Here is a 72089-nt window from a genome sequence, read left to right on the forward strand (position 1 = left end):
TGGTAAATCAGAACCATCATTTGAATAAATGATTAGCTTTTGACCTGTAAAAAATTTTGCAGCAATGTATGAAATTGTTTTAAATCATTATAGTACAGAGATATATTTAATACCAAAAAGAAATTAAATCCCAGAATCCCTGAGGTGAAGATGCTAACATAGTACACCATTTCTCATCTCGGACACACACAAAAAAAGAGTCCATTCATTAGCTATAACAATTTCTTACTCATAATTTTACAAAAACTTCAATATGCAATAGAGGCTTCTTTATATTTGGAACCCCTCTAATGCAAAGAAATCTTCCAATTTCCATTGTAATGCTTCAAATGTTGGTCTTTTCATTATATCTTTATGCCAGCATTCCAACATAATATCATAAAGAGCTGTAGGACACCCTGCTGGACAAGCCATACGGTACCCATGCTCCACTTGATGTAGAACCTCAGCCTTAGTCATGCCTGGATAAGGAATCCTGCCATATGTAACAAGTTCTGTAAGTAAGATACCAAAAGACCACACATCTGACTTAATGGAAAATTTACCATAGTAAGCAGCCTCAGGAGCTGTCCACTTAATAGGAAATCTAGCACCTACTTTTGCCTCATATTCATCCTCCTTAATTAACCTGGCTAAACCAAAGTCAGCAATTTTAACAATATTATTCTCTCCAACTAAAATATTTCGGGCAGCAAGATCTCTGTGGATGTAATTTTGTGACTCAAGGTATGCCATTCCTGCTGCAATTTGCGCAGCCATGTCTATAAGTTGTGGCAACTTCAGAGAACGTCCTCTACCCTGCAAGTATTCCAACAAACTTCTATTTTTCATAAGTTCTGTAATAATATATATAGGTTCTTCTAAGGTACACACAGCATATAACTGGACTAGCTTTGGGTGTCTGAGTTTCTTCATTATTTGTGCCTCTGCCAAGAAATCTTTTCGATCCATGGTTCCTGTTTTCAATGTCTTTATGGCAACAGGAGTAGTATTGTTCCATAAACCTTCACACACTTCACCAAATTGTCCTTGGCCTAATTTACGTACAAATTTCAGAGAGTTGCGATTAATTTCCCATTGGTCCACTGTGTTATGAGAAAGGTCACTTGTGGTTGGCTTTTCAATCTGTATGCAAGGTTTTCGAAGGTTAACACACAGCCCATTAGCATCTTTACTGTAATACTCAACCAATTCCTGTAATGTGCGAAACGTTTTTCTTCTAGCAATGAAGAAGCCACCTTCATCAAGCTGCCTGATACGGTAATGCTTAACTTTATCACCATCTCTCACTGAAAGGGAGAAATCATTTCTTCCACTTTCACTCACTCTTATTAAAAAGGCGCCATGTTCATTTTCAGACAACAGTAATTTTTTTTCTGCTTCTATCCTCTTTATCTTGCCAAAATACCATGGTTCAGCTTCAATGGACTTTAACTTGGCAACATAATTTGAAGGAATATAGCCTTCCTGTTTTGTAGCCTTGGATCTGGCATGCCACCAGGCTCCTTGGGTATCATTTAATATTTCTAAATGTTCACCTCTTTTGAAACTTAAATCTTCACCCGTCCTAGCATCATAATCATAAAGCGCAATGAAAACTTTAGCACTTGAGTCAGAACTACTTTCGGTGTCGTATGGACAACGAGGAGGTCCATTTTCTATGCTTCTTTCTAAAGGCGGCTGAGCCCTGGTCTCTGGTTTGGTGATTTTATTACTTGAGCGGCTGAAGCAATTACCCATGGTTCAAGCTGTACCATTCAAAAAAGCACACTAAAAAGCTAGCCTATTAAACTGACTCTATTAGTCCATAGACTACTAAACTGATTTTGCTGTACCACATATATTATTAAACAACAACTTACGTTCCATTTTCATCACCTTTTTACTTTCCACAATGCTTTACCACGATAACAATCCATAGCGTTACCAATAACACTTCCCCAGGATCACCAGCCCAAACCAAGCAAGCAAGACACGACACCGCACGTATATTCAACGCAATCTGGCCGCTGGCTGATTTTTTAACGGATGTAAAATCCGTATATTATCTATTAATTCAGTTTCATTATTCTTATGTTTTCATTGTTAAATACTTAAATATAAATCCAATTAACCAAATCTAAACATTGTTTTAAAATACGTTATGTTTGTTCTGCCATTTATTTGTACGCGCATATTTGTTTGCTTCAAACACGGACGTAAACATGATGCGCAGAAACAAATGCTCAGTAACTACCAATGGACGTATTTTGCCATGAAGGTAACTCAACGTCGGAGATAGTGAAAAGACGAAAGACTTACAACGTTATTTAAACTAGTAATCAATACATTATTATATTTAATTTTTTCTTTTATAGCCCATAGATTCTACGAAGGACAGATATAACTATACGATTGCGTTTAAGTTATGCCACAATCGTATACGCAAATTTTTTTTTTTTTTTTGCGTATACGATTGTGGCAATAGGTCAGCAGAGCAGCACTTTGGGCCTCCACCTACAGAAAAATTGATAAGAATTTGAAGGAAACAAGAGCAGCAATTAATAGAAGTAAATGCTGAAAAACACAATTGTTGAGTTTCACAGATTCATCATAAATGCTAGAAAACAAGACAATTTTGAACTTTCACAGATAGCCAATTATATGGATGACGTGCTCTGACTTTTGACGTATTCTCGAACAAGACTGTTGACTCCAAATATATATTATTATTATTATTATTAGACACCTCCAGGGAGTCCAAAGACTCATCGAGGGAGAGTGTGCCAACAGCATCGAACGATTGGATCCCTTCTAACTACTAACCGCGCTCAAACTTACTTAACTGAGCCATTAGTAGCAGAGGCTCTACCAATCGACCAACCTTTGATTAAAACATATTAATGCTAAAAGTTTGCGCGTCATATACTGCAAAGAATTTTTTTCCCAAAAATTCGTCATGAAAAATGGGATGCATTTTGATCTAAATTATACTTAACTCCTTCCAGAATACAGGACTAGAGGGACTGCAAAACCTGCAAAGTGTGTGGTTAAACCTAGTCGGCAATGAAAGAACTAGACGAAACGTTTCAAAAGAAACCTATAGATGGCAGCACATGCACAGGCTGAATTGCATTGTCTTGACGGATTTGCTGGAAATTTTTATTCTGTTATTAAAATAAATAAATAAATAAACGTTAGTTTTTATAATAAAACATTTGTTCAATACAGCATGATTCCTAGCCTTTTTTTCTTCTATGTTGTTATTCCAAGCACATCGATAATAAAAAAAAACAGCAACAAAAAAAAATGTATGTGTTTATTTTTCCCTAACAGTCCGACAGATGGCAGTACCTATCTAAAGAAAAAGTTCCTTCGAGGCTAGCAATTCTTATGAAAGTTCTCATTTTGAAAAAAATAAAAGAAATAAAAAAAGAAAAAAAGTCTTCTTTGTACAGAAAGAGAAAAATGGCATTGCTCTTGAGGAGTTGGTGTAAGCTCACACTCACAAATGTCATCATAATATAAATGGGAAAAAGACGCAATCTGTTGGTGAAGAATCACATGCATGCGAAGTCATGGTAGATTTATTCTGGTAATACAAGACATGAATTCTAGTAAGCAATAGGAATTTGCTTTAAGAAATATCCACTGCTTGGAAAGAAGTCCAAGGGTACCCTCATCGGAAAGGTGAATCGTGCCATGTAACGAGGCCCCGGTTTGTAGCCAGTATAAATTGAAGGAATGTCATGTTCCCAAATCAGTACAATTGGGTGAAATGGCTACGAAAAAGAAACTGATGGAGTTTGAAAGAGGCAGTGTGAATAGGATGCATGCTGTAGGCCTATCGGTTCGGCAAATTTTTGACATAATTGGGCCATCCCAGGTCAACAGTTAATGATACCATGCGCAGGGAGTCAACTGCAAGTGTTATTCGCAGTGGGCGACTCACCACACTCACCAAGAGTGACCGTTGAATGCTACGAAGGATAATATGTAAAAACCGTCATTTATCGTCTGACACGTTGAATACTGGCCATCGACTGGAATACGAATCTGCAGAAAAACATTCAGAACCAAGGCTTCCAAGATAGGACTACGATAGTGATGTAAAGAGCGTGTGCGGTGGAGCGCTGAAGCCTGGAAAGGTGTGTTATAGTCACGCATCATCGTACACCCTTTAGCGAGCAGATGGACGGTGTGACTAATGCTCAGCGAACGACTGCGTAACCCACACTATGAAATTCAGAGGTGGCGGTATGATAGTACAGTCTCGTTTATCCTACACCCTCTGTCCAAAATGAAACCGAACTTTTTGAAAATAGAAGAAACTATGGCGCCACCTGTTGTATCTTTTTTGTTGTCGAAAGCGGCCACCTTCATCAGTGTTGTGTCAACTGTTTATGACATTTGTTTCATAAGAAGCAGAGTTATAGTGCCAAGAGTGACAGCGTGTTTTAACAAACAGTCGGATGATGAGTTTCAAACAGAGAGCTGCGATTGACTTTTGTATTAAACTTCGTAAATGTTTTACCGAAACATATCAAATGCTTCAAAAAGCCTACGGTGATGAATGCTTTTTCAGTACTCAAGTTTAGGAGTGGTTTAAACGATTTCTAAGTGATCGTGAGACGCTTGAGGATGACGAAAAGCCGGACCGTCCAAAAACTGGACTGAGCGAAGTTAAAATCCAAAAAGTGCGTTTCATCAAAGAAGACCCAAAATCGTCTGCGAGATTGATTGAAGATGAATTGAGGATTCCAAAATCAATTGTGCACAACATTTTGACCGAGAATTTGGGTCTTCGTAAATTGAATTCTCGATTTGTTCCCCACAAGTTGACTGACGACCAAAAATGTATCGAATTGAACACTGAAAGGACCTCATTAAAACAGCTAGTAAGGACATGATGTTTTGAAATGAGCCCGAAACTAAGCTCCAGAGTGTTGAGTGAAGATCACCAGAAGAGGGGCATTCGAAAAAAGTCCTTTCGAGAAGTCAAAAGTAAAGACAATGCTGATTTGTTTTTACGTTTCCAAGGGCATTATCCACAAAAAACTCACCATTGACCTAGCCAAACGGTCAATGTTGAGTTTTATGTCGAAATTGATTGATAGCCAGAATTCGTCGCTTACGGCTTGAATATCGTGACGATCGACCGTTCGTCAAAACACACTGTCACTCTTGGCACTATAACTCGGCTTCTAATGAAACAAATCTCATAAACAGTTGACACAACACTAATGAAGGTTGCTGCTTCGACAACAAAAAGATACAACAGGGGGCACCACTAGTTTATTCTATTTTCGAAAAGTTCGGTTTCTTTTTGGACAGAGGGTGTAGTTTGGCCTCGGACCTCTGTATGTGATGCTACAAACATTGAACTCCGAGAGGATGCTTCCTACTTTGTGGCGTTTCTACGGAACAGACCATTGACACGAACGTCACCACCCTTGATTGGCCTCTACCAGCCCTGATCTCATTCCTACTGAATATCTGTGGGATGAAATGCGGAGTCCGGTGAGGTCAAGCGATGTCCGTCCTTATTAGTTTCATTTCTGCGAAACTCTAGAATCACTGACTGTTACGACAAGCATATGCGTTTTTTTTTGTTTTTTTTTTGAAAACTAAGATGAGTCATTGACCCCATTTTTTGTGAATGATGGAACAGTTTTTGGTTTAATTAGCATTATGATGATAAGTTTATTACACAATTGAAACACAGCCAAAACAAGATAGCATTCAAACAATAATTCCAATAAAAAATGAACGGTAGATGGCGCTGGTTGTAGTTATGTGTGTAGTGTTAGAAATAATTACTAGGGAAAGACGGTGTGATGTTTGTAGCCGAGTTTTGTAGATACCCTCCCGCGGTGAGTCATTGAACTCCTAGTAGGTGTTAGTAGGTGTCATGTAATAATAATAATTATTATTATTATTATTACGTATGGACCCCTCCATAGAGTCTGTAGACTCATCGCGGGAGGTCCATTTCAAAAACATTAATTATCAATTATCAATACCTGTTATTTTTTGCTTTAAAATCATTCACCGAGAAAGCACACCCAACCGACTGGCAATCTATTCCACTCATTCACCACTCTCCATGCAAAAAATCTAGGTTCCTTACTCCACTGCTAACCATACTCAATTTCAATAGAGTCTCCAGTTTTCCCTCACATTGATGTTGTACTGAAGTATTTCATTCACATCAATCCGATAAAGTCCCTAACTAATTTATATGTCTCTATCATATTTCCCCTTACCTGCCGATCAACAAGCTTTTGTAAGTGACAAATCTTCAATCTCTCCACTTATGGAACACACAGACCTATCTCCATCTTGGTCACTCGCGTCTGAATTTGCTCCATCTCATCCACTCCAAGAAATCCAGGCGACAGATCTGAGCTGTAGTCCATATGAGGCCTTATCAAAGCTTTATAAAGAGGAATAATAACCTTCTTATCTCCGCATGTCAGGGTGTTCTTCAGTAACCAAGTAATTTCTGCTTTAGGCACTTTTGCAATATGCCCTCTGAATTTCAACTCTCTATCCACCAAGGTCCCACAAATCCCTGACTTTATCAGATTCTTGGAGCATAGTTCTATCAATATGGTACTCAACTTGTAATCTTTTTACTCCAAAATACATAACTTAACAGTTTTCTACATTAACCCCTTAACATACCAATTAAAAATCAGAAAGCGGTCGTTTTTCTGCGAAATTTTGGGCGACTTTTGGGCTTGGGTGATTTGCTGGATCAAATTCATCATTGTTTGAAAAATAATGATGAATTGGTGCAAACGCAAACGAAATAGCCGATACACGCCGTTGGCAACCTTTCTTGGCTGAAAGGAAATAGGTTCGAGATTGTCTAGCGTCCATATTCGGTTGTATTTATATGTGAAACCAAAATTCAAAATCAATTTTGGTGCAATAAACAAAAGACGTGTCACAGACGTCTTTGTATGTTAAGGGATTAAACTGGCTTCCATTCTCCTTTGTGGAATTAAGACCAATTTTTAAGGGTAGGGAAATCCTGATACTTCCCTATGGAAATAACTAACTCACCATCAGGGGTAAAACCCTAATGAGAGTTCTTCGCATCCTATACAGGATTAGAACAGCTTTTCGATAGCTGAATACACACCTACACGAGTTTTCGAATACACAAAGCCTCAAGGAGTTCAACGAAATTATGGAAACAACTAGAAATAGTCACCATCATCATCACCACTTGACTCTCCACTTATTTTTTTCAAAAATACATCATTATTTTTCACACAAAGAATAGATTTGTTTTCTTTCATTTCTTCAGTACAATCTGCGTCAGATCAAAGAGTGCAAAGCCAATATCTAAATGAAATCCTACAGTCAATGCGCTACTTATGATACTGAAACTTTTGATAGCAAATCTGGCGAATACTTATAGTGTCAGGCTCTACAATTTTCTTTAGCGTTTCTGCTAACTATTACCACGGAAATTTAAAAAGGAAAAATGAAATAAAAACAAATCCACTAACCTGTTACTCCGTAGAAGAGGCCGTTAATCCTGTATAACTTTTGGAGAATGCTGGACAGTCAATCTCCATGAATAGTTAGCCCAAAACTATGGCTAATTATAAACGGTATCCGATGAAGAGAGGTAGACAAGTGCCACCATCTTGTGGTACCTAACCCTAACACAGAATATTATTTGTCTGAAATATTGTGGCTTCTACGGTCAATTTTCTTCATTTTGCAAAAATAATTTACAAAAAAAAAAAACTACTTTCCGAGTTAATCACCCGCTTCCTCGTGACTGCTTTAAAAGCTAATTTATGATTGCATCCAACACAAATGATCAACCATAACATCCTGTTCGATCAAAAATTTTAAAGATGTTAGAACTGAATATCAACTTCTAGTCTCCAAACAAAAATGAGAAACATTCTGAATCTCTGTATTTTTTTTTTCAGAGCTGAATATTATGAGTCATTCATTAAGATCCCATCTTGATTCTCTATTTCTTTCTATATTGTGTATCTCTGCATTTAAGGCGCTACCTTTAGCCTGATCAGTGTTTATTTTGTTTCATGTCGTCGGCGCATACGATATAAATCTATTTCTTAGTCTGGTTATTTATTTGCGTAGTTCTAATATTTTTTAAAAAATTTAATTAATCTTTAACGTCTTTTATTTGTTAAAGTGAAGCCTTTTTAGCACCTTTTGGACAGATCTCCATTCTTAACCATCACTGATAGCTGAGCCCAAAGTCATCAATGATTTCATAGGTATTAGGGAGGGAAATATGGGAGACAACTTTTTCCATTTCATAACTATATAACAGACAAACATAATTATTTGAAATAGTTAAAATCTGCTATCCAGCTATCTCAGAGGAGGAAAAAAGCTGTGTTTTCCTGTTCCAAATATCAATTAACTTGAGCTGGACTAACCAGCTGAAGAAAGGCTAAAATGTCATCATTTTATGAAAATGATGAAACATTTAGAATTTCAAGCGTTGTGGAACTTTTTTCGAGTTCCACTAGGAATTTCTAATTTCAATATAGTTTTATTCACTTCAAACGGACACATTAAAATTCGCCTTGGAAAAGCAACGCAACGCAACATGTTCTAGCATAATTATTTGGGGAAGGGGAGTTCTATAGAAATCTGGTTAGGAAAAGTTAGTTTTACTTCCAAAAACAAAACAAGTTACCTATTTTCAATTGTAAACCAGAAATTTCAATTACGTTACATAAATAAAAAAAAAAGAATAAATGAATAAAAAATCAGCTAACACCTTTTTATTCTGTATATAGGGGGTAGGCGAGGCAGTTTCAGCCCTATCTAACTTTTAGAGATTGAGTGAGCAGTTCAATCTCCACTGGTATCCAATCAGAGATAGCTGGCCCAAGGCTGTTACTAATTAAGCGGCAAGCAGTGAAGAGAGACGGCTTAACAAGTGTCGCCATCTCTTGGTCCCTAACCCTAACACAATATATTTAATGTCTGAAATAATGTTGGGTCTACAGTCGAATTTCTTGAGTTTACGGGACGAAAACCCGAGTTTGAGGGAAAAAAAAACCGCTTTCCCGTGCCAGAGATCGATTAACTCGGGAACCGGTCGAAAAAAAAGGCTTTAAAAAATTTATTCTAGTCGCCGATTAGATTCGAAACAGTCTTCTTTCGTGCGGTCAAGCGCTATGGCGTTCAAACGCCACATCCACTGAGTAAACAGAAAATATATTTTAAGAAATTGCGTGTATTTATCGTTTCCAATATCCCAATTATTTTAATCTTGATCCTCCACTGTTTCAGCTTCACCATTCACTACAGAACATAGTTCATATATTATTATTATTATTATGCGGGCATCTCCATGGAGCGGTAGACTCATCGCAGGAGACCCAAACTATCTGCACAATATCTACCCTACCACTTCTTGAACTTATTGACAGACGAAGACTCCACAACTAGCAACGCATTCCATTCATTGAACACTCACTACGCGAAACTTCGAGTACTGTTGTACTTCCACCACTGTAACACTGCTGAAATACGAGTATTTCCCCTGCATCATTCTTATAAAAACCTTTTTGTATCTTAAATGTTTCTATCATATTCCCTCTTCTTCTTCGCCTATCAATTAACCTCCGCAATACGAAAACTCGGAATCTCTCCATGTAGGGAACATTCCTCCCACCATTCACCAACTTGGTCGCTCTCCTCTGAATATTTTCTATCACTTCCTCATCTCCAAGGAATCCAGGCGACCAGAATTGAGCACAGAAATCTACATGTGGACATATCAACGCTTTATTAAGAGGAATAATAACCTCTTTATCTCTGGATATTAGTGTGTTCTTCAATAACCAATTAGTCCTATGAGCTATCTTGGACATCTTAGCAATATGCCCTCTGAACTTCAACTGTCTGTCCACTAACACCCCCAATTCTTAGCCTTTATCAATCTCCTGGAGTACAGTTCCATCAATATAGTACTCAGCTTGTAATATTTTAATCCCAAAATGCATAACTTTACACTTTTCCACATTCAACTGACATCTGTTATCTTGTTGCAAAAAAAAAAAAAAAAAAAAAACTCTTGCCCTTCCTGTCGTATATTTAGTTGAATGTGGCTTTAGTGCTGTAAATCGCTTGCTACTGAAAAAAAAGAAATCATCTGGATATCACAAACCATGGGGATTTGAAATTGAAAATGACTGAATTAGGACCTCAAATAAAAACTCTTTGCAGCAGACATCAAGCTCAAGGATCGCATTAACTTGGATTTTATTTTCCCGAGTTCAGTTCAATTTGTTTTGTAATATACAAAGTGTAATACAAAATTTATATTCATTGAAGAAAGTGAAATTAAAAAAAGTTTTACCTTTTTTATTTAAAGTACATATTTATATTATACTTTTTTAGAACTTGGCTGTCTGTTATGCTAGAGGGGGATCATGCCCCACCTCAACGCATCAAAATCTTTGGGGCGTTGAGGTGGGGCATGATCCAAAAAACGTTGGGAAACTGATGTAAGCTTTCCACGTCAGCTTGGTTAATTATTGCACTACCCAAATTTGCATGATGATCAACAAACTGAATATCTCAAATCAAGTAATTTCCTTGACTTGATTTGTGCATATATCATTTATGCACAAATTAAACAATAATGGTCCAAGTACAGAGCCTGGAGTCACACCACTGGTCACCTGCTTCATCCTTGAATCTGCTCCTCCACATACTACTTTTTTGGTATCTTTCGATGAGTAATTCTCTTCCACATCACCAATTTAATATCCATCCCCATTTGTTCTAATTTGCATAATAATATTCCATGGGGGTATCCTGTGAAAAACCTTAGCAAAATCCAGCAGTATCACTGTGTCGCTCTATAATAAAAAGTTAATGAATTACTAAGGCAAGACCGACCTTTAACAAAACCATGCTGGCCCCATAGAGTATCATATTCTTATCCACTCATTTCTGAATTCTGTCCTTAACCAAATTTTCCAGTACTTTGGCGACCACTCCTGAGATGGGGATTGGTCTATAATTTGCTAGCGCAGTCTTAGAGCCTCATTTATTCAAAGGAACAATTTTACCTTCCATCCACTCCCTAGGGGCCTTACAAAAGCTCAAACATAAGTTTGAGCTTTTGTAAGGTCCCTAGGGAAGAGGCTTTGATAATTCCTTTGCACATGCACGTAATGCTCGAGTTGATATTCCATCCACACCTACAGCAGCGTTTGCATTTAAATTCTGCAATATCCTCAGTATCTCTGATTCATCAATTTCAATCTAATATCAGTTATTGCTTCATAAGACACAGAAGTATCCTCACTCGGGTGACAGACTTTTGAAAAGTGGTCACACAGTAACTACCATTACATCTGACTTAGTCGCCTTGATACTATCAGCGTCCACTAAAGTGGACGCTTTTGTATTCTTAGTATTTGGTATACTTCGAAAGTCATTCTTCCTTTCACTTGCCACTTAACAAAAGAATTCTTTGGAATTTCCTTTGACCTGCTTGGCTGAGGACTTCCCATAATCTGATTTGGCCTTCCTTACTATGCTGGTAACCTTTCTAGCCTGAGCTCTGTACTGCCCATGAGTGTACTGATCACATTTCTCCTCGTAAATCCTCCATAGCATTTTCTTTTTTTCTTTTTTTTGCAGATAACGCTTAATACTATTACTCATCCATCTAACGCGTACCTTATTTATCTTCCTGACCATGCGAATACATTTCGATATTGCTTTCCTCAGATACCCGCTGTTTATATCCCACGCACTGCTAACATTTTCCCCAGCAATTTTTTACGCCATGGGACGACTGTAAGCTGCCTCCGAAGCTGGTTATAATCACATAACCTGTAGTTCGGCATATATCCCTTCTTAAGGAAGAAATCCACAAGCTCACGAATTGGAGATACTGTGGACACCTTACTTATGCACACGTCTTCTGAACCTATGACCAGATCCAACACTCTCACACCACGAGTCCCTTCACTTATATACTGTTTCAAGTAATTATCTCTTAGAAGGTGAATGAATTCCATTTCTTTTTTGTCACGTGATCTTTCCTCTTTCCAATCGATATCAGCATAGTTAAAATCGACTTACACTCATTGCGCCAATTTGCTGATGCATGCTTTCTTCATCACCCATTGAACCCTCCTGGCCTATAGCCGCAACCAACTGTATATTTGGTACCGTTGGCCACTACTTCACAGCCGATCGCTTCGAATGTATCATCCACACATCTATTTACTTGATATACTACTTTTTTGACTGTAGCTCTTCAGCTATCATCATCGGCACTGCTTCCCCGTTCTTTCTTCTCTGTCCTCCCTGAAAATACTGTACCCATCACATTCAATTCCAATAACCACATCTTCTGCTGACAGTGTTTGCATTTAAATTTCACTAATGCCCATAACTTTTGGCGAGATTGCATTGACTTAATGCCAAAAACGTTTCCTTCTTATTTTGAATGCTTCTTGCATTAGTATGCAAAAATTATAGGTTTTCTTTAGATCGTATGCTATATTTACAACTGATATAGATTCTACAATTTCAGTATTCACAATATTCCCATACTAATTTTTATCCGCTCTATTCACCAAATTATTTCGCGATAGAGGATCACCAAACACATTCTGTACATAAGCTTCTCTCTCTCTCTCTCTCTCTCTCTCTCTCTCTCTCTCTCTCTCTCTCTCTCTCTCTCCTACTCTCAACCTTTGCAATTTTAGTTTCCCTGCCCAAATTCTTCAACTTACTCAGAAACCAGCAACCTTTTCAAACGCTTCTGGCTTTCCATGTTCAGATGCAATCCATCTCCCACATACATCTCTATTTTCCCTTCAAATTCGTTCCAGACATCAACAAATTCCAGACCTCTTTTTCTGCACATTCTTGCAATCACATCATTCATTATTATCACTGTTCTACTTAATTCATAATTATCAAAACGAGGCAGCACACACACACACACACACACAATCATCCGTTTGACACTTGACTTCTTCACGATATCTAACAATGTTCTTAAATCCTGTGCCACCTGATTAATACTACCGCTCAGGTCATTTGTGCCCATCATCATCATAAACTCTTATACATCTTGCACTCTCTTTATTACTAAAGTTGTCTCTATTGCTCCACCAGACAAGTCCTTCCCCTAGGCATTCTACTCTCCATACCCTTAATCATTGAATCACCATATATTATATCACTCATAACTTCATTCACACCCAAACTAGTGTCTCTCACACCCTCCTTTTCTCCACTCGTCTGTGTCACTCTCCCAGTTTCATGACTTTCCCTCATCACTCTTTTTCTTACTCCCACACTCTCACAACATCGCATTTCCTTTCGAGATCTTGTACGTTCATTCTCTTGACCTCTTATCGCTTCCATTCTCTTCATTACTCCCTCATTCATCAAATTCTCTCCTTTACCTAATCATGTTCTAGTTACATCAGCTAAAGTAATCTCAATGGTCCTAATTTCTCTATTCATTCTCTAAATTTAATCTTCATATCCTGCACCTCGAGAACTGATTTGCAATCAAGTGTCAATGATTCCTCCTGCTCTGTGCCAACATCGAACTCGTTCCAGATGCCTTTTAGTGGTACATGTGACTGAGGTTGCTGCTTATTGAATTGACGTTCACCAGAACGAAGTACAGCAGGTAATCCATATGTATTATCCTTTATCTTAGAAGGAGCACCCTTGAAGAACTAGCAACAGGTGATGCAGGAGAATCTCCACCAAATGACAAGCCACCAAGCTTGATGTCCGTTACATCCTGTTTAATATTACATAATGCAGATGCCCTGCATGGCATAGAACAAGGGAGTAAAGATTATGCATCAGCACTAGAACCTGGTACTTAAAGAAAACCCTGAGTGTTGTATAATCCAACTTTGGTAGGAAAGGATAAGCGACTGGCAACTGGAGCTAACATCAGACAACAACATTACAAATATAGAAATAGCTTCGAGTTTCTGTTAATTATTACTGGCATTTACTCAATATCAAAATCAATCTAGAATATTTATCGTTGAATTTTGTACAGGTATCGAATAAGTTGTTTTTCACCTCTATTGAGTGAGCGAAACCCACAGATCTACTTCCTGTATCTTAGCATGCGCACAACACAGTGTGTTTAGTCTACTAGCTATTATGAACTGTGTTTATTTGCTGGTGTGTTGCTAAGCGACCCACGCAAGTCGCCATTGATCTTTGTTGTGAACAGAAATCGCAAACCTGTTGAAATACAGTAAATGCTTTAGATTATCAACGTTCAATGCGAAAAAAATCCGTCGATTGTCATGGCATGATTGGGATACTATATGAATTTATTCAGTTAACAACAAAGCATTGAAATTTTCGTACGTATTCGTGGGAAAGTTTTTAACACTCTTTGCTACCAGGTGGTTTAACACCACGTGGTCAAACACGTACATTCCTTTGTGCGAAAGGAAGCGATCTTGCATGAGAAAGAAGTATAGCAACCGATTTGCTGACACGTTGAAAGATTTACAGGAGACTCTCCCCTGTAAATAGCACGAAATTTTGTCCATAAGGTCTGAGGAATTCAAAGATTAGCAGCTGAAGCCTTTACGAAAGGTAAAAACTAAAAATTATATAATTTGTTTCTCGATTAGTATTGGCATTAAGATTGAAATGTTTTTAACTGAAATATGTATCAATGTACGGTAATACAAGTATACAACCCATACGCATAATATTGCATACAACTGTTTTAGACTTAAACGTAAATTCATACCGTACTATGCAAGGACACCTCCCTACGAGACTGGTTCACTCACCTTCACATGAACGAGCCCTGATAAAGGTTATTTCCGTCGTAGAAAGGAATCGAACCCAGATTTCTCCATCGAAACCATCCTCGAAGCTACGGCGACTCAATATTACATAATAATTATTATTGTGTGGTATATATTAAGTCATGATGCATGTGATTTTTTTTTACACATCTAGTTTAATAATATGAGACTAACGACCCCAGTAATAACGATTTATTGTCACCTGTTGAGTACAACCAGTGGTGTAGCTAGAGCTTTTGCCACCTGGGACGGTCGCTGAGTTTTCCGCCCCTCTCAACACACACCAAAAATACTACAAAAAGTCAAAACGATGTGTAGGGAAATAAATTAAAACACTATGTTTATTTTTGAAGTAAAATTTTAATTTCAACATTCTAAAATGTTATTTTTCTTGCCTTTCTGTTAGCAAAATCGTCGATAACATTGGCGAAGTCTACTTTATAGTAATATAGATCATTCTTAATCAAATTTTATTTATAAAACTCCTCTCCCAACTAGCAACACTTACAGCAATTGTGAGGAAAATTCGCAGTACTATTACAATATTTGGAAATGAGTTCTCGAGACTGTATTTTAGAATTAACTATAAAAGTTCAAAAAGGTTCAAAGTTCCGCCTGGGGCGGACCTCCCCCTCCGCTCCCCTCTAGCTACGCCTCTGGGTACAAGGATCGCAAAACTCTCTATAGGACTGCATACGAAGTTTGGTTCTTTATATCAGGGGTGTTCAACCCGTCGATCGCGGAGCGATTTTTGGTCGATCTCTTGTATATTCCTCCTTACTTACAAATTTAATTAAAACTGAAAACATAATATTTTATTTATGTTTTCAGTTTTAAAGAAACTGAAATTTTTGAAGAAACTGAAAATAATACAAAATACATTATTTTGTATTATTTTTAATTCGCTTTAAGTGTATTGCTATTGTTTATTTATTTTTCTTAAAAATAGTCAAATCAGTCATTTTCTTATAAGTCCGGGTAAATGAATTAATTTGGATCAGTGGAAGTCAAACAGCGAGCCGAATGAATACGATTATAAGCAAATGAATACGATTATAAGCAAAGTGTAAAAATTCGATTGTAGCTTAAATATTAAATATGCCAAAGCACATTACATCCATTTTTTACTTAGGTTAAGTCCCATGTGAATATTGTAAAAAAATAAACTTTGTTTGTTTCGGTATAGTTTGTATTAGATGTTTTTGTAAATAACTCTTTTGAAGCTAACTCTATATACTGCTTTAATAAGAATATGGTAGAGTGCTAAAAACAAAGGCAATGTTTTTGTTGACGAAGCTGTACACGGTGGCATTAGAAAGATTGTTATTGAAACTTGTATGGCTTGCAGGCTCTAAGTGTAAACATCTCCGAAGTCAGTCAGAAAGAGTTCAAACACCTTTCCGATGGCCGGCAACTTACAATCAAAAGAAAGCAGAGGAGAACAAAAGGTGTGCCGAACTTGAAACTTAAGATGAAAGACTCATACCGATTCTTTGGGGGTTGCCAAACTTCATGCGAGGTCTCAGAGGAAACCTAATAAATAGGGTCTGAAGCAATCAGAAGGGATCCCGGTTCCAGAATTGCTGTCAGAGAGGAGGTCGCCTGGTCCGGAGTCGCCGTCAGAGAGACTGCCCGTATCCACGTTGCTGGAGAGAGGAGTTTCCCGCTTCCAGAAAGGAGCTTTTCGGTTCGAGACGTCGCTAGAGAGAGACTACTTCTAAGCCGCAGACAAGGTTTCAATTGCCGAAAGGAAGAGTTCCAATCGCCGGAGAAAAGTTTGCAGGCCAGGTTAATGTCAGACATTCACCAGTGTGTTGCGTTTTCATTACAATTTGATGAATCAAACTACTTCACTGATATTGCTCATTTAATGGTATTTATTCGCATGGTATTTGAAGATTATTCAAGTAAAGAAGAACTTTTGAAAATTATACCATTATTGGGAAGAACTAGGGGAGAAGACATTTTATCGGTATTTGATGAATTTGTGAAACCACACAAACTTCCGCATTTTAAACTTGTGTCTATTACTACTGATGGTGCTCCTGTAATGATAGGTAATAAATCAGGCTTCATTTCATTATGTAAAAACGATGACAAATATCCAGATTTTTTTAACATGTTATTCACCAACAAGTACTGTATAGTAAAAGATTAAACACAAAAGATGTTTTGGATATTACATTGAAAATTGTAAATTCTGTTCGAGGAAAAGCCCTGCAACGGCGGTTATTTAAATTACAGGCACTTGATGATAGGATAAGGAACTTCTGTTGTACAATAATGTTCGCTGGCTCAGCAGAAGTCAATTTTTAGAGTATTTCTTGTATTAATTAACGATATAAAAATTTTCTCGATGAAAAAGGAGATATTTATCCACAATTGAGTGATAAAAGATGGTTGTTACACTCATCATTTTTAGTAGATTTCTGTACGAAATTAAGCAATTTAAATTTAGAGTTACAAAGTAGAGATAAAAATTTAATTGACATGTTAAGTTCAATAAAAACTTTCCAACAATACTTACTTTTATTAAAGAAAAAGATAAATGATCGCATATTTAGACATCTCCCATATTTATTAATTTTTTTGAACAAAATCAAGAAATGCTTTGTTATAATTTAAAAGAATTTATTCGTGAAATAGAATTAGTTGAGGAAGAAATAAATTCACGATTTAAAGATTTTAATAAAACTGAAATGATTGTATCTTTTATCAATAATCCATTTCAAGAAAACTTGAACATCACAGAAATTTCAAATAAAATTAGGGGGCTGTTTGAAATAAACCAAGCTGAAGTAGAACTTAAGATAATAAACATTCAGAATAGTTTACATTTAAAATCAATAAACAATGCCGTCATTTGGAAGTCTGCACATGAAAAATTCCCAATATTAACTGATATTGCGCGAAAATTTCTGTCGTATTTCGGATCGACATACTTGTCGGAATCCGCTTTTTCAAATATGAACGTCATAAAAAAAATCAATTAAGAAACCCAATTACAAATGATCATTTGGATGATTGTTTGCGATTGGGCACTTCTTCATATCAACTTCACTATGAAAATATTGCGAGTCCCAAACAATGCCAAATTTCACATTAACTTTTTTTTTTTTAATCAACCAACATTTCCTGTAACTTGTGAGTTGTAATCAATCTGTTGTTTTTTCTAACTTTGGTTTTCCAAAATAGAAAAATAAATATTTTATTCCAATATTTTTTTTTTTTTTGTTGTATTAAAATAATTAAAAGTGATAAATAAATTTTTAAATACACAAATAAAGCTTTTAGTTGTGTATTTTTTTTTTTTTTTTAGTTGTTTATTTCTGCGTAATCAGATATCAGGTTGGGGGAACGTGATCTATATAAGAGAGCAGATCGCGAATAACTTTTTATAGAAAAGTAGCTCGCGTCGTAAAAAAGGTTGAACACCACTGCTTTGTATTGTATGGAAGTTTATTTAATAGGCCTGCTACATGGGATTGTCAGATTGCTTAGCATATGCATACCTAATAAGTATGCTTGTTGGACAAGGGCATTTTTTTGTTTGCATATGAATTATGGTATTTTCATGATATGTGTGAGAGATATGTGGTCATCTGGGGATTTCTAAACATATGCAGTTAAAATTTATTATTGCTTAATATAATACGATTACTGATAAGGTTATAATGCTGTTGATGGACTCTGTATATGGATATGAGTAGTGGATCATCTGCTTAGTAGTGACAGACGGGGATGTGTGTGTGTGTGTGTGTGTGTGTGTGTGTGTGTGTGTGTGTGTGTGTGTGTGTGTGTGTGTGTGTGTGTGTGTGTGTGTGTGTGTGTGTGTGTGGATGGGTGGGTGGGCGGGTGGGTGGGTGGGTGGGTGGTGAATCAAAGAGTATTGTTTCATATCTAAATTGGTGTTTGGCTTTCCTAGATTGGTACTATTTGCCATATAATAATAAAATAAAATACAGACAAAGCCGCTTCAGAACACGCAATTTATAGACAAAAAAATACTGTTGTTTGTGATGATGACCGGTAGATGGCGCTTTGAAGGGAGCGAAGCAGAGTAGAGTGCCCTCCCGCGATGAATCTTTGGACTCCTTGGAGGTGTCACGTAATAATAATAATAATAATAACTATTTAGGGACCAAAAAGTATTGCCTTGATGTTTGAATAGATGAAATAAGGGTAAGTGGTCCAGAAAAGGTCTAACCAAGTGGAAGAGATTAGATTTAAATGAAACCATCGAAGGTGGATGTTGTGTGAGTTTTTTGCAGGCTTGGCTTAGGGAATGGATCTCATTTATTGAAAAAAGAAAATCACGTAATAAACAAAACAGTAACAAAATACATTTCTTTTCAGTTTGGCTGAGGAAAGAGATGGCTCATTCCTTTGAAAAGGTATTTCTTAGTGTGTTTTGCACCTTCTTAAGTGCCAAAGCTTCTGGTAAGTATAACTTATTAAATATTAGTATATACTGAATACAAGTGAGATTTGAAAATATAGACAGTTTATATCATGATTGGGATAATTTTTTTTTATTGTTCTTTCAAATATTTACATATGTACAATGATCATCTATTCAGTATATTATTTTACAAGATTCAGCACGTTGTGCTACATATAATGAGATTTAAATAGTAATGATGAGAACAGTTTTTTTTTAAATAACAATCATAATAATAATTTACAATTATATTGTTCAGAGTTACATCAGTTGTATAATATTACATGTTGTGGTTTACTATTTTTTTTTCAAGTTTGAAAAGGTGTGATTATACAACAGTATTTACACATATGCAATCTAAATTTTATATTTCCTTATTCTCACAAACATACAATGTAAACTCATGATTTACATTTAAAAGATTTTTTTTTTACATTGCATACATTTGTTACAGTTATTATATACATTAGCTACATTTGTTTACATATGATACATTACTTACTTTTGTTTACATGTGATATTTACATTACGTACATTGGTTTACATATAATACATACATTGCATACATTGGTTTTCATGTGATACGTATATTACATGCATTTGGTTACATATGATATATCTTGGATGAGAACTAATTTCTTTGCTTTCATCCTCGAAGCTTATATGTAAGCTTATCTGAGGATGACACCAGTTGGTTATTATGAATTAGTTTTTTTTTTTTTTTTTTTGCTGTGTTGGGAAGCTGCGAAATCTGTGATTGAGAAATTCGCGCGCGCGCGCGCATTCACACATACACACACGCACGCACGCACAATAACTTGGAATGCATTGATGTATCGCTGAACTGGAAGCCTGAACGAATATATTGTGTTTCATTAAGTTTGTATGGTATTTTGGGTGCGTGTTTCTTATTCATAGTATGTCCTTAGAGCTGTTTCAGGCTATTGTAGTTTGTAAGGTTTCTGTATTCAAAAGGTAATTTGTTTATCATGTCTGGGATGTAGAAGTTTCGCATGGCCTTTCCGTAGTGATTATTGTATTTATATGTGATATAATTAGTAGTCTGAGGTCTTTTTATACGGTATGTATTTCTTACTGTCCTGTAGTTAGCATCGAAATAATGTTTTAGCAAGGCTGCATAGTGACATAAATGTTTTGCTGTCAGTATTTTGTGTTCTGACATTGCAATGTTTATAAGGTCGTGATTTTCTCTTTGTTCCCAAAAGATTAGTTTTGTCATTTTGTATTGTAGCGACATTAATCTATTTAATTTGTAGGGTTCGCAGAAAGCATACGTTGTTATAGCGTATCTTAGTATATTTTGGCATAGTGCTTTGTATATTAGTGTTTTTAGGCGTATGGGAACTATGACTTTTAACCTGTAGAGTTTGCCACTTATTGTTCGGAGTTTGTTGTGTAGATGGTTTATGTGGCTATTCCAGTTCATATCTGCATCGAAGTAAACTCCAAGGTATCGTATTGTTTCAACCTGAGTGATTGTAGTGGTTTTGCTGTTCTGTGTGTTTTTTATGTTGGAAAGTGGATGTCGGATGGTTATATATTTGTTATCAACTGGTCGAGTCAGTGGATTGGATTTCTGAATATCATTAATTTTGTCTTTTCTGAGTTTAGGTGTATGGAGTTTTTCGTGAGCCAGTCTATGATCAGATTTATATCATGTTGCATATTTGTTTGGGCTATGCTTGCGTTATTATGGATGGATATTATTGCTGTATCGTCTGCGTACTGAAATATCTTACCTTTGAGTGGTAGCTGATTTGTATCGTGCGTGTAAATGTTGAATAGAGTTGGGGAGAGTACAGCTCCCTGTGGTACTCCACAGGTTACTGGTAGCTGTCTGCTTCGGTTTGACCCGATACGTGTGATATGCTTTCTATTTTGAAGGTAGTTTGTAAACCACCTGTGAAGAGGCCCGTCTATTCCAACATGCCTCAGCTTTTCTAACAAGGTTTGATGTGTAAGTGTATCGAATGCTTTAGTTAGATCAATAAAGACTACCATGGCAATTTTGATTTTGTCTAAGGCGGTATTAATTACGTCTGTAAAGTCTTCCAAGAGATATGTTGTTCCCTTATTTTTCTTAAAACCATATTGTGTTTTGGGGATAATATGAAAGATCTCAGTGTATGCTGTGAGTTTCTTCAGTATGATCCGCTCCATAATTTGATTGATAATCGGTAATGTTGCTATGGGTCTGTAATTGCTGATTAAATTTCTTTTTCCATGTTTCTATATGGGTGTGATTATGGCTGTCTTTAGCATACTTGGTATCTGTCCTGTTTTAAATATTTTATTTATTAGTTTTAGTTGGATAGGACTTAAACTAGTTGCATGTTGCTTTATATCTTTAGGTCTGATACCATCTATTCCTGGGCCTTTGTTTGGTTTGATTTGATTTATTGCAGAGAGAAGTTCTGCTTCTTTTATGGTTGGGAACCATAATGCCTGTTTTGATTGTGGTCCAAGTGGAGGGCCTCGTTTTGTGATTGGGGGAATATTTCTGTGTAGTTCTTGGATGGAGTCTGCAAAGTATTGGTTAAAGTCATTTGCAAGTTGTTGGATAGGTTTTGCGTCTTTTATGGAGCTGTGTTTTATGGTTTCGGAGGCGGTGGTGTTGGGAACAAAATCTAGCATCTCATTGATCAGATGCCAGGTTCGTTTCACGTTGTTTTGTGCAGAGGTTAGTTTGTCTCTGTAGTAGCTTCTTTTCGCATTTCTGATTTGTGTTGTAAGGCGATTCCTTATTATCTTATATTCAGTATTTAAAGCTGTGTTATTTGGATATCGCTTTAATTCTTTCCATAAAGTGTCCTTTCTGTGTATTTCTAGGATTAAGTTTTGTGTTATCCAAGGATTTCGTGTTGTTTTTGAACAAATTCGGATTTTCTTTGTAGCTTTCTTATATATTTCCTCCAGTGTGAGTTTAATGTTGTTGTATAAGATATCTGGTGTCAGGTGTTCCCAGTTTGTTTTTCTTATTTCGTGGTTGACTATTTCTTCGTTTATTATTGTTTTCTGTCGCTTTTCTTCTGTGAGACATTGCATGGATATTGTCTTTGTGTGCAGGTTTAGAGCGGTGAAGTAATGGTCTGCTACTTTGCACTTTATGACTGATGCAGTGTAACTATTTCGTGGTGCCCGGACGTTTATATGATCCAGACAAGAGGCAGTGATAGTATTTCCGAATATTTCTTCTCTAGTACATGATGTTATTGTTGGTATTAGATTATACATTGATAGTGTGTCTAGGTATTGTACAGTGTTGTTTTGGTTTTCGTTTGCAATATTTATGTTTATGTCGCCAATTATCATTAGGTGTTCGGTTGAGCATATTTCTTGACTTGAAAGCCAGCAATTGAATTCGTTCAAGAATTTTATCATGTTTTGGTTTGGTGGCCTGTAAATAGCATTTAGTATTATGGGATGCTGACTTTCTTTGTCTATTGGTGGTATTAGTGATTTCGAGGCAAAGGGTTTCAGCATGCTCAAACTGATAGGCCGTTTCTTTTGCTATTAATTTTTGTTTGATAAATATTAATATTCCACAACCTCTTTTTGTTTGGCGGCATAATCTATGTTATTGGAAGCCTGGAATTTGGAAAGCAGTCGCTTCGTCATTAGTTATGGATACTTCTGTAAGAATCAATATATCAATAATATCAGTGTAATTCCTCAAATAAGCCTGGAATAATAACCAATGTTTTCGGATGCTTCTGATGTTAATATGCAAGATAGAGACCTCTCGCTTGTACTGTGTGTTGTTTCCATGAATCAAGCGATTCGAAAGTGCAATTACTGATGCATTCTGGTGTAATTACATCTATCTGATGGTTCACATTCATTTTTGTTGTGTTGAGATCTTCTTATTGGACTAAGTTGGAGTCTTTTGTTTCACTCTGACAACGTGTCTATATCTTCCGAGATTTTTATTTGTATAGACTTTGAAGTCTGTGACTTTCTCAAGAATATTTTGCCGTCTTTGATCCATAAAAATTGATACTTTTTTTCTGTTTTTTCCTTTCTTGCTTGGTACAAAAGATTCTGATTGAAAGGTGTTAAATATTCAGATAGAAAGATTGGCGTATTGTCTTGCGATGCATTTAAATCCTTGACTACTGGTTTTTTTAGTCTGCTGGCTTTTATGAGATTGTCTCTTGTAGCCTTGCTTGTCAGACGAACTATGACTGGTGCGGGTTGTGGTGAGCCTTGTTTTCTGTTCTTCCTGGGAAACCGATTTACGGTTTGAATATCATTATGCTGTAGGGGGATGTCAATTGCATGTCCTAACTTTAAAACTACGTCTCTGATATTTTCTGTGGATTCGGTTTATGGAAGAGCATTTAATATAATAATAATAATAATAATAATAATAATAATAATAATAATAATAATAATAATAATAATAATAATAATAATAATAATATTTTTTGTTTATTGTTCTTTCAAATATTTACATATGTATAATGATCATCTATTCAGTATATTATTTTACAAAGTTCAGCACTTTGTGCTACATATAATGAGATTTAAATAGTAATGCTGATAACAGTTTTTCTTTTTTAAATAACAATCATAATAATAATTTACAATTATATTGTTCAGAGTTACATAAGTTGTATAATATTACATGTTGTAGTTTACTATTTTTTTCAAGTTCGAAAAGGTGTGATTATACAACAGTATTTACACATATGCAATCTGAATATTATATGTCCTTATTTTCACAAACATACGGTGTAAACTCATGATTTACTTTAATTTTTTTTTTTTTACATTGCATACATTTGTTACAGTTATTATATACATTACATTCATTTGTTTTACGTATGATACATTACTTACATTTGTTTACATGTGATATTTACATTACGTACATTGGTTTACATATAATACATACATTACATACATTGGTTTTCATGTGATACGTACATTACATGCATTTGTTACATATGATACATCTTGGATGAGAACTAATTTCTTTGCTTTCATCCTCGAAGCTTATATGTATGCTGATCTGAGGATGACACCAGTTGGTTATTATGTATTGTTTTTTTTTGTGTGTGTGTGTTGGGAAGCTACGAAATCTATGATTGAGAAATTCGCGCGCCCACACACACACACACACACGAATGTCTGAGCTATTCAATTGTTCGCAATATCACGATTTGTTTAGTTGTATCAACACTACTTTCCTAGAATAAATTCACAAAAACAGAGCGCCATGCATGGCCTTCGTTTCTTAATCCAATTAGCTTTTATTATTCAAAAATAAACCGCGTTGAAATTTGACCATTCTTGGGGAAATTGTCGTTTTTCTAACTTCACTTTCCGAACTGTGGGACAACGTATCTAAACCAAACGCCAACTCGATTTACTCGGTTAGACAACCTTCGATGCCAAGTAAAACGACTTGAGGGGCTTGGTGAGCTGATGTTGTTTGGTTCCAGAGGAAAGTTCCGGTTTATGTCGCCCCACATTCTTAAAACATGTAATGTGAGGATACCTTTCAACAGCATACCAAAAATACTGAAGATCCAGAGCCTTGTTCTTTTTTTTTTCTCTTCTCCTATTAACACCATCATAACAATAAACCCAAATAGATACAGTCATTACAGTTAAAAATTGAAATAATCTCCATCAAAGAATCCACCAAAAAACATACAAAGTTCTCCTTCACTAACATAACTGTGTACCACCAACAGACATCCAAATCTGATATTCTGTTTTTGACCGAACCTCAAATTATTATCATAGCCACAGCCCATGTTAACTGTTCAAACTATACTATCTTTGTTTCCTTGTCACCAGGGTGGCATTTATGAAATCCGGTATTCCTTACCAGAGTCTAATCTTGATCATCTTCGTTTTTTCGCTTATGATTTTCATTCCCTATTATATATTCACATGTTGTCTCTATGCTTCCCGAAATCAGAATATCCTCTGACCTCTTCGAACTTATCCTTCAAAAGTTATTTTCTGCGATCCAAATATCTACCAATCAAGTCATCCTCCTTGGTGACTTTAATGTCCATTACTCCAACTAGTCCCCTTTTTTCTAACTCCAGTGACCAAAGAGTAGGCTGAAGTATTTGCTGGAAGGGAAAAAAAACCTTCGTCTACCAACCATAATACCCAATCCTCTAGATCTTCAAAACCAGTTTTCTTCCGGATACACTGTACAAATGATTGGTCTTTGTAATCCATTAAGTTGTCACATCTAGTCGCTGACTAGGGGAACTATTTCTAAGCATTTCTTCAATCCGTTCCCGAGTCCATCTCTGGCATGGGCAGGAGGATTTTTCCTCATGGAAACTCAGGTTTTTCGCTCCATAAACTCAAGAAAATCGACCATAGACCAACGCTATTACAGACAATAACATGTTGTATTAGGTTAGGGACCACGAGATGGAAACACTTATCAGTCGTCTCTTCATCGGATGCCGATTTAAATTACTGCTGGGCCAGCTATCACTAGTGGAGATTGAATTGCCCACTCAATCCCGAGTTGCTAGATAGGGCTAAAATGAGCTCGCCTACTTTTTATAAGGGAAAAAAGAGTTAGCTGATTTTCCCCCTTTCATATTAGATTGAGAGTCGGGATATGAGATATTTCTGATCAGCCAGTACAGCTCAGTAGTTTTCTCTTAGATCGTTTCTTTCAAGTTATGTAATAAGTGTTTTTTCTCTCTCTCTCACTCATTTGACATATTAAAAGTAAGACATTTATTTTGTTCAAGATTCACCACGTGGGCATAATGGAAGGCTACACATTATACGAACGAAAGACTTCCATAAAGGAAATATTTTGCTTCCATACTTGTTTAAAAAGGGAGTGTCTTCCATATACGGCAGTGAGGCATGAACAGTTCATTTCATGATGTAACAAGAAAGTGTGTGCAGTTAGACCTCTTTTATTTTCTTTTTTCTTTTTTACGGATTTCAAATTTCCTTCTAGTCTGTCCGATGTATGCTTTGATGCTTTGCCATAGTTGCATAAAATTTTATTCCCCAGGTTGTTTTTCAAAAGGAATTCTGCGTTTTGGAAAATAGAAATTTCAGTAGGTCATAAAAGAGTTTATAAGGAGGACAACATGTCTAAAACAAGTCAACATTATGTTGACGTGGTTTAGAAATTGACATATGATTTGAAACTCTGCTCATGCAGAGATAAGGAAATGGCCTCTTTTGTTACGATTTCTAAAGAAAACACTTCTGTTCAGAGAAAAGTAATGTTGGTAACATTTTTCGAGTAGCCATTTTTTATGCAATGCATGCTGTTTTCTATAAGAATTCTCTTTAAAATTTATATTTGGATTTAGTTTCAATAAACTGCCTATTTTAATTATACAAGTGAGTATGATAAAATTCTCGCGGAATCTTCGTAATTTGTACTGTAAATACAAATTAATAATTGTGTATATTTTATGCAGGTGTGTGTGTATGTACAATCTTCAGTATGTTCAATGATGAAAATTCATAAATGCATGCATGGAGACATGCTTTGACAATTACTAGCTTACTAGCTTTTTCTTTGCAGATATCGATGATGAGGTCGCTGTTGCGGATGCTGCAGACGATGACCTGAAGAAAATACTGGGAAGTGGCCTTGCATCATTTATATTATTGGTTATCATTATTGTGCTCATATGCCGTTGCTGCAGATGTTGTTGTTTTCAACAACCTTATTTAGTTTTGGAGACCACACAATCACCCGCGACGGTCAGTACAACTAACATCAATCTAATGCAAAATGTCCCTGCTCCTCCTCCTCCTCCTCAGCCAGTTCAACTTCCTCCTGCTGTGTATTATCCTGCTTCAACTCCACATCCTGTTGGGGGTTGTCCTTCTACTGCTCCATATTATGCACCTGCTCCTTATCCAGTGACAAATGAAAAAGGCCATGAAGTCATCAATCCTCAGTATTTTGGCGGTCAGCAAATGGCTCCTCCACCTTACAGCAGTGCACCCATAGCTCCTTCTTCCAAAGGAAGCTACTGAAAACAGTTAACAATCAAATTTTGAAAATATACTGATAATTTTCTTTATTGTCTTAGTCTCACCTAGAGGAACCTGATTGTAGTTCAAATAAATCTGATTCCAAATCATGTCTATTATAACTCGTTTAGCTGTACTAAAAAGGAGACCAACAAGTGATACACATTTTCGTCCTTTGTCATAAAAAGGTGTATTTTGATGTCATAATCTGGTTGATTGATTTGTAGTTGTATGGCACAACGATAACAAACGTCATACTGCGCTAGGACACAGGTTACATCAGTACACAGGGTGTTGATAGATAAATAAATGGAGATAAATTAATGAATAATGTAAAAAAAAAAAAAATCAGCTAACGCCTTGCCAACCAGAGAATAGCAAACAGCTATTCTCTGGTTGGCTTTCGGTTTAGATTGAACTGTCCACTCAGTCTTCGAAAGCTAGATACAGTTAAAAGGACTTGCCTACTCTCTATAAGGGAAAAAAGGCAGTTGATTTATTGTTTTATTTATTGGTGTGGGTAATGTTGTCAACACTCATGCCAATAGCTTCCATGACCTCTCTAACGCGCATGTCAACGTAGAAAAAAGAGATTAGTCTATGTAGGATGATCTACTAGGGACTTTATATTTGGGGTAAAATTTAGAGGCAAATATTTTTATGTAAGTGATAGAGGGGGGTTCATTTGATTGAATTAAAAGGCTTTGAATGGATGAGCTGCAAGAAGCAGCCATAGTTAATTGTATATGCTGATGGATCTAGTCCAACCACCAGAGCATGCTCTCCCTTGCAGAAATGTAAACTTGGGACCCATAATCAAGCTTTGAATGTACACATTTTAGGAAGTATGGACCAGTGTCCATCTTTTTTTTTTCAGAGGAAGAGATGGGCACTGGTCACCCATACTTCCCAAGATCAAAAAATAAATATCAACCCGATAACGACAGGTCCTCAACCTCCCAGAAATCAGACAAGTCTGTGAAGCTTAAACAATAGGAAAATTTTTACGATGAAACACTTGTTGGTTTCGCCAGAATATTGACAATATCAAGGACCTGCTACAGAAACACTAACATTTTTGTTTCGGTTTTTAGGAAACATTTAAAACCCAGTGAAGATCCTACCTTAAGGAATATATCACTGTTATACACATGGACAGGACTGGAGGTGGCCCTGAACATGGTGAAGTAGTTATCCTCGTGAGCAATCATACTCCTTTCCATCAAGTTCAGCTTAATAGTGCCTAGGAAGCAGTGAATATTTGCCTCTCTGTGGAGTTTCACCACAGTATGTTTTAATATGTTTACCACTGGGTTCTGAATTAAACGAAGAGGAACTTGATAATCTCATAATTCAACTGCCTCGGCCCATACTATAGTGACACCATTTAATACGAGAGCTAGCAGAAAACTAATGAGACAATAGTTGTATAAAATTATGTATTCAATTAATCGTCTGATATCTCGTTGTCACCTTCAAAGCAACTCCATCCTCACCAATCGCACTGATTCCTTCCACGTGGATTGAAAGTCCTCTTTTGTTAGCTCGTTCCGCTGTCACGGCTCCTTTTTGGATATTTTGCAGGTCTCAAAATGGGTATCTTTCATCTTGTTCTTGAGGTTGGGGGGAAAAAAGTCACAAGGAGACAAGTCGGGCAAGTACCTTGGCTGTTTTTTCAACAAATTGCATTTTTTGGCTAAATATTCACGAATTGATAGCACAGAATGAGAAGCCACATTCTCATGATGCAAGATCCATTCGCAATGGAAGCATCCATAAGTTGCGTTTTTGCAACCCATTGTAGTAAATTTGATTGATCCAGAGGTACAAATTCAATTCTCTGTGGGCCACGCCATGGCTAATAAATGAATCACAATCATTGTTTTCGTTTTGGACTTGCTCATGCTTTCTATCCCCCCCCTCCAAAAGCATATTGTGTCATTTAAAGACTTCAGCGCGTGATAAAAAATTAATACTATACGCCCGCTTAATTTATGGAATGTTGCAGTTAGACTATCATTCAGTTTAACACAAATTTTAATTGCACAACGCAGTTCAAGATTTCGCTTCTCTATTTTCGTGAACACGCCAGACATAGGTTTACTAAAAACTCAATAACTCAGCAGATGCAGGAATCATTCCAGCATACCACGTCACCCTCAATTCTACAGTGATGCCAATTGTCTCAAAAAATAAATAAATAAAATAATAATAATAAAAAAAATCTCATAAGTCGCTACGCGTACCTAATGAAGTTTTATTTTCAAGTACGTACTTCCATCCTCATTTCTTCAATACGATCAAGGAGTCTCCATAGCTGAGTCGTGATCGACAACGTCCTTTGCTCAGAAAGATTTACGTTCGATTCCCGCCTAGGAGATGAATAACTTTAAGTGTGTTTCAACTGAAGCTGAGTTAACTAGTCTCGTGCAGAAGTAAAGGGTTTTCTTCCCGGAAATTTGGGTTTTTCATTCGGCAAAACGGGCAAACTAGCCAGAAGAATACACACAATTTACAAACTGAGCTGCCCTCATAGTCTCAGGTGCTTTTCGTAAAACAAACAGAAATTCCGTTTGCAAAGAGGATGCTTTTGAACATTCGAAAGAGACGTCAGTAGCTATAACATGTATTTGTACTGAAAATCATTTTCCCAGAGAGACTCTGATCTAGTAAAGAAGTCAGACTGAGTCATGAAAGTTGTAGAATTGTTCTAGCTACAATTTCATCATTATTATTATTATTATTAGAAGCTGCAGCCAACTTATGATAGTATCGATTGAAATCGATACTATCCTAAGCCAGTATCGATTTCAATGTTTATAACCCCCCTTTCCACAGATCAGTCATATTTCTTTTAGTGATGCAGGGATTAGCTGAACAATAAACAACAGTATTTTGAAAAATCCACACGTTGCAATCGTTGCTAAAGTCCCTGGATTTGAATACCACAAAACCTCTCGGATTATGCAGATTGATATATTATATGAATCATCCACTCCAAACACTCGCAGGTCTACGGGGAGCATTCCTGACGACGTGGTGTAGAATTCCTCCTGCAATATTCAGCGAACTTTTATAGAGTCCATGCCATGCCGGATAGACTCAGCTTGCAGCAGACAAAAATGTTTTAATTGGACAGTATATATCTCTGTGTAGTAAAAGTTATTATTTTATTTTTTAAAATAAAAGTTATTTTGTATTTTTTTAAAATATAAAAGTTTTTTTTATATTTATTTTATTCTAAATAACTTGCATTAAGTTTTAACACGTTACGAATATTGCCACTAGGGGATCCACTTCCTACTATCAACTCCTAATCATGGAGGGAAAAGTCTGACTATCACCGCCTCGTGGTGCCCTCTGGATGATCTAACGACACCAGCATTTCTTTTTTCCCGTCATGGAGACAAATTTCAGTGATTATACCTATGCTATCGCGTACGAGGCAACCGATGCGACTCTTGATTTGGAAATGATGTCAGAGTTGAGAAATAAGCAAATCATTCCACCCATTACAAGAAATATTAATATCATCGAATGTAATTTAAATGGTATCGTTACTTCAGCATGCAAAGAAAAACTAAATGAACTATTACTACTAGCTCACAAACATGATGCTGATATTATCTGCATCCAGGAAACCAAACTTCGACAAACCAGCAGACTAAACATTAAAAACCATGATATCATACGACAAGATAGGCCTACTGACCAAAATCGAGGAGGGCTTCTGATACTAATCCAAAACTTGTCATATAAAATCGTTGAACTAGACAGTAGCAGAAGGTAGTGAAATACAAGGAATCCAAATACTGGAACTAAGTAAAAAGCCATTAAACACATTCAATTGTTATCATCCTCCTGAAAAACCTGGACAAGATCTTTCCAGCCTATCAAATCTCATTAAAGAAAACTTCATCATCTTAGGAAACATGAATAGCAAACACCTATTATAGGGTTCTGAGGAAATAAACCCAAGAGGAGAAAATCTGAGTAATTTCTTAGATGAAGCAGGACTAATAACTCTCAACAGTGAAGAACCCACCTATATGTCTCATTCTAATGGGACAAAAGATGCCCTAGATAATACTGCGGTGTCTCCAGATCTTCATGACGAAGATAATTGGTCTGTTTTGGAACCAGTAGAAAGGGACCCCAATATTAATTAATCTGGACCCAAAAATGACTAGACCCATCCAAAAAAGAACATATCATTGGAACTTCCAGAAGGCAAATTGGGAGAAATACAAGGAGGAAAGGAAGGAAGTAAAATGCTGAAAGATCACACATGCCATGATGACTTAGACAAAGACTACATGACTTCTTGGAAGAATACTATCCTAAATGCAGCAAAGAAAAGTATCCCAAAGGGCTACAGGAGAAAAGTTATTTCAGACTACAAAATGTTCACCAGCAACTTGCCAGTAAAATAATTAAACGCAATGAATTATTTAACATCTTAAAAATCTCTCCAGAAACCAGGATCGAGTACAAGATAAATGCTGAAATTATACAAAAATATAGTATATTACAAAGAACTCGGTGGCAAGAACTTTGCCACAACTTAAATCCAAACACTTCAGATACCAAACTTTGTAAACTGACTGCTAATTTACAAAGAGACCTACCAAAGGCAAGTGAGATTAACACACTAAAAGATTCAGATGGAAATATCATGGAGACAGGGAGATTGCAAATACCTTGGCCTTTCATTTTCAAAATATAAGCAAACTAGAGATGAACACTAGGAAAGACCATCAAATATCAAAACAGGCTCGACAGCAGAAAAACGCTGCAAATTCCCCAAAATATAAAAACAAATTATTCTGGGATCCATTTACAATCTCTTAATTGAGAGATGCCTTGGAGAGACTAGATATAAATAAATCATGTGGACCAGATGACATCTTCCTTTCCTAGCCCTAGATTGGCTACTTCGCCTATACAACACTAGCCTAAAACAAGGAAAAGCTCCAAATGACTGGAAAACAGCCACAATTATATCAATCTTAAAGCTTAACAAACCTCGAGACCAACCAGGAAGTTATAGACCAATGTTGCTGACTTCAATTCCAGGCAAACTGATGGGGAAATGATACTCCAACGTTTCAATTACTATCTAAACAAAAATAGTATACTACCACATTTTCAGGCTACCTTTAGGAGAAATCACTCAACAACTAATCAAGTTTTGTACTTAACCCAGACAATTCAAGATAACTTCCAGACCAAACCTACCAAATCCACCATTGCAGCTTCTATAGATTTTAACAATGCCTTTGACACAGGCAGAAACTCTTTTCCAAACAGTCATATTGGAATAGAAGAGGAAAGTTCTAAATTGGATTTATGACTTTCTAATGAGTTAGAAAGACATAAAATGAGTTAGAATAAATAATACCTTTTCCAAGAAAGTGAAAATAAGACAGGAACTTCCTCAAGGCAGCAATTTGAGCCCACTCTTTTTTTCCATCTACTTAAACGACTTAGATAAAAAATATAAATAAAGAAACAAAGACAGTTATGCACTTAAACAAAGGAATTGAAAGTTTATCTACATACTCTAAACCCCCCCCCCCCCAAAATCAAAATTAACCTTAATAAATCAAAAATTTGTGTCTTTACCATTAATAATACCTCATGGTGCCCTCTGGATCCATAAGTGGAGACCAAAGATTAAGTTAAACAATCAACTAATTACTTTTAATCAAAATCCTTAATATCTTCGACTTACTCTGGATCCATCACTATGCTTCAATAAACATATCAACAATGTTGCAGTCAGAACAAAAAGAAGACTAAATATCCTGAAAACCTGAAAAGTATCTTAGGTAAAGAGTGGGGTAGCCGATGCTAAAACCTTAAAAGTCACATACACCTCTATTATCCGACCCTTAATGGAATATGATTCGCCTATCTGGATGCAAACATCACAAACCAGTTTAGATAAGCTTATAAAAATTCAGAATGCAGCTAGAATCATATGTGGACTAAGGAATACAACTCCTGGAAAAATAGCAGAATTTGAATCCAACCTTGTTCCTTTAAAAATTAGGTGGCAAGAAAATCTTACTAAATTTGTAGAAAAAAGAGCCAACCTTGCACATCATAGAAGTGAATTTTTAAAAATTGGCAACCAACAAACAGAATAAAGAAAAAATCAACAATGTATGAAATCATGGAAAATAAAATTCCCTTGGATTGTCCAAATAAAATAGCCAACTACCAGCATTTCCTCCAAATCAAGACAGGAAAGATATAGTTATCAATTCTGAAATAAGGAAACATGAGAAAAAAGGCCTAGAATACCCTGAAATGATTAGCTCTTTCAAAAATAATGGAATATCGACCTGACTAAATAAAGATCTACATGGATGGCTCCAAAAATCCAGATGGCAATTCTGGGAGTGCAGTACTCATCTACGGCTCGCAAAATATAGAACTAAAAACAACTAACAGTGTTGGATACAACTCATACCATGCAGAATTAATAGCCATTAGCATTTGCAATAGCATTGCAACATTTGGATAAACAAAACCCAAAAGAATTTATAGTTTTCACAGATTCCTTAGCTGCCCTTCAAGCTACTAAGAACTAGAAACATAGCAAAAAAACATAAACAAACTGCATAAGGATTCCGAAATAATTTTCCAATGGATTCCATCACATGTGGGATTAAACGGAAATGAAACTACAGATGAAGCAGCAAAAATGACTGCAATGAAGTGATACCACAGATTTTGATCTTTTTAAAACCACTCAAAAAGAAAATGTAGAAAGAACGATTCTCCAGGACATAACTCACCACTGGCATTCAGCAGAAAAGCCAGGAGCTACCATCAACTTCAAGTTTAATCGCTGTGCCACTACCATGATCTCTCACCCCAAGACCGACTACACAAAACTAATCAATTTTTGCAATGGCATGAAAGTCTTCCCCATCTGCAAAATCTGTAACATTGAGGAAGCATCGCCAATGCATTTGCTAAACTGTATGAATATTTCCAAATGTGAACTTTATAACAAGCCAGAACAGGTGCTCTATAAAATACATGAATTTGACCTCTATGATCTGGTATAATAATACCATGGAATAATAATAATAATAATAATAATAATAACTCCTAATTATTGTCGATTTTATTAGTCGTCCTTCACTTTCCGGAAATAGTAAAATATTATTATTATTATTATTACGTGACACCTCTGATTGGTAATGTAAATACACTCAGTGTCTACGCCAAGTCTCGTTCGCCGCTATCATTTACTTTTATCTCTAACACGAGGTCGCTTGGCTACACAAAAGCGTCTAGCAATGCGCGACGCTTTGACCTTGCAGAAAAAAAACAACAAAACATCCCATGATAGAATGCCGTAGCGCCGTCTATTGAGCAAGCAGAGAGTTATCTTAGTGTATCCACTTATCTGCTGCTACGATCTGAGAGAAAAAACGTAAGGAAAAAAAAAAAAAATCACATATCCAGAACCGAAACATTTTCTTGGAAGCGATCCAAGTTTTCAAACGCTTTTCAATATATAACGGAACGGACGCCTGAGCAGTCTAATGATTTTGATGAATGGTTGGCCTTGATAAAATGATAGCGAAATATTAACATACACCTGTTTTGTTTACTTATTAAAAATATGGAGATTTATTTAAAAATAATAATAACTACTATTAGGACCAAAGAATTTCAAAAAGTTCATATATAGTTTTGCATCCCGCGTACAGGCAAATCGGTCATCAGAACACAAGCAGTTTATAGACGTCGAGTGCCTCCCGCAATGAATCCTTCGACTCATTGGAGGTGTCATGTAATAATAATAAATAAATATATATTAACAATAAAATAAGCACATTCATCAGTAGATTATTCCTCGCTTTCTATCCTTTTGTCCATACACGCACGGTACGTGCTCAGGATTCTGAACTTCTTGATTTTGTGCAATTTATACGAGGGGGGGGGGGGTCTGAAAAGTTCTCGGCCTAACAATGAAAACACGATTTTCTAATTTCAAAATTATTTTTATTTTTCAACATAATCTCCCTTCAGACTAATACATTTATTCCAAAAATGCTGCAGCGCCATTATCTGCTTCCTGCAGTGGTTCTCAATAAAATCTGCAAAATACCCCCCTTGATTCGGAAAAAAAAAAAAAAAAAAAACGCTGACCAGCGATGAAGAGTTTTAGTTTTGGGAAGAGATAGAAGCCAGAATGAGCCAAATCTGGGGAATAGGTTGGATGTTCCAACAATTCATAGCACAAATAAGATGATTTTTTTTATTCTGCAAACCGGGTCTTTTCTCACGAATTTTTTCGTCTAGTCTTGTTAAAAGATCGGAATAATATTCCACGGTTGTTTTACCCTTTTCAAGATAATCAATAAGCTAAATGTCTTTAGCATCCCAAAACACCGTTACGATGATCTTTCCTGCTGATGGAACCGCCTTTGTCTTCTTTGGCGCTAAACAACCGGCTTCTGTCCACTGTTTGGATTCTGGTGTGTAATGGTGAATCCAAGTCTTATCCGTAGTAATAAATCCACGCACAAAATCAGTTTTATTCTTGTTAAAACGCACCAAGCACTGTTCAGAGATTTTCATGCTAGCGCGTTTTTGATCTGCGTGACACCCATCTTCGCAAAGCTTTTTCATTTGCAATTCTTCATGCGTAATATATCCTACACGTTCTTTTGAAATGCCTATAGTCTCAACAATTTCACGCACTTTGATTCGCTGGTCATCTAATACCATATCGTGCACTTGATCAATGATATCTGGAGTTGTTATACTTTTTTTTTTGGATATCCTTCACGTGGATCATCTTCAAGGATAGTATGGCCACGTTTAAACTCGGCAGCCCATTTCTTAATTATCGCAAACGAAGGAGAAGAGTGCCCATAAACTTTTATGGACTTCGATGAATTTCTTTTGGCGTTAAACCTTCTTTTACAAAGAATGCTATAACCGCACGATACTCAAATTTATCCATTTCAAGGTATACAGACAAAACGTTTGCAATTTCACATGGATGCTTATGACAGGTGTACCAACTTACAAAAAAAAATCTTGCCGATAATTTTGCTATCTATGGTCGAGCTGAGAACTTTTCAGACCACTCTCGTTTATCCTAAAACATAAAAGAGGCACATTACAATTACATTCAAACCGACAGCTGTTGTTGTCGCTTGACGTTTCCTTGTCCGTTGTGTGATATAGTGGCGCAATATTTTTTCTGGTGGAAACGAGAAACTGAAAACTAGGTAGAGGAAGGAGAAAATACAGTTCTAGTTTGGACTGTTTTCATCGGGTGAGTGTTCTTATTCATTTTCGTATGTATGCAATATGTTAATATTCATTTTTTCAGTATAATAATTAAGACCTTGAAATATGCATAGTGTCACATGATCAGAATGAAAACAAATGCACCAGAATGTGTAAGAAACCGATTAATTCATTTCCTGGTGTAATTTATAAATTCCATAACGTGCATGCCATGCTACTATGGTTGGTTTAAAAAAAACAAAAAGAAGGTTGTTACTTTCGGCTGCATTTGAAAATATGAGCTATTTATTGATCATATCATAGCATTAAATAATCCAGAAATAAAGAAGGAATGTATATACCATTACAGTGACTTAAGTTAGTCTGGTAAACATTTTAATTACTTTTGGCAGCATTCGAAAATAGTAAAGATTTGTAGAGTATAGCATTAAATAATTTTTTTTAAAAAAAATAAATACATATAGCCTACTAAAATATTTATCCCAATTAAAATTGTGAAAAAAAAATTGATCGGAGGAAATGCCATTAAAAAAAAAAAAGATGTTATTTTATATGTGTAATTCTCAGATGTTTCTTTGAACTTATTTGTTTATCTTTACGTGTGGGGTATTTTTGTATTTGGTATAATTAGTTTTTGTTATCAGACTGTATGAATATGGAATGGTTGTTAAGCCTAATCTTGCTATTGTGACCGGTTTGTTGTTAAGCCTAGCGTTGCTATTGTAATAGCGTGTAGTGGGTGTCGGCTGGTATTTAGTATATTTTTAAATTGAAAACTGTTCATTTTATTATTATTATTATTATTTCTTATGGTGATATGGTGAGTCCCTTTTACGGGGAGGTACGGCACTATCTCAAACCCCCTATTTTCATCCCGGTTCAGGACTGGCAAAAATGACGAATCGGACATATGGCCCTACTTAAGAATTCTTGACTAATCCGTGTGTTCGCGGGACTGGTTTGCCTGTTCTGGGGGACGAAAAGACCCGAGTTTCCGGGTGAAAAAACTCCCTACGAGACCAGCTAACTCGCCTCTCGTCGAAAGAGATCAGATAAAGGTTCCTAACGTCACGAACGAGAATCGAACCCAGGTCTTTCTGACCAAAGGGCTTTGTTTAACGGACAGAACTACGAAGGCTCAATTGTTGATTATTAGTTTATAATATCAGTGATGTTTCTTTGAAGTTACGTAGGTAAAGTTTTCCGTTAGGTATTTTTTGTTTGTTTAATGTTGTTCATCTACTGATGTGTTTGATGAAGCATTTTGGCAATACCTGTATTTTTTTTAAAGTAGTTAGGCCAGTAAATCTTTAACAGCATGACTCTAATTTGGGGGAAAATGAAGCCTAATTTTCTTCATTATAGTGTTGAAAAATATGTCGCATCAATAGGAAATCAGTTCAAAGACTGAAGGTGTGTATATTATGTTGATTATCGTGATTTGAGTAGTGGTATTTTACTCATTTTTATATATGTGTATATTACGTTGATTATCGTGATTTGAGTTTTAAAGTATTTGTATCTTTTGTGAAGATTACTTTGGAGGAAACGGTTAACTGAATTTAAACTAGAAACATGGAATCTCAGCAAATTTGCTTGAAATGGATTAATCATCAGCCGAATAAGGTCTAAGGAATGCTCCCTACATTGATAGAATGTAGGGAGGTTAGTTGATAGGCGGAGAAGAGGGGATATAATAGAAACAATTAAATTACTAAAAGATTTCTATAAGATTGATGCAAGGGAAATATTTCGGCAATGGGATAGTGGTGGAAGAACAACAGGTCATCCCTGGAAATTAAGTAGGTGTGGTTAACAATGGTGTGAGGACTAGATTTTTCACTTGGAGAGTGGTGAATGAATACAATGCGTTGCCTGACTCAATTATGAGTGCGTCGTCTGTAAACGAGTTCAAGAAAAGGTATAATAGATATTGTGTGGGTAGTTTGGGTCTCCCGCGATGAGTCTTCTGACTCCACGGAGGTACCAGTATAATAATCATATATTTCACTCTAAATCAGCTATTAGTATACCACGAATATTTACAAGACAGTGTTCAAACCAATTTTAACTTATGGATCTGAGAGCTGGGTCAGAAGTAAAACACTTCACCAGACTAGCGACCGCAGATATGACAGTCCTGAGAAAGATTAGGGGCATTGAAAGATGGCATCAATGCCAATATCATATTAAAAACGAAGATATTAGGAAATAACTCGACATTGTTAGCATCCAGGAATGCCTTAGCAGAGCTAATCTCAGGTGCTGTGGTCACTTAAACAGAACGGGCAAGATTAGGAAAACAAGTATTCTCTGCCAGGTTGGCAGGAAAAAGACCCAGAAGAAGACCAAGATATAGGCGGATTGATACGGTAAAAAGTGCCTTAGAAGACAGAAATATAAGATCTGATAATGTTAGGGTCTTGAGAGGTAACAGACTGATTTGGAGGAAAATTGTAAATAGATAGGAAGATAATAATGATGTAAACTTTTCATGTAGTACTATCATATCTTGTGCACTCCTTGAGTGTACATGGCAGGAATTCGATGATATATTTTACTCATTTTTATATATTTGTACAGGAAATTGTTGTTTAATAAACTGTTATATATTTATATTTATAACTGGCTGTTGAATATAAGGAAGGATAACTGGACCTTTTGTATTCTTGTTTTTTAGTAGTGGAGGTGGGGAGATGGTTGAAAGGTCGTTTTTTAATTATGTCCATTTTGAGATGGGATGCGGTTGAGGTATATAAGGTTTGGTTTCTACTTTCTCTTTATTGCTAGAAATATGTGTGCTTTCCTTTAGCGGTTTAAGTATTTTAGCTACTTAAAATTACCTATCTTTTTGAAGGTATAGTGCGATTCAGGACCGTTGTTAGGGTATATATGTTTTATAGTCATGGTGTTTACAAGTTCAAGAGTAAAATTTAGAGATTCAAATATAAACACATGTGCTAGATCTCATTTGGTCTCTTACCTGCCACGCATGCTAATCTGTAAATTATTTACTTATTCATGATTAAAAAATCTGTTTATTTTAAAAACAGTATTCGCGTAGAAAATACGTACTCAGTGGTTTAGATTTTCCAATAATCGATGCTGCTTAAGAAAAATCTTCTCTTCCCTGAAAAATTCTCACACACAAAGTAAAAAATAATGCTCTTCCCTGTTTAGCACATAAATCCCCAAGGAAAAAAGACAAAAAAAAAAAAAAACACTCCAATGATGAGAAGTAGGTGACAATCAAAAAAAAAAAAACGGTAACCTCCCTCAAAAATAAGTCATAGAAAGGAACACAAATATCAAAGAAATATAGATACACAAAACCACCAAATAAACACATTCCACTCTTTCTTCATGGTAGAAAAAAAAAAAGCAATCTGGAAAAAACAGGGAAATTCTCCTACAGTAGAGGCAGTGGCGCACTCAGGATTTAATCTTAGAGGGGATCGAATGCTTCAAGATTTAATCTTGTGGGGGGGTGGAGAGCTGAGTAGACGATTTGAGAATACAAAGTACGAATTGTATACGACCTATGACCGAGCATCTGCAGTGGTCGATAATATATTATATAATATCCGCGATCTCCTCTGGTCCGGCTCGTGCAAACGAAGTAGTGCTCGAGCACTACTTCGTTCGCCTTGCGTTCACAGCAGCCAGGATTCCCGAGTGCTATAAGGTATTCTTATGTGACCGCTAATTCATAAGTATAGAAATAGAAAGCACGACACAACATAAATTACAAAAATAATAAATTTTATTTAGGAAAAGATTTTTGGAAAATTTTCTAGTGTTTTTTCCCCTTTTTCTTTTTTTTTTTTGGGGGGGGGGAAGGAGGAGGAGCAGAGTCCCTGGGTGCGCCAATGAGTAGAAGAATATAAAAATGATCCTTGTACCCTAAATAACTGGGTAAACAAAAGTAAATCTATTTTTTGTCACTGTTCCCTAGCACTACACTTATTTAAATGACTCTGCCCAGACACCAGCTAACTTTGAGACAATCCTGTAAAACTTTCAGGCACAATTTACCAACTGCATGGATGACAGAAGGAAAACAAGCAACAAATTACCAAGGATGAACAGTAAATCATAAAGATAGACATGCTAAAAGGTGCCTCATATTATGGTTTAACGATTCCAGTATTCAATCTGTCACAGCGACATCATTGGGGATGTAATACAAGTTATAACTGTGCACACAAAGAATAAGTGGAAGAGGCTAAATTGAAAATCTGAAGTCCAATGATTCTCAATGGGTATTGGCAACCAGTTTTGGCTATTCTGCAGGTTTAAGAACAATGGTTTCCTACTCTTGTAAGGTTCATACGGCCATATTTATCGATGTTGGAGTGTTTTTTTTAGCTCTCCTGATTCAAAATAAATAAATAAAAATCTTGTATTTACAGTTCAGAACAGCAGTTGTTTCCCATTTGATTCTGTACTAAGCACCCAAGGCATAAGGACCGACCATAATCACGGAAGCAGACATATTTCTTATATTCTTCCGAGACAGATGTTCCAGTTTGTCCATGTTACAAATTGCAAGAATAAGGAACTTTGCATGGAATATATGAACCCCATATGGGGTTGAAAGCACTGCAAATGCAAATATTTCTTGAAAGTTTTTTTTTTTTTTGCTGAGAAGCTCCAGATAGAGGAAAGAGTAATAGCATTACTATAAATATGTTGACAGGGCTGTGGGAAGCACAGGCATTTTGTTAATATTTTTTGGCATTATAGCCATCACACTTCTTATCTAGTGGCTATAGTAAAAATATAAGTAATAAGTTAATTATAATAAATAATTAACTTATTACTTTTGTTCTTTCCAGTCCTGTCCACATTTACGTAGGACTATTAATCTTGACTGTAGCTGGGGACTTCAGAAAAATAAAAATGCAAAAGTTAGAATTTTAAAGAACTTTAATCTCTACACTGCTTCAACCTCATACAAAGCTAGGGCACTCCCTCCCCTACTTCATTCTACAAGGGTGGCCTGAAAAGTTTCAGCCTCGACCATTGATGGCAACACTACCAGCAAGATTTTTTTTTTTTTCAAAGTTGGTACATCTGTCATAAGCATCCATGTGAAATTGCAAGTCATTCTATTAAGTAGTTTGTTTTATACAGCTGTTTGAAGCAAAAGGGTAGTCTGTATCCCTTGAAATGGATAAAATTGAGTATCATGCAGTTAAAAATTCTTTGTAAAAGAAGGTTTATAATTTTGAAATTATAAATTCAGCTCTTTGCTTTATGCAGATGATGTTATACTTCTAAATAAATCTACTACAAGTCTGCAAGATTCTCTGACTAAATTGAATAGCTGTTGTAATAGATATGGTATGAAGGTCAGCAATAAAAAGACAAAGACAATGAAAATAGGCAGAATCATTGAAAATGTCAACTGTGTTGTGAATGGAGAACCTGTGGAACAAGTAAAACATTTCAGCTACTTAGGCACGATTTTTACTGAAGATGGTAAATTAAATATAGAAATAGACAACAGAATCAGCAAAGCTGGTATGGTGGGAAGTCAATTGAATAAATTCATATGGAATAAGAGAGAAATTAGTCAGAACACTAAATTAGCTGTATACAAGACAGTGTTCAAACCAGTTTTAACTTATGGATCTGAGAGCTGGGTCAGAAGTAAAACACTTGACCAAAGACTAGAGACCGCAGATATGAGAGTCCTGAGAAAGATTAGAGGCGTGAACAGATGGCATCAATGGCAATATCATATTAAAAACGAAGATATTAGGATATAACTTGATATTGTCAGCATCCAGGAATGTGTTAGCAGAGCTATTCTCAGGTGGTATGGTCACTTAAACAGAATGGGCAAGATTAGGAAAACAAGTATTCTCTGCCAGGTTGGCAGGAAAAAGACCCAGAAGAAGACCAAGATATAGGCGGATTGATACAGTAAAAAGTGCCTTAGAAGACAGAAATATAAGATCTGATAATGTTAGGGTCTTGAGAGGTAACAGACTGATTTGGAGGAAAATTGTAGATAGATAGATAGGAAGATAATAATGATGTAAACTTTTCATGTAGTACTATCATATCTTGTGCACTCCTTGAGTGTACATGGCAGGAATTCGATGATATATTTTACTCATTTTTATATATTTGTACAGGAAATTGTTGTTTAATAAACTGTTATATATTTATATTTATAACTGGCTGTTGAATATAAGTTGAATATAAGGAAGGATAACTGGACCTTTTGTATTCTTGTTTTTTAGTAGTGGAGGTGGGGAGAGGGTTGAAAGGTTGTTTTTTAATTATGTCCATTTTGAGATGGGATGCGGTTGAGGTATATAAGGTTTTGTTTCTACTTTCTCTTTATTGCTAGAAATATGTGTGCTTTCCTTTAGCGGTTTAAGTATTTTAGCTACTTAAAATTACCTATCTTTGTGAAGGTATGGTGCGATGTAGCATGGGAGCAGGACCGTTGTTAGGGTATATATGTTTTATAGTCATGGTGTTTACAAGTTCAAGAGTAAAATTTAGAGATTCAAATATAAACACATGTGCTAGATCTCATTTGGTCTCTTACCTGTCACGCATGCTAATCTGTAAACTATTTACTTATTCATGACTAAAAAATCTGTTTATTTTAAAAACAGTATTCACGTAGAAAATACGTACTCAGTAGTTTAGATTTTCCAATAATCGATGCTGCTTAAGAAAAATCTTCTCTTCCCTGAAAAAGTTTCACACACAAAGTCAAAAATAATGCTCTTCCCTGTTTAGCACATAAATCCGCAAGGAAAAAAGACAAAAAAAAAAAAAAAAAACCACTCCAATGGTGAGAAGTAGGTGACAATTAAAAAAAAAACGGTAACCTCCCTCAAAAATAAGTCATAGAAAGGAACACAAATATCAAAGAAATATAGATACACAAAACCACCAAATTAACACATTCCACTCTTTCTTCATGGTAGAAAAAAAAAAGCAATCTGGAAAAAACAGGGAAATTCTCCTACAGCAGAGGCAGTGGCGCACTCAGGATTTAATCTTAGAGGGGATCGAGTGCTTCAAGATTTAATCTTGCGGGGGGGAGCTGAGTAGACGATTTGAGAATACAAAGTACGAATTGTATACGACCTATGACCGAGCATCTGCAGTGATCGATAATATATTATATGATATCCGCGATCTCCTCTGGTCCGGCTCGTGCAAACGAAGTAGTGCTCGAGCACTACTTCATTCGCCTTGCGTTCACAGCGGCCAGGATTCCCGAGTGCTATAAGGTATTCTTATGTGACCGCTAATTCATATGTATAGAAAGAGAAAGCACGACACAACATAAATTACAAAAATAATAAATTTTATTTAGGAAAAGATTTTTGGAAATTTTTCTAGTGTTTTTTCCCCTTTTTCTTTGGGGGGGGGGCAGAGTCCCTGGGTGCGCCAATGAGTAGAAGAATATAAAAATGATCCTTGTACCCTAAATAACTGGGTAAACAAAAATAAATCTATTTGTCACTCTTCCCTAGCACTACACTTATTTAAATGACTCTGCCCAGACACCAGCTAACCTTGAGACAATTCTGTAAAACTTTCAGGCACAATTTACCAACTGCATGGATGACAGAAGGAAAACAAGCAACAAATTACCAAGGATGAACAGTAAATCATAAAGATAGACATGCTAAAAGGTGCCTCATATTATGGTTTAACGATTCCAGTATTCAATCTGTCACAGCGACATCATTGGGGATGTAATACAAGTTATAACTGTGCACACAAAGAATAAGTGGAAGAGGCTAAATTGAAAATCTGAAGTCCAATGATTCTCAATGGGTATTGGCAACCAGTTTTGGCTATTCTGCAGGTTTAAGAACAATGGTTTCCTACTCTTGTAAGGTTCATACGGCCATATTTATCGATGTTGGAGTGTTTTTTTTAGCTCTGCTGATTCAAAAAAAAATAAATAAAAATCTTGTATTTACAGTTCAGAACAGCAGTTGTTTCCCATTTGATTCTGTACTAAGCACCCAAGGAATAGGGACTGACCATAATCAAGGAAGCAGACATATTTCTTATATTCTTCCGAGACAGATGTTCCAGTTTGTCCATATTACAAATTGCAAGAATAAGGAACCTTGCATGGAATATATGAACCCCATATGGGGTTGAAAGCACTGCAAATGCAAATATTTCTTGAAAGTTTTTTTTTTTTTTTGCTGAGAAGCTCCAGATAGAGGAAAGAGTAATAGCATTACTATAAATATGTTGACAGGGCTGTGGGAAGCACAGGCATTTTGTTAATATTTTTTGGCATTATAGCCATCACACTTCTTATCTAGTGGCTATAGTAAAAATATAAGTAATAAGTTAATTATAATAAATAATTAACTTATTACTTTTGTTCTTTCCAGTCCTGTCCACATTTACGTAGGACTATTAATCTTGACTGTAGCTGGGGACTTCAGAAAAAATAAAAATGCAAAAGTTAGAATTTTAAAGAACTTTAATCTCTACACTGCTTCAAACCTCATACAGAGCTAGGACACTCCCTACCCTACTTCATTCTACAAGGGTGGCCTGAAAAGTTTCAGCCTCGACCATTGATGGCAACACTACCAGCAAGATTTTTTTTTCCAAAGTTGGTACACCTGTCATAAGCATCCATGTGAAATTGCAAGTCAATCTATTAAGTAGTTTGTTTTATACAGCTGTTTGAAGCAAAAGGGTTGTCTGTATCCCTTGAAATGGATAAAATTGAGTATCATGCAGTTAAAAATTCTTTGTAAAAGAAGGTTTATAATTTTGAAATTATAAATTCAGCTCTTTGCTTTATGCGGATGATGTTATACTTCTAAATAAATCCGCTACAAGTCTGCAAGATTCTCTGACTAAATTGATTAGCTGTTGTAATAGATATGGTATGAAGGTCAGCAATAAAAAGACAAAGACAATGAAAATGGGTAGAATCATTGAAAATGTCAACTGTGTTGTGAATGGAGAACCTGTGGAACAAGTAAAACATTTCAGCTACTTAGGCACGATTTTTACTGAAGATGGTAAATTAAATATAGAAATAGACAACAGAATCAACAAAGCTGGTATGGTGGGAAGTCAATTGAATAAATTCATATGGAATAAGAGAGAAATTAGTCAGAACACTAAATTAGCTGTATACAAGACAGTGTTCAAACCAGTTTTAACTTATGGATCTGAGAGCTGGGTCAGAAGTAAAACACTTGACCAAAGACTAGAGACCGCAGATATGAGAGTCCTGAGAAAGATTAGAGGCGTGAACATATGGCATCAATGGCAATATCATATTAAAAATGAGGATATTAGGAAAGAACTTGACATTGTCAGCATCCAGGAATGCGTGAGCAGAGCTAATCTCAGGTGGTATGGTCACTTAAATAGAATGGGAGAGGAAAGATTAGCAAAACAAGTGTTCTCTGCCAGGTTGGCAGGAAAACGACCCGGAGGAAGACCAAGACATAGGTGGATTGATACGGTACAAAGTGCCTTAGACGATAGAAATATAAGATCTGATAATGTTGGAGTCTTGACAAGTAACAGACTGATTTGGAGGAAAATTGTAGATAGGAAGTTAGTAATGATGTAATTTTTTCATGTAGTACTGTCATATCCTGTACACCCCTTGAGGGTACATGGCAGGAATTTGATGATGATGATAAATTCGTTTTTTCATTATTAGGTCAAGAACTTTTCAGACCACCCTTGTAAGTACATAAAATGCTCCTTGTTCTTGCAACCTGTAATATTACGGTAAAACTGGAAGATCTACCAATATATACAAAACAATGATTCTTGGACCCCCCCTCCCAAAGAAGTCAAGGTTATTGTTTTTGTGTGCAGCTTCAACTTTTGTACTGTATTCCTCATGATCTACTCTTTGAGTAGAACTTTTTTGTCTGAGTACCCAGACTCACTGAGTCTTATACTTTGACTCAATACTTGATCTTAAACTAGACAAGAATTCAAATTTTTTATATGTTAACAATCACAGAACTGAATGTTAGTTCTGGGCAATGAAATTATAATGAAAATTATAATTTTTGTCAAATTTAAAATAATCAAAGCTAACAAAATTAATGAAGCAAATTTATATATATATACAATGCTTATTTTGTAAAACAATAAGTGCCTGTACTTTTTGTTTGGTAAATATGTAAAAATTAAACATATATATATAGTACCCATATGTGAAAACATAATATCAGTTAATATAAAGGCACCCATACACTGTACTACAGCATACTGTCTCCCCAAAAAGTACATGTGTATGTGTTTCACAAGTGTGACAGTAGTTAGTCACTACAATGTTTATTCTTCCAACTTGCAAACTGTAGGAACTAAGCATAGCATACATATGGCCATGAACACTTTAATTTATTCAGACGGAATCAGTTACTATTTTTATTTTGTTTGAATAATGTCTTAATTAAGCACTCTGAGAGGAGGTTTCAGTAGCTTGCTGGCACTTCCCAGACATAGTCTTGGCAGCCATCTGCCCCCCCCCCCCAACACACCCACCCACCCACCCACCCAAGTTTTATAGCTTAGTAACTCTTGGTAACACCCACTATGTTAGCTAGCTCCAGATTCTGGATTTGGCAATCAAAAAAGATTCATGGCTTCAGAGCTCTGGCTGCCTTTTATACTTATCTGGAGTCCCTTCTACCTACCTTTTTGTGTGGACCATTGCTTCTCATACTTCACAGTCCTTCTTGGGCTCCACTTGAGCTGCTAACTGGTGGAGAATGGCTCACAAGTCACAGCATCTTGTCAATCTAACTGAAAAAGAATGTAATACAATGCTATTTATTATGCTATACTATTGAAATGGGGGAAACCCATACATATTATTTGTATGGGTTTCCCCCATTTCCCCCAGTCCCTTAGGACTGGTTGAGCACTCCTAGTGAGGGATTAAGTATGTATTTTATGACTGTAGATCGGTGTGTATTCAAGGGGCTTGTTTGCCTGTTCCGAGGGATGAAAAACCAGAGTTTCCAGCAAAAGAAAACCCCTCCACCTCCATGAGACTGGCTAATTCACTTTCGTCGAAAGAGAACAGATATAGGTTCCTCGAGTCATTGATGGGAATTGAACACAGGTCTTTCTGACCAAAGGGCTTCGTCTATACCAACTGAGCTGTGGAAGCTCTAATGCTATATTATTATTATGTGATACCTCCAAGGAGTCCAAAGACTCATTGTGGAACCCTAATCAACTCTGCTACAGACATTTCACTGTCTCCACTACGATACACAGAACGACACTACTACCACCAACTGTCCATCACCAGCACTGTTTGTAAATTGTATGTTCTCATGGCGAATTTGCCTGCACGCATGATGAAAAACCCCAGTTTACAAGAGAAAAACCATGCTACCACTGTATGAGATCAACTAACTCACCTTCAACTGGAAGAGCCCATTTAAAGATTCCTCTCTTCATGGCAAGAAATGAACATAAGTTGTCTCCATTTGAAGGATATAATGTTCTGCTGTTCTTCCAATTGCGCTACGGAGACATATAATCACAGATTTTGAATACTCTACACAACAATCTCGATATTTGTTTTAATAATGAGCATGAACAGTCTGGATTTACAGAGCAAATAAGCAGTTGTAATTGAAGGGGGGTATAAGGTGATTTGATGTAATATTAGGTATAAGACAATGATGCATGCTATCTTCATTCTTATTCATCATTTGTATGAATCATGAAAGTGGCATTAAACCTGATATTAAAATAAGAGATATCAAACTTAGCTCTTTGCTTTATGCAAATGATACATGTGTAGAGGCTTAAGTGCTGTGAGGACATCATGTTGGAGGCTTAATGGATTTTTTTACAACACTCAAAAAGAATTAAAATAGAATTTAATACTTCCTATATTTCGTCCTAGTCACTAGGACATCTACGGGGATTACAAAAACAATTAATGTAACATATACACAAATAACAAACAATACTAAGCCCAACCACGTGGATGACACTAAAGTCCTATCTAGGTGAATTTGTAGTTGTGGTTTGTTTTTCACAAGGTTGCTATATTTCTTGATGTGTTTATTTTTTATTTTTTGGAATTCTCTCTATGCAGAAGTTTTCGACCAAAGTTCAGGGTTAAGAACGGTGGAGAGCTCCGAATGTAAGGAGCCAATGGCGGCGTTCGTCACTGCGAGGGTAGCACGTGTAGAGGCGATTTGCTCGCGGAGTAATGCCCGGCTGGCACGGTTATATATATGAAGTGCTTTTTTGGATAGGACCTAGATAGGACTTTAGTGTGACCCACGTGGTTGGGCTTAGTATCGTTTGTTATTTGTGTATATGTTACATTAATTGTTTTTGTAATCCCCGTAGATGTCCTAGTGATTAGGACGAAATATAGGAAGTATTAAGTTCTATTTTAATTCTTTTTGAGTGTTGTAAAAAATCATTAAGCCTCCAACATGATATGCAAATGATGTACTTCTAAAAAAATCCAATACAAGTTTTCAGGATTCTTTTAACTAAAGTGAATAACTGCTGTAACAAATCTGGCATAGAAAATTACCAATAAAAATACGAAAACTATGAAAATAGGTAATAATATGGAAACATCTGCATTCTGAATGAACTATAGAAAAAGTAAAATATTTCATTTAGGTACATTTTGTTTATACTGAAGATGGCAAATTAAATATGGAAATATACAACAGAATAAACAAAGATGGTACTTGAGGGGGGGGTCAACAGTTGAATAAATTGGTACGGAATAAAAAAGTTCACTTCATTGTGAGAACAGATGGCAACAGCTAACACTGTTAATGTTCAGGAACGTATGAGCAGAGCTTTGCACTGGTATGGGAAAGGACAAGTTAGGTAAACAGATGTCTGATGCAAAAAAAAAACCCACTGAAAATTACCAATGTCTGGGTGGATTAATGCAGTCAGAAATGTCCTAGAAAATATTAATTTAAGATCTGACAATACTGAATTGCTGACAATTGACAGACTAATCTGGAGGAAAATCATTGACTGTAGATTAATAATAATGTACACTTAATTATATAACTACCATAGTATCTTACAGCCCCCTTCCTTTGAGGGTACATATAAGGAAAGTGACGATGTAAAAAAACATTTATACTCAAGAAATAGAAGTTTCTTGAGTATGATTTCTCTTGCACCTATATTATTGACAATCAATACTATAGGTGCAAGAGATTGATATGTGAAACATATTGCTTAATAACTTAATAAAAACTGCACAAACTAATGAGTCACATGTCCCCCCCCCCCCACACACACACATTAACCATGCAGTTTAGACTTAAGCAAAACCATGTTTCACTGGCAAGCACAATATCTAACTAAAATCTATTGTTTTTAGTTATATTTGTGTGAGTGCCCCACTATCTCAAACACAAAGCTGCAATCAAATTCGTAAACGTGTTAAAACTAAGACATATAGAGTGAATGTTGTTATGACAGTTTCAGATAATATGGAATTTGGTTGAAGAGAATTAGGCGTTTCAGCTCAAAAATGTCAGCTTGACTTTGTGTTTTGGTAATGCGATCTTTTGTTAATACCGCACCAATCATATCCACATCTTCATAGCTGTTCTATCTCTATTGGCCTACCATTGCTGTCTATTTTACATTCTGCTTTCACTTCTCAGACATTCGTGAAGGGTGTTCATTACGTATCTGAAATCTTGTAATTTTTACTTGGAATAATGGGAAAGAATCTGAGAGGAAGTGTTCACTTGTTTGCTGATGATGCAAAGTTGGGTAGAGCAATTGTGAGTGCACAGGATGTCAAAATTTTACAGGATGATTTGGATAGTTTGGAGGACTGGGCTAGGAAAAATGGATGTCAATTTAATGTGGCAAAGTGTAAGGTTATGCACTTTGGGGTGAAAAGAATAGCAGCAGTATATCGCATTGGTGGAACCATACTCCAGGAGATTGATGAGGCCAGGAATTTGGGAGTGTTGGTGGATAGGGAATTGAAGTTTAGGGGGCACATTGCAAAAGTAACTAAAACAGCTCACCAAATCACTTGGCTTCTGAAAAATACTTTAACATGCAGAGACGAACAAGTTGTTGTTCCTCTGTATCGAGCCTTGATAAGACCCCATCTGGACTTCTGTACCCAGCTATGGGCACCAGGGTTTCTTCGTGATGGGGAGGAAGTGGAGAGGGTCCAGAGACGAGTGACCAAGATGATAGCAGGTCTGTGGAATGAACCTTATGAGAATAGGTTGAAGATTTGTGGGTTGCAGAAATTGGACAATAGGCGAAAGAGGGGTGATATGATTGAGACATTCAAATTACTGAAGGGTTTTTATAAGATTGATCCAGAAGATATTTTTGAAAATATGACTGGTGGTGGGAGGACTAGGGGCCATGCATGGAAGCTGGGCAAGAGCGTGGTTGACAAGGGTGGTAGAGCTAGGTTCTTTACTTGGAGAGTGGTAAATGAGTGGAATAGGCTTCCAGAGTCTGTTGTGGGTGCTACGACCGTAAATGAGTTCAAGGCAAGGTATGATAGATACTGTGTGAATGTTGAATAGTTGTTCTTGACATGATGTTAGGGTCTCCCTCGATGAGTCTGTCGACTCCTTGGAGTTTCCCGGAACAATAATAATAATAATAATAATAAAGAAGATGACAATGCACACAAGGAAACCGCACTTGATGCCGGAAGTAGCTATAACGAAGAGGAGATTCTTGGTAAGTCATCCACATTTTCAGTTTTTTTTCTGCAAACTTTCTAGAAAAGATAAAAGAAGAATTTGATAGGCAATTTAAAGATTTTAAGGAGCAAGAAGAAGTTTTTTTTCTTTTTACAGATCCTTTTTCCTTTAATTTCGAAAAAGCTCCTATTTGTATTCAAATGGAATTATTGATTTCCAAAATTATTCCTTTCTAAAAGCGAAATACCATGAAGTTGGTGTTCCAAAAATATACAGTTATTTAGTTCAAAAATATCTGGAAATAAAAAAGTTTGCAGCAAATATTCCATGTTATTTTGAAAGCACCTATTTATGTGAACAATTATTCTCACGTATGAAAGGTAACAAAACCCACAGATCAAGATTAACCGACCATTTGGATTAAATGATATCTATTGTAAATATTAATATAATAAAAATATTCTTTATATTATTATTTTTTTGAGTTGTCATAATCATATTATTATTTTGTCTTGTAATGACTTAGAATAAATAAAATTTTTGTTATTAATTTTCCAATTTATTTATACTCATTCTTTCACTTCTAATTAGTGCAGGTTTTTTTAGTCGAAGTTTTTTGCGGCCCACTTGAGATACACTTTTATAGCAAATGGCCTGTGGTCCAATTGAGTTTGAGACTCCTGGTTTACATGAAAGAAACAGAAATGAAATGAAAGATAGAGAGGCTGACGGAATGAAGAAAAGCAAAAGAAACTGAGGGAGTAAAAGAATGCAAAGATGTAGAAGCGAAAGTTACAGAAGAAGTTGCGAAAAACAGAAGGGAAACGAAAGTTGGAGAAATTGAAGGAGTGAAAGAATACAAAGATGTACAAGCGAAAATTAGTGATATGCAGGTGAAGGAAAGTATAAATGAGGAAAAGCAATGTCCGGCCAAACAAGAGGTAGCGAGATAGAGAGTGAAATTGTCAGAATTCAGGATTTAACGAAACAGATATTGGAAATGAAAAATGAAATGAAGAATATGTTGAGTGATATTAGGTATCTAGTGGAAATTAATGAAAGTGTGCAAGAAAAAAGAATGAAAGAACAAAGAGTAAAAGAAGTGACAAGTGATTCCAGGATAGCAGTATATGGAGACTCCATAACTAGGGGACTAGTTACTGACAGAGTTCATAAGGTCTACACTTTATTCAGGGACGAATGATCTGACTGGACATCAGGAGGAAGTGAGGACAAATACCAGGAGACTATTGAGAAGAGTGAAAGATAGCAGTGTAGTAGGAAAGGTTGTCAGTGTGTTACCCAGGTATGATGATGAGTTGCGATGGAAAGCCAAAATCATGAACAGTATGTGTGTAGAGCTGTGTGAGGAGAAGGGAGTGGAGTTTGTGGATATATGGCATGTGTTTGAGGGAAGAATAAAAGTATACATGCGTGACGGGTTGCATTTAAATGGCTTTGGAGTGAATGTGCTGGATGAAAGTACAGTGTGTGATGCATGCCAGAGATCAGAAGGAAGAGTGAAGAGAAAAATCAGGAGTGGTATACTGGAGACAGCAGTGCTAGAGGTCAGGGAGAACGGCAATACAAGGAGAGCTCGGGTGGACAGGGAGACATGGCATAGATGGAGTGAGTGTGTGTGTGTGAAGATGGAGTGTATTGTGGTGTGGATGGAGAGGTGGAGACTGGGGAGGTATATGTGTGGTAAGTGGTGATAAAGGTGATTTGGCAGGTGTGGTGGGGGAGATCACAACCAACATATGGCTCGGATAGGACTGGCTATAGACCTAAAAATGAACTGTTGTGTGTATTTACAAATTCCAGAAGTATCAGAAATAAAGGGGATGAAATGGTTTCAGTGATTGAGTTTATTCACCCCCAAATCATTGGAATAAGTGAAACATGGTTGAATGAAGATGATATAGTAACAGGAATAGAAATGGAAGGGTACAGTATTTTTTGTGAGGATAGAAAGGGCAGGAAGGGAGGGAGGGGGGAAGTGCTGTTGATGATAGGGGAATTAAGTCCACATAAGGTAGACATGAAAGGGGAAAATAGTGGCAATGGTTACGAGGCAGTGTGGTGTAACGTGGATGTTAAGAGGGAAACATTTAGTTGGATGTTGCTATAGGCCCAGGAATGTGGTGATGAAGAAATGTATGAACAACTTGGATTAGTGAACAAAGGAAGGGTGATTTTAATTATGGTAGTATAGATTGAAATGAAGAGATAGCATTTGGGAATAAGGAAAGTGAATTTCTCGAGTTCTTGAGAGATAACTATCTCATGCAGCATGTAAAGAAAGGCACATGAGGATCAAGAGTTCTAGATCTCATCATTTCATCAGAGGATGTAATGGTTAGAGGGATTTCCCATTTTCCTCCAGTTGGTGAAAGTGATCATGAAGTAATCACCTGTGTTGTGGCTAGTCATATGCAGGCTTTTGTGAGGAAAGGATATATGTGGAATTATAAGGCTGGTGATTATGACAAGCTTAGGAGACAACTTGGATCTATAACATGGAACGAGGAGTTGAGCAGTAAGAAAATAAATGCTGCATGGAAACTTACAAAGAAATACATATACATAACAGCATCAATGTACGAATGTATCCCAAAGGCTGAATAAGGTTGGCGTAAAATGGATCAATGTGGAGCTTAAGCATGAAATCTGGAAAAAGAAAGTCCTTTGGAGTAAGTACAAGAGGAATAATGGTAATCAGTCACATGAAGAATATAAAGAACAAGCCAGGAGAGTGATTCAGTTAGTAAGGAAAACAAAAGTTGAGTATGAGCAGAAATTGGCAAATCAGACTAAGAAAAACCCTAGAGTTTTTTTTAGATACATAGCAAGTAGAAGGAAGAACGATCATGGAAAGTTAAGGGATGAAAGTGGTAGAATGGTAACTGCTGCAGAAGACACTGTTGAGATTCAGTGAATCGATTTATAAGTGTGTTTCATCCTGATCAGGGTGGAATCAGAAGGAATTTAAGTGTAGAGGACAGCTTAATTGTAAGTGAGCAGGAGGTATTTGAGGAAATAAATAACCTTGATGTTAATAAGGCGATAGAATTTGATGAAATATCACCATGCATCTTAAGGGAATGTTCTAGGGAACTGGCAGTAGCATTGGCATGCCTGTTTAACAAGACTTTTGCAACAGCACAGGTTCCAAGAGAGTGGAAGGAGGGTAAAATTGTTCCAATGCATAAAGACAGTGATAAGGCTGTAGCTTCAAATTATAGGCTGATCTGTATATCTGGAGTTGTGAAGGTCCTGGAGAGATTGGTAAGTAGGATACAGAAATGGGTTGATAACAGTGGTATTCTGTGGTTATCAGCACGGGTTTGTTAAGGGGAAATCATGTTTCACTAACTTACTTATGTACTATAACAAGGTAACAAATACCTTGGACAGAGGAGATGCACATACAGTGGTGTACTTGGATTTTGCAAAGGCTTTTAATAGACTGCTACATGACAAGCTGTTAATTAAATAGAAGATGGGATTAGATAACAGACTTCTGTGTTGGATCAGTGACTGGCTGTCAGATAGGTATCAGAAAGTTGTATATGGGTGCAGTAGAAAGGTCACCAGTGGTGTGCCAACGTAGTCAGGCTGATGTTAATGCCTTACAAGAGGATTTGAATAGATTGCATGAATGGGCAGGTAAGTGGAACCATCAGTTCAATGTTGCCAAGTGTAAGGTTTTGAGATTAGGTAAGCAACAACGGGATACCAAGTATACACTCGGTGGGAAAACTTCAATAGAAGTAGAGGAGATGAGAGATCTAGAAGTGATGGTGGACAAGGACCTGAAATTCAGGGGGTCACATTGCACAAGTTGTGAAGACATCACATCGAATAATGGCAATGATGCAGAGATCTCTGACATGCAGAAATAGAGAGGTTATGATTCCATTGTATAAGGCCTTGATCAGGCCTCATATGGATTATTGTGCACAGATTTGGTCGCCGGGTTTTCATGGTGATGACGAGGATATGTTGGAAAGGGTACAGAGAAGATTCACAAAGGTGGTCAGTGGTCTTTGGAATGTGGAGTACGAGAACAGATTGAGGGTATGTAAGTTGCAGAGCCTCGTGAATAGGAGGAAGAGAGATATGATCTAGACATTAACTGGTCAGGGGTTGTTATCAGGTAGACATGGAAGAGATTTTTCATAGAAGTGGAGAAGGAAGTAGAACAAGAGGCCATTGCTGGAGGCTATGAGCAAAGGAGTGAGAAGCAGGTTCTTTGCATGGAGGGTGGTTGGTGAGTGGAATGCATTGCCTGAGTGTGTTGTGGACACATTGAATCAGTTTAAGACACGGTTGGATGAGCATTGTATGCAATAGTGAGTACTTCCCACGACGAGTGTCTGACTCCATGGAGGTCGGGTGTTGATAATAATAATTAAATAAACTGATAGCCATTTTTGTTTGCCCAAATTTCGAACCTATTCAAATAATTTTGAATAGGTTCAAATTTTGAAGTGCTGGATATCAGTAGCATCCCTGAATGCCCAGCTGATATTGAGATCAGCAAACAATTGTACATCTGTTAGACCCTTCCTAATGTCATTAATGTACAGACTGAACACTGAGGTAAACCACAGGTCACTTTAAATCTTTCAGACTCACTCACTGTATACCACTTTTTGATGTCTGTCAAGCATCCTCTGATCCAAGTCAAGAGTTTATATTCCAATCCCACAATGTCCAGTTTATGCAACAGCCTTTTGTGTGGTATCCTATCAAATGCTTTAGCAAAATCCAACATTATCACAGTATATTCATTCCCTTTATCCAACTCGTCCATAACACTGTTATAAAGTATGAGTAAATTGCTAAAATATGACTTTCCTTTAGTAAATCCATGCTGCTCCTTACAGAGTACAGCTTTCTGTCTGCAAATTCTTGCAAACTTCTCTGAAATCTTCTCTATTACACCAGAGATACTGATAAGTCTTCAGACACATCAATTTTTGCACCACCCTTGTACAATAGAGCTACCATACATTCCTGAGCAGACTCAAAATTATTAGTTTTAATATGCATTTTGAATTCATCATATATTTCAATGTGAAATCAGTACTATTACATTTCAATATGCACTTCACATCCATGGAAAGTGATGTGTATGCATGTCAAGACTGGCTGGCTGGGTAGTTGATAATTGACAGTAACATCTCATCACAGAAAATCATATGGTTGAATTAAAATATCATAATCATGACTGAATCCACTGAAAATAAGTATTTTTAGAACTTTTTTTTTTTTTTCCCCTGTACAGATTCTAACAACATGGCAGATCCACTAGATGACAGGGAAAGTTTTGTGTACTTTTCAGTGAGAGGAACTATTGGAACAATAATTTTATTGGCTTCCTTTATTGTGTTTGTCTGCCGTTTCTGTCAATGGTGCTTCTTCCAAATACAAACAAGTTATCTGGTTGTAGCAAAGCCTTCTACAGTGGTCGGTACCACAAATGTTAACGTACAGCAAATATGCTCTGTTCCATCTCTCGTTGCATACTACCCCACTTCTGGATGGAATCTGAGTGCTTCAGGCAATAAAGTCTTCGATCTATATGCTGATACTCAACAAGTCACTCCACCACCATATAGCTTTCACATAGAACAGACAGTATTAAAATAAAGCCACGAGAGTTTGAAAACGATCTTAAACTGTGTTTTCTTTATATACATACATATATATATACACACACACCATGATGTTTAACTGTACTGGAATATCATTAATACTATTTGTTGAAATAAATGCTTTTTCAAAAACATATCCGTGATTCTGTTAATTGTGATTTGCCAAACACATACACAAACTTAAAAGGAACTATCATATAATCAACACGAATTTAAACTGTCAACTTGGAAATTCATATGCTGTGTATTTGAAACTAACCCTATCCTGAATGATTTAATCATTTCATCTAATTTTTAAAAGCTTATATTTTAATATTTCAGCATTTTTTTCTTTTTAGAAAGATTTGTAAAAAAGCATGCACTAACTGGAATACTTAACTTATCAATTAATAATTACTTCATTTTCTAGTTCCTGTATCAATTTGAATTCCGGTTACTTTCAGGGTAGGTCATAGATTTTTTTTTTTTTTTTTTACCCTTGCTTGGAATATGCACAAATAAAGACAGATCATCACCGATAGTCTAACAGAAATTGGTCTGTTATTTGTCATCATTTGATACTAATATACACTGCTTAAACATTACTGCAAAATTTGATGAAATGTCTGATACTTATCATATACACACATTCAAAATTTATGCTGTTCACTGTAAAGTACTCAACTTCATCCTGTTCTCATATATCCAGAACAGAATAACTAATTTTTTCATTCCCTATTACTTTTGAAGAGACCATGCAACAAAAAGTGTGAGAGGGAAGATGGTGAGCACACTGCTTAAATGATAATGCAGATTTGAGAAACAGCAATAATAAATGACATAACAGGGAGAATATCATGAAAGAGATATCTGGAATATGAAAATACTTGGAGTGTATTGAATGATAGGAGAGACTGGGCAAATGAAAATGTTAGAGCAAAGAACTAGAGTTGCTGGTGGGTAGCCAGTAGAACAGACAGTATTAAAATAAAGCCACGAGAGTTTGAAGCGATCTTAAACTGTGTTACCTTTATATACCATGATGTTTAACTGTACTGGAATATCTTTAATACATTTTTACATCAGTCACCTATAACAAGTAAGAGGCAGTTACACTCTAAGATTATCAATGGAGATCACAGTTAACTCAGAACCAGGAGGTAATTAAATGGAAAATCCTGTAAAAATCCCAGAAAGATGGCTGTAGCTTCCAGGACATAAAGGATTTTTTGATTTTTTTAAATAACACAAGACAATAATAAAAATATAAAGATTTTTTTACTTATTGCTGACATTTACCTTATCTAGTTTTATGCTCTGCATTTCAAAGCACAGTTTGTCACACTTGGATAAAGTTTAAAACAAGAATATCATTTCTTGTCAAGTATAATAAACCATTCTGTTTCTGTCTGTTGGAGATATATATTTAAGGCAGTTTGTCACAAACAGCAAGAATTGAACATACAATACAAAGAACTTTCCCACACAAGGTATTTATTTACTACAAGGCAAAGCTGACTCTGTATAGAAGTAGTAATAATAAACACACATTAAATTCCTAGTTGGCACCATCTATTGTTGGATACATAGAAAGAGGTGAATAAGTATTAATTATGCATCAAAATGAATGTCTCCCAGATTTTGAGCTAATTGATACAGCCATGATGATAGAGGTTTGAGGACTGTTTTAAAGCTGCTGATTCCAAAAACAGTGACAACTTCTGTGTAACAATTTTCTTATTCTTCCATCTAATCCTGTGTGAAGAGGTGTCCAAGGCATGGTCTGCTAGTCCTGTCTTACCATGATGGTGCTGAATGGATTTATGTTGTCTGAGAACGATGTCAACAGATCTTCACATTTATCCATAGTCAAGTGTTACACAGAAGTCATTCCAAGTCACTGTTTTTGGAGTCAGCTGCTGCTGACTCCAAAAACAGTGACTTGGAATGACTTTAAAACATTCTCAAAACTTAAAGTTTGGTTATATCACTTTATTGAAAATCTGGGAGTTAGTCGTTTTAAGGTGAAATTAATAAATGTTAATCTCTCTCATATTCAACAATAGATGGTACTAATTAGAATTTTAGTTATTTGGGATGTCCGTTGCAATTTTAACAGTTGTTTGTCGTTTGCATACCACAAGAAGCAGTTGTACTCTGAAGATCATGGCTATAAAACTTAAACCAGCAAAATGTCAGCAAGTTAATAAATATAAATATATTTTATTAGTTTTGTGAATTAAACCATAATAAAAAAAAACAATCACCAACACATGACTTTCTACTCATCAGAGCAGCATAAAGTTGGATGTACTGAAAAAGGGTATAATTGTCCATAAGGTTGGCAAACTCCAAGAGCAAGTCCATCTCCAGTTCTATCTATACAAATAATAATAACAAAATGTCTTAAGGTGGATTGTTCTCACTATGTTTTAAATATACAGGGTGTTCGGGATAAATTTGACATATTTATAATTAATTATATTTTTCCGTAAGTTACATGTATTAACACACACTTCTCTTCATTTAAAAGTTTGGACCCTTCTTCATTCATATACAAGATGTCAGAAAGGATGGATAGCTGGAACCCACCTGAATCATGGAAGAGAATAACTTGTATCATGATGATTCGTGCCCGCCATCAAAATAAGGATATTACGACTGCTGCCCAATGCTCCCTGAATACAGTAAAAACAATCAGGCATGAACTAGAGACTTGCAGTGGTGACTACGAGGATGTAGCAAGAAGAAAGATCCCTAGCAGACGATCTGATTGCGTTCGTACAGCAGAATTCCTCGCAAATCTGCAGGAACAGGTGTTGAAGAACACTGGCATTGGAATTCGGGCTTTGTTCGTGGAGTTGCTAACTGTAGTCAAGCCCTGGATAACAAGGGTAGCCAATGGTAGGCCGTATGTATGGCAGCAGGATTCGGCCCCTTGCCACACCTCTGGGAAAAGTCAAAAATGGTTGTCTGAAAATTTCTACGACTTCACCAGTCCAAATGTTTGGCCTCCAAACTCCCCAGACCTTAACCCCATGGATTATTTTGTATGGGGCGCAGTTGAAAAAGACACCAATCGCACTTCCAGTAATACAAAAGCCCAGTTAATGGATAAAATTAAAACAGTTTTTGCGGCCCTTCCCAGGGAGACTGTAGCATCAGCTTGTTCGAGGTTCCGAAGCAGAATTGAAGCTGTGATCGATGCTAATGGTGGTTATTTTGAGTAAATCTTGTTGATAGTATTGTAATTAACTCTGCCTGTAATGTTTTTTTGTCAATTCATTAAATTTAATAGATACAAAGAAGATTTTCTTTTTCCTTACGAAACTGTCAAATTTATCCCGAACACCCTGTATATATATATATATCCAACAGACAGAAACAGAATGGTTTATTATACTTGACAAGAAATGATATTCTTGTTTTAATCCTTATCCAAGTGTAAACAAACAGTTTGCATGTGAAGTATCTTCAGGATAAGTCTACTTTATATATATATTATATATAAATAATAGAGAGAGACTATTGAGTTCATATCCAATGCTTTAGTGTTCCATAATGCAAAGCACATCCTTTTGGATATGTGTATTGTTTTATATATCCTTTTGATAATATATAAATTATGAAAAGGATAACTACAGGTTGATTTTTCAACCTCTGAGGAATTGCTGAAAGCCAGACCTAGAAAAATGCTAAAGTTAGCTAATAACTGTTTTAGGTACTGGATTAACTGGTGGTTGCTTATCCCTTTATCAGATCTGCAAAGAAATTGAAGTATTTAGCTTGCCCATTGTAGGGCTAATGGCAGTTTTTTTTTTTTTTAAATACAAACATCAAACAACTTCAGTGCAGTTGTTTGATGTTTGTCCTAGGATGCTTGTTTTAGTCTACTGCTGGGTAGGTGACCACTGAATTAGATATATTACTGATCCTTTGGTTCAGTCATTCTGGGCTTGTGGCAGCGAGTTAAATATGATTTTGGGATATTTGCATTTTGCAAGGTCATGCCAAGCAGTATACTATAGCAAGCTAGTATACTGCTTGGCATGGATTTAGAGTAGATGAGGGCATTTACAAACAATTTTGCAACCCTTTTGTGTAGAAAAGTTTTATAGGGATATTAATTTCTCAGTTAATCTGGACATTTATGAACCATGGCATGTTCAATGCTGTATGTAAACATTGGCTTTGGATTATCTGTTTGTTAGCATTTGAATCTGGAATGTGACTACAAGCAAATGAGCTATATATCATAACAGGCCTAGGTTGGTTGCATTACAGGTATAGCTATCCTATTTGCTTGTGAACAAAATGTGGAATGCTTTGGCAATATCCCAGTGTGCTGCTTCCTAGTGCTGGCCCTAGGAATTTTGCTGCCCTTTTCCCCTAAAAAAAAAAAAAAAAAGAACTTTTAATGGCTCTTAAAAGGCCACGATGTTAAGCTAGGCTTCAACACATCTAATCATAAATTCTAAATAGTAACATTAGCTAATGAAAATTCTTAAGTTAGTGAAAAATGACCATAAACTATATTTCTTTACAGAAAGAGAGACAATTAACCCTTTAATGGTGGAATTTTGTTCTGAAAACGTGCATCTGCATGGGTAATTAAAATCAATTGCTACTACTATCGACATTACTGGGATTGCAATGAGAAGTACTTGCCATGAGCTCAGAATTCTTGGTTTCTGTCCATTCGCTTATTTTCTCTTGTACTACATTAGATGTTTCAGTTTTTAGATATTTATGCCAAGCCCCGCTTCGTTTCTGAATATCACGTTCTTTTTCCGATTTTCATTTGTGATATTCTGCAGCTGAGTTTTTTTTTTTTAATCAAAGGACCTCTTCAGTATAAATTTAAAAAATTATACTGAATTTTATCAGACATATTGGAATGTTAAAATTATTTTAAAAGCCAAATCCTAATAACTGTATCAAAAAAGTATTATTAACAATCACTGCACAATTGTATTATCAAAATACATAAATATACTCTGTCTTTTTTTTAATGATTTATTTATTTTTCGTATACTTTAGGCCGATTTTGCCACTCCGTGCAAATGAACGTGTTGCACCGTCAGCCCTGCGGCTTCCAGCAGTATCCAATGCTAACATTTTCCAGGATTCTGTTAGCTTGTTTAGTGGAGTGGTTCTCCCACAAACCAAACTGCTCATCAAGGATGAAATTTCATACTTTTAAAGACTTGCTCTAGATTTGTCAGTATTGCCATCTTGGATATTTTTCTTAAGCACAAGAGCAGACCAATTGCAGATACTTTTTGGGATGTGTGATGCTTGTTCCTGGTTTTAGAATTAATATTAATTCAACTGTGTTCCATCATGCTGGGAAGTAGAGATCTTAATATTGCATTAAAGCAGCAACAACATGCATTACAGCATTATGTGGCAAACATTTGATGATTTTGTTAGAAATTCCATCTGCACCTGGTGATCTCCTATTCTCGAGTTTGGTAATGATTTCATATACCTCACTGGTGAGGTCAGTTGGTTTTCGCAGTCTGCACATTTTACAGTAAAACATATGGGTACATATACTTTGAAGCAATGTAATCCAAACTACACTTATGCAGATTAGATCATGTTTACTGTCAATGGTGAAATGATTTAGTCTGCGCTTTGGTCCTCTGTAAACACAGAAGCTTAGTCTCCCACTGTTAATCTCAATAGTTATCAAGCACACATCTAATGTAGGTGTTGAGTACCTGTCAGTGTTCTAGGGTCAGCAATGACATCTAGCACAGCTCTTTTCATGAAGTTTTTAATCTCATCTAGAAGTTAGAATTCGTGCATGGCACATCTGCAGTGGCAGCCATTAATGCAGTATCTGCTTTTATAAACTGAAAATTGAGTTATTCTTTTTGAATTGATGGTTGGAACTGTGCCAATTGATTAATGTGGAGCAGTCAGTTTTGTCTAGTTAAGTTGGGAACTGTTGAGGTGCACTTGACTGCAGTCAGAGCTGAGGTTGTCTACTGCACTTATTCGATATTGGTGCAATTTTTGTTTTATAATATCGCTATATAAGTCTGATTTTGATTACATTGTAATATGTGGGTTCTGAGGTCCTAGAACTACGAATTGTGGTTCTAGGACCTCCAGCAGTAAAGTCATTAATGATTCTATCAATTCTATGTCTAGAATTCAGTGGTCTACTTCCAGTTTAGTTTGGAGAACTATGTAAAAACGAACTCTCATATTTTCAGATAGGCCTGCATTTGTCTGAACTTGCATCCCTGTGATATCTGTTTGTAGAGGCAGGATTTACAATTTTATTGTGTTCCATATTGTGCCTGACAAGGATGGATGTGCTGTGCTCCCTGTCTCCAACATTGAGCCTATCATTACAGTATAGAAAATAGTTCCTGAGTGTTGGGTTGTTGGCTGGTAGCAGATGAATTTCATTTACAATGATTATCTCAACAAAGTACTAGAGTTGAATCAATACAGAATTTTGAACTAGGTTATGAAGTATATTATAACTAAGTAAGGATTACAACAATATAATTTGTTGTCAAGTGCAAGTAAAGCATGCATGTAGTTTTGTTTCTGTAGAACCATGATATTTTTCTTTATATCTTGACATGAATTATCCTGTTTTTAACCATGTTTTCATCCTTCCATGACATACTTGGAAGTAGGCCCAATAGTCTCCCTTACATTTGACACATTTAGGTTTCTTTGCAGAGTAATATTTATAGTACCACATTGTGCACAGATAGTACAGCTGCAGCAGGTGGTTTGGGATTGCCATATTTCTGATATTTAAAGCACCTCAGTGGATTAGAGATATATAGCTTATACAGATATAGATCTATATCTATATAGACGATGTTCAATCGAAGGCGAGTCAGCTGATCTCATACGGAGGTAGCAGGGTTTTTCTCCCAGAAACTCTGGTTTTTCATCCCGCATACAGACAAAAAATACTAGTTGTGGTGGAGGTAGATGGCGTTGATTGAGATAACACGTAGTAGAGGTTGAGACAGTTGTATGTGTCCTCCCATGATGAGTCTGTGGACTCCTTGGAGGCGTCAGGAATAATAATAGCCTAAAAGGACAGTTGAGAACTGTTTCAGAATAGGTATATAAGGCTGTCATATTTGTTTAAAATTTGATACAGAAAAGACTTACATGAAAATTTTTACTAATGTGAAATTTTTGCCTTAGTATTACACACATCTTTAGTACAGTGAAAATGGAGACCAAATAAAATATGAATAACAATTATTTTAACAAGTACCATCACAGCATAAGCAAGACAACACCCAGTCAATAAAATTCCTAATTAAAAAAATGTATATTTAATTCGAAACTAACAAATTAGGAATTTACAGAAAATTAATATTTCTCATAAAGGCTAGCAGATGTTTAAATTCAGATGTAGAAAAGTCCCATTGCACTTTGTATAAACATTGCATAAGAAATCTACTCATGTAGGAACTTGGTTTTCTTCTAAAGCCGTGCTTGGTCAAGATGATACATTCGGCTAAGCCAGATAAATGTCTTCCTTTCTGTCTCAAATTTTAAGCAAGCAGTTGAGATAACTTGCTTTTACATACGTTGGAGGATTAGGCATGTCTAAAGTAAAGCCAATATTTCCAGTTGAAACTAGGCCACCTTCCTGATATAGGGAAGATGGCATTTGTCACTCCTTGATCTTTAAACTCTGAACACACCTCACCTCATCTGGGACATGAAGGAAATTCCATTCTGACACACTTCTAGAATAGTGTTTTCTCTCCCAGTAATGTTGCATCCACAACTAACCAAATATAACTATCTTCTCAGTGAGCATTTATGAGAAAAATGAAAAAAGACCACGGATCCAAGTTTGGTTATATATGATAACTATTTTTTTAAATGAAAAGTTGAGTTATGATAACATTGCAGTTAACTGATTTCAATTGAATTATATTCAATTTAATACAAAAACATCTTGTCGATAGTTTATTGATGTTAAATTACACAAATATACAAAAAAGAAAAAGCATTACATGTATTAGAAAAATATAATAAACAATGGCACAGTGTGCAAACACTAAGTCAGAGTAGGATCACGGCCCACCAAATTACACTTCCAGTTTTTTTTTTCAACATTAATGGTTTAAGAAAGCTAAAAGACTATCAAATCATTAGTTCAAATTGAGATTGTCTTTATCATAACTTAATTCATTAAAAGTCGTTTTCAACCCTTATTGCACCCCCCCAAGCTCTTACATGCATTATACTAAACATTCCATGGACAATTTCATTACTTTACTTGATACTAAAAAAAAAGTTGATCACAGAATTACAAAAACTGAAATGGAAATATACAATGATTAATGTGAGAAGAGTTTCATATCATTAAAATAATTAATAAAAAAAAAATGCCAGTTGTGTCCATGGAATGGATGAAGACTATCAACACAATGTAATATCACTAGCTTAATTGGAGTTTATTAAGAACAGAGCAGTTCACAAGGTTGCTACCTCTCAGAGTAGAGTGGATTGATCATTTCATGTTCTGAAACCATCGCAGAATGTGGGGATGGATAGGATTGCAACTGTGGTATGCTGACGTTCACTGAATTGACAGCACTCTTGGAATGTGTTGTTGCCAGAATGTAACCCTGCACCTTCCGTCTTTGGTAGCACTGGCAGCATGCATGACAAATAAGGCACAGCAGAACCGACAGTAGTATTAGCAGCACCACAGCTGCACAAGCAATTCCAATAATCGCACCTGAACCCAATCTCACAAGGTCCTTGTAAATTTCATCAACTCCCAAACTTGAATCTGATTCACCTAAATACAGAAAACAGAAATATAAATCATTTAGAAGTAAAAACATGTTACACTTCTAAATATAGTGCTAGGAAATAAAATGCAAATAGAAATTTCCAAGATTTCAGTGATTACCAAAAGCCACTAAACAATCATGATATTCAGTTAGTGAACATTATTCATATATTATCAATCATCCAAGATATTTAAAATCAGTTTGAAGATCAGAAACTTTACTATCCCAAATAAACCTATAATACAGTATATTTAAAATGTTATTAACCAGACATTGTAGCAAGCACAAACTAACCATTATTCACATCTTTCCTGAAACTCATTCATCGACAATATGCTCATAATCACATTTGCTAACCAAGCCCACCCATTCACCACACTTAAAAAAAAAAAAAAAAAAAAAAAAAAAGTAGTTCTCACATCCCTGCTTACAAGGGTAATCCACTATTTTCTTCTCAAAGTATATCCCCTCTCTCATCTGCCTATCAACCAAGTTTTGTAACCACAAACTTTTAAATCAATCCTCACAAGAAGCATTACACAAGCCTAAAAACCGGTATTGGTGACCCGGATTTACTCTAACCTTATGCATTAGGTAATAGATGCCCTGCACCCAGTGAAACTATCACCTTACTACCAGGGACCCAAAGTGGTTATTTGATCTCAAGAGCTAAGATCTTCTATTTACTGCCACCCACCACTCTTCAAACATACAGTATGACTAACACTCTGAGGGCATGCCAAAGAAAAAAACTATGAGCATCTAGTTTCCATGATATAATATGAGCTTGAATATGTTGCTTGCCCTGCATACCACTACATGCCCTCCATTTAGGCCCATTACAGGGATTACGCACCAGCTGATTTGGAAGCCTCCTAAATGCACTGTCATCATATCTGGTCCCATAGATTATCTGGCAGCCAGCTTACAGAATTGCTTAACTGCTGTATCCTCAAAGATGTGGGAGGAGGGCCTTTCACATCTCGACCATTATAGAGAATGGATGTCTTGGTATAGGTAATATGTCAAACAGTATCTCTCCCAAATGTACGTTCCCAGAGCTCATTACTTCTTCACCTCTGAATAACTTTGAATGAATGAATTCAAAAAAGGTAGCATCATTAGTTGAATAAAAAAAAAAAAAAATAAACCTCTTTCAAAAAATTTTGCATCCACTTCAACATTTCACAACCACCACTACAATCAGTTTTAACTGTCCACTGTATGATTCCTTTTCACAAGGATAATACCTGTAGTCTAGAAAATATTTCATGGAGAAGGAAAGATGGATAGGACTTCTGGATTTGCAGATTAGCCATTCAACTGTAAACAAACATTAGGTAGCTGTTCCTTGCGTTACAGTTGGTTTAAGCAAAATGGATTGAGGAATGCCAGTACTGCTGAAAAATGCCTAGGGAAATCTGAAGAAAAAATGATCTCCCATGAGCTAAACTGCCCTATCATGGACAGCATCAAGAATTTGCATATTTTCGATGCACCATTCTAAATATGAGCAATATTCAGAGGTTGGGCAGATTTGTATACAGTTAGAAGCTAGATGGGTTACAAGTAACTTCTTAAGCAGAAAAGATGCATTTTCTTTTTCTTTTCTAAGGCTGAGGATCCTAGAAGTGATATTTTTGCCAGGAATTTTCCATAGGGCAAAATGAAAAAAAAACGATAAAGATTTGGTCTTGCCTATCAAAATGAGAATTATGAAAAGAATTAAGGTCATTTAGAGAGAAAAATGTATTCTGGAAGCAATGCAGGTGAATAGGTTGCCATTAGCGCATTGAAGGCTAATATGGAGATCGGTTTAAGACACTGGTTATAAAAATATTTGAACTTGGTAATGTTTGAGAACTTTCAAGGGTTGTTATGAGGAATGAGCAGTGCTATTATCAGCAAATAGTATATATTTGAGGTCAGTGAGAAAAAGGTATTTATGAAGGTGGATGAAATACGTTTCTGATGAACATCTGCATTAATAGAAGAGAGAGAGAGAGGAAAAAAACACCATTGAGCACATCCACCATTACATGCACAAAATGATTTCAGAGAAACTGGAGATTCAAATTTGCCGAGAAGCCTTTGATTAAGAGCCTATAAATGCCTTGAAAATGTCAAGGGCAACAGTACAGGTTTAGAGCCTCACATCATTTCAATGATCTGTGAACAGCTATAAATCCTAAAATTGACTCAGTAAAGATGGGAGGACAACTTAAAGAGGGGAAAGTTATAGCTTAGGGCCAATAGTAACCTTGAACTGTTGACTTTCTCCATTACTTAGACAATGCTAAAGTGAGGACAATAGCTTGATGCCAGATGTTTATCTCCTGTTTCTGGAAACAGGAGATAATAATCAAGAATGGGAAAGAGTTCGGGAGCACATCTGTTAGCACAATAGATGGAATTACCCTCAGGACCAGAAGCCTATTTCATGTCTAGGTCTTCTGATGCCTTTAACAAAAGGAATCCTGCATACATGCAGGATTCCAGGTCTAGTTGGGGGTGATTTACCTTGATCATGTTTGCAAGAGCTGGATGAGAAGAATAATAAAGCCAGCTCTATCTTTAAGTGATGTTGCAACAGTACCCTCTGAGCGGGTGAGAAAGAGATGAGAGCACAGATAGGATAGGTAGAAATTCCATTTTTTTCCCCTTCATTTATTCAGCTCTTTCAAAAATCAGAATTCAACTTTGTTAATGTTTTGCAGTTGTGGACCTCAGTGTAAGCTGTAAATGAAACTGGATTCTCAAGTCACAGATTATGCTTCTCAAGCACATTTCTTGGAAAATCAGTTTCAGCATTCGGCAGGAATTCTGCAGAGTGGGATGTGAAATCCTCATTCTCACATGAATAATTTTTGTAATGATACAAGTATCTGGATCTAGAAAGCAGAAACAATATCCATGCAAAAGAGCAATCATGGAACATAAAGGGCCAGTTGGAGTTGCTAGCCAATGAAATCATCAAGGAAGGTGACTTCATCCCATTAGGATTGCTGATTGCAAGAAATAAAGTTTGAAAAACCAGTCAGAGTGATTTTTCAGAATTGGGGAGCAGTGGAGACAGAAGATGAATGATACATGATGGGCAAGAAAATCAAACCATAGAAGATCAAAGCAGATTCAAGATTAGGCATCTATTGAAAAAGAAAATCAGATTGCACAAATGACAATTTCCAAAAGGATAATGAACTTGGGAGGGAGGAGGGGGAAAAGACTATTATTAGTTTCTTTTTAGCAAAATGTATTTTCAATGTTGGCCATTTAAATGTATCTAACCTGTCCAATCTAGGCTGAAGCCAATTAGCAAACATCTACACAGTGTAGCCAAGACTTGTGTTATATGTAGCTATGTTGAGTGCTTCGCTTTTCTAGTTGAATGATGCTTGGTTTCCTAGAAATTCTATATAGAAACAGGTGAAACCTACTGCAGTCACCTCTAGCTGTTTGTGTATTTTTTGTCTCTGTGAAAAATAACCCCAATATATAGTGAATTTGAATAACTCAAATATGTCAAAAGAGAAAAAAGGTATGCCAGTGGTAAACACTTATATCAAAGCTGAACATGATTTCTTGATCTTTCATGTTAAAACTTTTTTTAAAGGTTTTAAACTGGGGATTTTAAAAAAAAAATCACCAATAGGCCCATGAGAGGTGATTTTGCTAATTGTTTGGAAAGTTTGTATGTTTGCTGTCAATATCAAATATTAGATAATTAGATAAATGCTATCAGCTATTAGATAAAAGGGAGAAAGATATTGTATTTATGAGATCTCATATATCCAAGCCAAGGTGGTCAAGACTTAAGGTTTTTTTGGTAATTTCTTTAGGCCACAGATATAATTTGCATTTCATTTATACAAGTTTTTTTTTTTTTTTTCTTTTGAAATTTGGCAGGGTCCTGTCTATGATCTGGTATGCAGGAGTCAGAGCAATGCTCATTTTTCTGTTATACTCTGTTCCATAATGACAGTTGCATTACCCTTATGATTTGGTTACAGTTTTTTTGTAGTACAAGTTTAAGGCTAACATTTCTTTAGGTTCCAGCCATTTGCAAACAAATATTGTTAGCCACTATGGGAAATGCATTTGATGCTGGTCATGATTTCTAAAACATACATGTCTAACAGGCAATGGCAAAATTATGAACTTGATTGAGGGTGTTGCAATATTGTTGCAGAAGCAAGGTGTTTTGTTATTCAAGAGTTGAATTTTTTTTTTTTTTTTTTTTTCAGCTCTTGCTTTGTTATAAATTAAAGATGCCAAGAAATAATCTTGGTTTCATCCTTTATCCAAGTGTAAGCAAACAAAGTTTGCAAGTGAAGTCACTTCACGACTGGGCTACTTGTGTATACAGAGGCTAATGACTTCACATCAATTGACTTAGTATCCCATAATGCAGTGTTTCTCGAACTTCAGATATTCGTGTACCCCTTCTTAAATTTTCATTAATACCAAGTACCCTTTATCAAAATAATAATAATAAATAAAAAGTATATTTCATTGCAATTGTCTATTTTATTTTAATTTAGATGTACACGTCAACAAAAAAATGTGATTTATTATTAATAGAACAAAATTTATAGATACTATAAATTTTTACTTAATTTAAATAATTTATCATCAAAGAGAGGGATACAATATCAACGTTTTCTTGTTGCTTACAGCTAATAATAATAATAACTAAATAACTAATAAATAATCTTTGCCGAGTGTTATGTTTTTAATTTTGTTTATAAAGTGTTGTGTGTTTTTTTTATATAGGAGGGGAAATGACCTACCAACTCCTTGAGTGTTGACGCTAATTTCTTAGCTAGGTGGTAGTTAGGGTTGTCTATTCCTTCAACTTTTTTTTTTTTTTTTCCACCAGAGGTCAGGCCAATAATTGTAGTAACAGTTGGTCAGCAACTTTAGCAAACCATGTAGATTGTAATGCTGCTTGTTTCTCTGTATATATTGTGTATGCTCCAGAGGATGACCATGATATGAAGGTCAAAACGTCGAGTGTTGATTTTGGCTTATATTAAACTAAAGATTTACTCTATAACATGGTAGTTGTGTCCATAATTTTTCAAAATATAAATATTTATATATTTACTTTAATGCATTTTACAGACAATTTAAAAAAAGAAAAAGAGCATTTAGTTTTCAGAACATCAGCAGAATGTAAGCTTTAAAATGAAAGTCAAATATTATTATAGGTGATTTGGTTAGGGGGGGAAAACAAATTTCTAACCAGAAAACAGCTTACAGAATTTTATATATAGATAATTAGTAACCAAACTTACCATGTGCACAGACATTTGAAGAAAGATCACTAAATACTAAAGCAGCCACAATATAAATATAGGCACTCATTATTAATATATGAGCATAGGATTAGGATACAAAAATCATTTAACCTGAAAAACAAGGACAGTTATAAATCTCCATATCTGAAATATAAACACAGTGCACATAACACAGTAAAGTGTAAACAAACATTTTAAAAATGTTTATTAAATATTGCAAATTATATGCAGTCTTCTAGAAAAATATTAAGATTATTAACATGTTCGCTGCCAACTACGAGTATAATCGTAGCTGGTATATGAGCCTCACAAGCGAACTACGAATATACTCTTATGTTGATTACCGACCTCCTATACCAAACATGAGCTAACCCTTGGTATAAGTACCTTAATTTGGACTCTTCACTTCTGATAAAGCAGAGGGCACGTCTGGGGACTTGGTAGAAGGGAAAAATTTCAGCTAAAATATAGTATATTATATATGAGCCTCACAAGCGAACTACGAATATACTCTTATGTCGATTACCGACCTGCCAAGCATGAGTTAACCCATAATTTGTAAATCAAATTAAAACTAATAAAATCAATAAAAATAATAAAATGAAATCAATAAAATAAAAACAATTTATTCAAATTACGAATGATACACTTTAAAACAATTTTCCACGCACAATAGTGGTTTTTCCTGGCAAACAGGACAATAATAACGTGTTTCGCGTCATTGTTTGTTTTGTGTACATACTCTGCATGGTTTTGTCAGGCGATTCTGTTTTCTGTAGGTGGTAAAATTTCCAAATAATAAAGATTCTGAATTCTGCTGATATTCTGTGATGCTGTAAGCTCATCCATTCCAACAAAAAACTAGAAAAATTGATCTCTAAATTTTAATGCAGTCATTGCGTTTCAGTAATTATATTATAAATTTATGCGCATTTTGAATGTATATCTCAAAAATGCGTATTGACAATTTCTTTGGCCATCTAATTGTCTTTTGTAAGGCGGAATAGTAAGAAACAATTTGATCAGAAAGATCGATGCCAGACATACCCAAATTATAGTCCGTAACGATAT

At 35.9% G+C, this 72089-nt stretch overlaps 2 protein-coding genes and 1 pseudogene across 4 annotated transcripts in view; 1 reads left to right on the plus strand and 2 right to left on the minus strand.

The window, feature by feature from the left end:
• Window positions 1-248: 248 nt before the first annotated feature.
• On the minus strand, window positions 249-1865 carry LOC150103573 (tyrosine-protein kinase Src42A pseudogene; annotated as a pseudogene).
• Window positions 1866-14180: 12315 nt separating this feature from the next.
• On the plus strand, window positions 14181-27390 carry LOC150103574 (uncharacterized). Its single transcript, XM_090398326.1, has 3 exons — window positions 14181-14610; window positions 19188-19271; window positions 26831-27390. Exons 2-3 carry the CDS (start codon window positions 19205-19207, stop codon window positions 27289-27291), a joined length of 528 nt encoding a protein of 175 aa, XP_090254452.1. The 5' UTR covers window positions 14181-14610; window positions 19188-19204; the 3' UTR covers window positions 27292-27390.
• A 37479-nt stretch (window positions 27391-64869) lies between these two features.
• The window catches only part of LOC150103575 (uncharacterized), an 18242-nt gene continuing 11022 nt past the window's right edge, over window positions 64870-72089 (minus strand). For all 3 annotated transcript variants that reach the window (XM_090398180.1, XM_090398182.1, XM_090398181.1), the window contains exons 2-3: window positions 71016-71129; window positions 64870-65723 (exon numbers count right to left, since the gene is read on the minus strand). In XM_090398180.1, the coding sequence (XP_090254306.1) occupies window positions 65404-65723; window positions 71016-71085 (390 nt within the window). In that variant the 5' untranslated portion in view covers window positions 71086-71129 and the 3' untranslated portion in view covers window positions 64870-65403. The remainder of the gene's footprint in view (window positions 65724-71015; window positions 71130-72089) is intronic.

The sequence above is a fragment of the Typopeltis vanoorti genome, chromosome 9, assembly GCF_054136105.1.
Source record: "Typopeltis vanoorti isolate ZY-2024b chromosome 9, IOZ_Tvanoo_1.0, whole genome shotgun sequence".
Taxonomy (NCBI): domain Eukaryota; kingdom Metazoa; phylum Arthropoda; class Arachnida; order Uropygi; family Thelyphonidae; genus Typopeltis; species Typopeltis vanoorti.

Bases quoted from the DNA above. Each gene is read 5' to 3' on its own strand.
- LOC150103574 (XM_090398326.1), top strand. From the start codon at position 19,205: ATGGCTCATTCCTTTGAAAAGGTATTTCTTAGTGTGTTTTGCACCTTC. The intron at 19,272-26,830 runs GTAAGTATAACT...TTTTCTTTGCAG, and splicing joins CTTAAGTGCCAAAGCTTCTG to ATATCGATGATGAGGTCGCT.